The sequence below is a fragment of the Acipenser ruthenus genome, chromosome 9 (assembly GCF_902713425.1).
Source record: "Acipenser ruthenus chromosome 9, fAciRut3.2 maternal haplotype, whole genome shotgun sequence".
NCBI classification, from domain to species: Eukaryota; Metazoa; Chordata; class Actinopteri; order Acipenseriformes; family Acipenseridae; genus Acipenser; species Acipenser ruthenus.
This window is the reverse complement of record NC_081197.1, coordinates 42,512,481-42,584,569: the sequence shown is the minus strand read 5'-3', so window position 1 is coordinate 42,584,569 and position 72,089 is coordinate 42,512,481. Positions and strand designations below refer to the sequence as shown.

Here is a 72,089-nt window from a genome sequence, read left to right as displayed (position 1 = left end):
ATTTCTAAAAAATAGATTGTGTCCAATATTACATAAAAAAAGATTTAAAATGTAAAGATTGAACTGCCATTCTGTTTGACCAAATGTAATTCTTTATTACACTTTCTTCAAGTACGTTTTTGTAAGAAAACCAAAGTGTACAGAGTTTAACATTAAGAACACTAAATAATGCTTTTGGAAAAAGAAAACATCCATTAACAATGTAGGGAAAAGCAGAAGAGTAAAGCTGGCCCACAATCACATGTACTTTTACACTGAAATATTGTGAATTGGTGTCTTTTTACTCCATTCTTCCATGGTTTAGCATTCGGTGCAGTCTACACCACTGGTATCAGTCCCAGTCCTCAAGTGCCGCCAATGGTCCAGGTATTTGTTGTAAACATGTATTATTTCCCAGTGCACAGAAGACAGCACTTACAGACGCTCTCTGACATGTTAAACAACGTGCACCTACAGTGATTACTCAAGAGAGAGACCCATCAGACTGCAATTAAAAAAAAAAAAAAAATGGTTCACACCAAAAAAAAAAAAAACATGGTCTATACCAGTGGTTCTCAAACCCACTGTGTCTGTTGGTTTTCATTCCAACTGTTTAAGATCTGAAAACAATTAAAAATGTCTAATTAAGCAAATTATCTGTTCAATTAAGGGTCTAGTTAAGTAACTGAGAGCTCAGCTGGAATGAGAACAAGCAGACACAGGGGGTCCCCAGGACCAGGGTTGGGAACCGCTGGTCTATACCAACAGGTTGATTTTAAATAGGGGCAAGGCTGTTCCAGCTGTGTAACAGCATTTGCGTTCCACAAAGTCCTCCATGTCAATTTTAAGAAGTGCCCAATCTATCAACGTACTGGCGTAAAGGTGTACTCATCTCACCTGCACCAACCTCCATGAGACTAGCGCATCCTGTTGAATTGAATATGTAAATGAGAAGCGCAGGTGTTCTTACTTGGTAGTATCAATTTTAAGCACAACGTATCCTCCTAACCGTAGACTACTTTCATCTGGTTGCGCTGCGCCAAACTAATAGGTGGTGCAGGGCTAAGCTGCCAACGATTTCCTTTAAGGAAATAACAAGTGTGTAGCTTATGTTCACCTGGTTGAGGATAGGATTTCTTGTCCTTGCAAAATGGCTTTCCAATTGCTTTGGCAGTGTTTATAAAACTGAAGACTACGCAGACCATAGCATTTACACAGCACTTCATTTTTATGCCTGTGGACTGTCACAGACAACAGTGACCATCAAGGTCTTTCACAGTCCTCAATATCGAAATGTATTGCGCAAGTAACTGATACTTTGATTAATTGAATGACACAATACATTGCAGAGAGACGCAGCTTGAGTTTTACAACACGTTTGGATTTTCAAAAGTCATAGGATGTATTGACTGTACTCATGTTCCAATAAAACCACCAAGCATGAAAGAGGCTGCATTTAGAAACTGCAAACAATACCACTCATTAAATTATAATAAATACATTGTCAGTGACTCAGTGTCAGTGAAAATGAGATTCATTACTGTAACAGCTTTGCCAATGCAGAACTTTAACACTGGTTATTCTCTCTTTGTAACAGTAACATCTCAGAGTCACTGAAGGTATATTTATTATTGTAAGGATTTCTCTGCTCGCACACAGATTTATAGTGCAAGTATGATGGAGTAGACTCATTTTCATCATTTCTCTGACTATTTTCCCCCCTCCATGTTAGGTTCACCCTGGGCTTGTTCATCACATGTCAAGACATTTGAATTCCTTGGTAACGTTTCAATCTGTTGCATGCAATGTTCTGCTACATTTATGATCTCAGAAGTTACATCCACAGGTCCATCATGCTCCTGAATTTCATGAATTACGTCTACATCTGCTGGTCAAGATTCACCTCTCAGATCATAAGACGCATCTGAAAAGACAACGTTTATAAATTACAATGCAATGGTCGATGGCTTATTATTGCATATGTATTCACTGCTTCAAGTTAATATAGTCTCAGTAGGATACTTAATTGTATGCTGCAGCACTCCTAAAAGGCAATATGTAGAATTTAACAAACATGCCAGTTAATTGTACATTACTGCATTACATATCAAACATTATTGAAAAGATCAACTCAATATTTCAGATTATATACATATGAGCAACTATTACAAGCAAGTATTACAAACGGGTTGAATGGTTCAATTTGAGGGTCATTGAAATAAATATTAATAAACTACGTTTTGCATCATCAGCCTGAACAGAAAGATAGTCCTTTACACCCACACCATCCAATGCATATTTGTCTATGAGGTGGAGTACTTTTAGCTCGGTCTCTGTTCTTTTTAGAGCTGCACTTTATTTTTTTATTTGCTTTATGCTTCTTTTCACAGATGACACTGTATTGATATTATCTCTTATTTTGTTCCATATTCTGTCTTCTGCTGGTCCTCCCAGCCTCAAGCTTCCTTCTCCAAACAGTTCTTTGTATTGTATGAGTCCATCAATCAAAATGCACATTTGTCAGTTTGTAAATTTTTCAATCCGCGCCCTTTTTATTCTTTTGTTTTATTTTCCACATCTTTTGTTGTTTGTTCATCCATTGCTAAAAACAACAAAAAAAACCACCTACTATGCACCTGAGAGCAAGCCTTATTTAAATAGCTTCATTAATGCATACATATATGGGTTACACCTGGCGCAGGTTACAGCTGTGCTCTCCTGCACTACCAGGACTGGAGGACTGTGATCATTACAAAAAAAAAAAACACCAAACAGGTGCACGCAAGGCAAGCTTAGAGAGGGTGCAGCATTTGAGTGCAAGAAAGACTAGATTGCACCCTATTTAAAATCAACCTGTATGGGTACAATGACTGCTAATTTGACAGATACAAAAATCATGAAACCATGTATGTCATGTCTGGAGCTCTATTTGTGAAAGTGCTTGCAATTTTTAAAAACTATTTATTAATGTTCTAAAATGCAATTTAGATGTTAATGGATTGCAACTGCACTTCTGTCTATCTGAAACCATATGCTTCACAATTACATCACAATCATGTGCCATGGGATTAGCTGACTATCAGTTTCTGAGGTCCTGTCACTTTTCTATTGGACTAGTCTACTATTCAGTGCTATCCCTAGTCTATACTCTATTATACAGATCAGACTAGTTTAGTATGTTTAAATTCCTCAAAGTTTAAACTGTCGTCAAAAAAAATTCTTGTAACATTTTACAAGAACCACATACTGTACGGATCGGATATTCTCAACATGTACAACCTTAAATTCACCAAGCAAATGCATGGGCTTCTGCACATTCATTTATTTGTATTACTTTTTGACATGCATAGTGGTAATTTAAAAATCATATCTATAAATTCAGAGAGCTGGGTTTTTTCTATACAAAACAATTCATATTTAGGCCCTGCCGAATCAAGATTTTGATTCCCATTACTCATGAGTGCTTAAATGTATGCATCTAAAAACCTGCACACAGATACTGACAAACTCATTATATTTCTTCCATTGCTCCTCTCTCTAAGCTGATGAGTTCCAGATGAATGACTCCCATCATGTCATGGCACTGTATGATTTGTTTTCCCTGAAAGCCTGATAACAATTATTGTACAGTAGGAGGTTACTAGTGTGTTGACAATATGTAAAAATACAGCTTCTTGACAGCAGCCTTTCTGGAAATACCATTGGTATACCATTGAATTCACTAGCCTTCCATATTTTAGAATCACAAACACATTCTAAGCCGCCAAATGCCTTTGACTGTGGACACTTAACTGTTGATTGGCAGGAATGCCTGCTGCTTAAGTGCTTAAATATCACACATAAATGATGTTCATATATATATATATATATATATATATATATATATATATATATATATATATATATATATATATATATACTAATATGATTTGGGCTTGTGTTAATTTAATGGTCTTTTCTGCTATTATGCTTGTCTGATAGAACATTGCATAATATTTCTTTACTATACTACTAAAAACAAATGTTTTGCAAAAGATGATCGACATTTTCTTGATTATGTAATAATTGTCTAAGTTTCTTATTAGTAGAGTGCTTCTCTCTCTCTCTCTCTCTCTCTCTCTCTCTCTCTCTCTCTCTCTCTCTCTCTCTCTCTCTCTCTCTCTGTCTCCGATATATAAATAAATAACATCTGCCAGCATTTTCCAGTCTCTAGCAGCTTCCAGTTGTCCTGGACGAGGCTTGGTCTTAGCACCTTTTCTTGGTAGTTGCTCTCCTGGACGGAGAAATATTGTCTTTTGTGTGTAATGCTTTGATGGAATTGGTGGCAACTTATTTGTCATGTTACGCCTGTCTTCCAATGCTAAGGCCAAACATCTCAGCACCTGGTCATGGCGCCAAGTAAACCGTCCTTGTCTAAGACCCACCTTACATCCTGTCAAAATGTGCCTTAATGTTGCAGGTGATGAACACAAAGGACATGAGGGATCCTCACCCACCCAGAGGTTTAGGTTCTGTGGTGATGGGAGAACATCATATGTTGATCTGATGAGGAAACTGATCCTGCTCTGTTCCATTGTCCATAGGTCTTGCCAGCCGATCTTGCGTTGTTCTACACTCTCCCATCTCATCCATTCTCCCTTCTTGGCCTGGGAAACGGCCTTTACACACCTCATCCTCTCCTGCTTTTGCACCTCGTTGACTACCAGCTTCCTCCGTTGAGCTGGGGTACCTTGTGCCATGTAGGAGGAGCTGAACTGAGACCAAGACCCCCTCTTCCATGCTGAACTTGCCCCATAATATCATGATTCGAAGGGCAGCCTTTGCATCTTCCACGTCTTTCTTTGCCGCCCACTTTCTTCCAGTTTTCAACACAGGTGCTACCTCCCTTATGCATTTGTCGCATGAATCTACTTATGTCATTTCCAGTCAGAACCTGGCGCACTTAAAATCCTCCGTTAGTTAGAGCAGAGACTGGTAGCTGCAGTATTCCTTTACCATAAAGTCACACTCTGCTCCCAACCATTTCCTGACGTATGAACTGATTAAAGATTCCAGCTTCTCAACTGTTGTCAAAGAAACCTCGTACACAGTCAGTGGCCACAGCAGCCTTGGCAGTAGACCAAACTGAAAGCACCAGAGTTTTAATTTGCCTGGTTAAGTGCTGCTGTCTATGCTTTTCAACCCTTCCGCTGCTTGCTGTCTAACTTCTCCCACACAAACTTTGTCCTTTAGATCCCCGTTGTACCATCTCCCAAGACTTTTCACTGGCTACTCAGACACTGTTGGTATTGCCTCACCATTAATGTAGAACCTTTTATCTACTACTTTACATTTAATTTTAGAGATGCTCCTTGATTTAGTGGGCTTGAATTGCATTCAATGTTATTGGTTGATTTGCCTGATAACCGATTAGTGCAGGCTACTGTTGTAGTCATGGTTGTCATGTCATCCATGTATGCTCAAATTGGTGGTAGTCGCATTCCAGAAGCCAAGCGCTCTCCTTCCACTACCCATTTTGATGCCATAATAATTACTTCTGTTGCCATGGTAAAAGCCAGTGGAGAAATGGTGCATCCTGCCATTATTCCAACCTCTAGGCATTGCCATGTAGTGCTGAATTATGAAGTTGAAAAACTGAATTGCAAATCACCAAAGTAGGCTTTCACTAAATTTGTTATTGTTATCGGTACACTGAAAAAATCAAATGCTGCCCAAAGAAGTTCATATGGCACTAGAACATATCACGCTGATGTGTTCTAAGCATCCTGGGAAACCTGGAATGCCCGCTTTTTGTACTGAAGTGTCAATGAAGCAGTTCTTTAATAGGTAAGTTGACAATCTGCGCAATAATGCTGAAGAAAATCTTGCCTTCTACGTTTAATAGGGAACTGACTGATGCTTGTAGAATCCTTTTCTTTTAGTATAAAGACTCCACCTGCTCGGCACCATGCTCTTGGTACAACCTGTCTTTCCCATGCCACTTTCATCAATTTCCACAGGATTCGTAGAACTCCTGAAGCACTCTTGTACACTCTGTACGGAACTCCATTAGGCCCTGGAGATGATGACGTTCTTGCTTTTTTCACAGCTTGCTCTAGTTCTTTCCACTTAGGTGCACAGTCCTCCATTTGATAGTCTAGTGGATTGATATGTGGGATGTCTGAAGGAATTAACATAGGCTCCTGCCTTTTTGAATCTGTATGTGTTTCCTCCAAATATCTCTCCAGCTCAAACTTAGATGATTTTAGTGTGCCATTTTTCTCATTGGTGAAAAGTTAGTTCTCGCACGCTCCTTATTATTTTAGTATTTTTTTTTTTTTTTATAAATACCTCAATATATTAATAATTCTGTTTGATTTTGTAGCATGCAGAATGCAGTGTTATCGCAAATAGGATTAGAAAATAGACTATTATTATTTGTTTATTTAGCAGATGCCTTTATCAAAGGCGACTTACAGAGACTAGGGTGTGTTAACTATGCATCAGCTGCAGAGTCACTTACAACTACGTCTCACCCGAAAGACGGAGCACAAGGAGGTTAAGTGACTTGCTCAGGGTTACACAATGAGTCAGGGAAAAGAAACATTTGTAAACTTGCTATTTGTTTTATTATAGTGTTTGGGTCTTTTTATTTTTTGTGTAAATGTAACATGATATCAAAAATAAGATAATCAAAACAAACAAAAAAACACCGGTAAAGGTTATTCACCTGAGTTTTAATGACACAAAGGTTGTTTGTGATGCATGTCGTCACCTCTCTAACCCATCCACAGATAAACTGGTTGTATAATTCCAGTCCTTTGTAGCATCTCAAATCTCGAGGGTGTATGGGCTAGGTGTACAAATCATATAATTTATTATGTCCGGAAAACAAACACTTTGCAGTAATTGCACGTCCTGGCTCCATCTTTGCTCAGAAATAGCACACGGATCTTGGTTACCAAATTATATGTATCTTTTCACTGTATCTTTTTTTAAATGATCAATCTAATTTCCTAAAATAGTGAGAAAATGCTGCAGTTTCCGACATTGTTCAATGATGTGTATTGGTAAAATTCACACGAGTCCACCAACATGGCCGTCGTCTCTGTTAAGAATGGTTGCTAGGTGATTTATGATGTCATTGAAAACAATCTATTAAAACCTGTGCTCAGATCACCCGATCTTCTAGTGCAGGGGTGCACAATTCCGGTCCTGGAGGGCCAGATCCCTCCTGGCTTTTGTTCCAACTGTGTTCTAAATTACTTAATTAGACCAATAATTGGTAATAATTGGTCCAATTAAGTAATTTAGGGCAAGGTTGGAACAAAAGCCAGGAGGGACACCGGCCCTCCAGGACCGGAATTGTGCACCCCTGTTCTAGTGGGAGTGCTGTGTTTCAGACAGACAGTTCGTCATCGGAGGCAAAGCCTCCTCTGGTAAAAAAAAAAAGAAAAAAGAAAAGAAAGAAATATTTTCTTTCTTCACAGCTGAAGAAGGGCTTTTGCCCGAAACGTTCTGAAATAAATGACATTATTTTTATTTTATTTTTTCTTCTGGTTGAAATGATTGTTGCATAATAAAATGGTATTCACTTTTCTGTTGAATTGTTCTGGCTGTGGTTTTGTTGACGAATCAACAGTTTTCTGTGGATTCGTAGCACTAACTGTGGATTAGTTCATCAACAATATATCTGCCCCGCACTCCCCTTCTCTTCAAAGCCACACAGCCACTTTTAGTTAGAAGATTCGTAGAATGAACCCATCAAAAGATCAGTATTCTGATCCATACATTAAATTGGCTGTTTTACTCATATAAATATAGCCTACATTACATACTTCAAGGACTTAAGAGCAGCTGATGATCTCACCTTAACACAGACTTATCAAGAATACCAAGACAATCATGATTTATGGTTGATGCAGTGGTTTATTGTGGTACGGTATAGATTGAGCAAAGTGACCACTTTGGTTCTCATAAGTTTTAACCAAGCAAGTTTTCTAAAAACTTCCAAACATGAGGACTTAAAATGCTGCCACATTTAAGTGGGTCACATTTCACATTAGTCATTTATAAAAATGGCTCATATGTAGCAATACTTTTGACATAGTTAAAGGGTTGTTTTTGACTGATTATGTAACATTTGAAGAAATCTAAGGTGTCAACTGTTATTTGCAATGACGCACCCAAACAACGTTTTAACCTTCGTTTTTATTTCACAGACATGCCACTTATTTTATTCCCTCAAGACTAGCTCTGTTGTAAATAACTGTCAGCAATAATCTCCATGAACTTGAATAGTATAGATATTAAAGAGCTATCCGCAATGGGATGTCAATGAGCATGCCTACAGGTATGGCCAAAAGTTCTGCACCACCTAGAATTTTAGGATTGATTCCTAATTAAAAAAATATATATGAACATAATGTAGATCTTTTATTTAATATCATGTAATAATAAAAAAAAGTTAAGTATATGGAAAACTAGAAAGCGATATATAATTCAATATGTTAACGTAACATTATTCAGCAGGTTTCATTTCACTTTATGAAGCAAAATTAGTTCTCTATAGGGTGATGCAAAACTTTTAGCCACAGCTGTACAGTGCCTCAAAATAGAAATAACATCCATAACTTCAAACTCTGACTCATACATTCAGGGGAAGAGACCACTTTTCTAGTCTTCAGCTAGAAGGAACTACACTCCTCTATTTAGTTTGATTGTTTTTGTATGCTAGAATGGAGACATATGTTTTCTATTTTGATGATTGCTTTCATATTATGAATTAAGATTAGAATAAATAATCACATTTCACTATTTGCACATTACAATGTGAGAGGTACAGAACTGCAATAAACATAGTAATGTGCCCCCACAGACATGCTCAAATAGAAGACGCCAGTGAATTGTGAATTTAAATGATCACAAATCCACTTCTCAGGAGCAGCTAAAGGGATTATAAAAAACTATACAGTGCACACCCCAAGCTTGTTTGCATCCTCAGTGATGCTCGGGCTATCCTGCTTATCTTCAGGCTGATACTGCTCAGGAGGAGGTCAATGTGACCTAACTGTCGATGTGAATGCAGATGTGGTGAGCAGTTCATTGTACTGACTGTGCAACTACAGCACACACATTTCAGACATGACTTAGAGAATTGTGTTAATCATGTCGCTAGGTATACAGTACATGATTCATAGTGTACAGTGCTCAGTTGTTATTTCACTATCTGACTTACAAACCATGAAGTATTGAGGGCAGTGAATTAGTCAAGGGTTTGTGTAATCAAAGTATTGTACAATTTGTGAATAATAGAGTACAATTGTTTTCCTTTTTTTCTCTAGAGAGCAGATTACAGTATCTTCACATTCAGTTTTGTTTATCAGTGAAGAAAAAAGGTGCCTCATCCGCAAAAAGAGATCTTGTTAATCTTAATAAACACAACTAGTTTTTATGATATTTTAGAAAATAAGGGTTTCACGGCATTTGCAAGCTAGTTGAAATGAAATAAAGATAGGGGTCCCCAGTGGCTCTCATAGCATAGTCACAGACATTTGGAGTGCTGGGAGAGCCTTGGAGAGTGGTTTGAATTCCACTCATGCCAAGTTGCACATCTTGGTTGAGGACTCAGAAAGAGCATTGCTTTGGCCTTTGCACTCCTGTGGGGATAGGGAGGAAAGCCAACTGTGGCAAGTTCACCTCATCATGCTTCATTGATTGAGTAAGTCTACTCGGAACCATTACCAGGATGGTGTTGCTTACTTAAGAGGTTTTTTTCTTTTTGGAAAAACAGCACCTGAAAGGACAAAAAAAAAGGAACATGTACAAAATAAATATTATATACATATAATATACATTGACATGGAAATGATAGAAATGAAAGTTTGTGATGCTTTGAGCTTTTCTTGACCATCCGAAATGCAGGGACTAAACAGCCTTCATTCCTTTCTCGTCAGTGAGAATGTGACCGCAGCTCTGCCTGCTGTTCTAAGACAAGCTCAATATATCTCAAAGCCAGCTAAATGAAGATTTAGAGAAAAACCCAGAACCACCTCGATTTATAGCTGTTTGAAAAAGAACAACTATGTTTTCCAGGTTGGCAAGTATGGCAGATTTAAAAGCTAGCTTTTAATAATTCCAGCTGCATTTGAGGTGTATTCTTGCATTGAAACTGAGATTACAAATAATTGTTTTGCTGGCAATGTCCTATATTACTTTGATTCGATTGTACTGAGTGTGCATTGCAAAGCAGAGTTGACACAAAGGGATTGATTATTTTAGTAAACAGATTTCTGGAAAAAGAATAGATAAATATTTTTTCTACTTATGACTGCTGTTATCATTCTATTAACCGGCTGAAGGACTGCTTGAGATTCTGTCCATAGTGCCTGAGTAATATCAGAATATATTGCTCCCTATATTGATACAAAATAAACATACTTTACTGAATATAGTATTGTCTATTTTCATAATACATTTCTTGCCTGTTTAATATCTTATTATGTGTGTTTTCTAGTATTCTCTTTTGTTGTTTCTGCCAAGATCATTATACTGTACTAGTAGTGAACTAACAATGTTGATACTTTTTATTGTATTCAGCTGTTTGAATTCAAATGGAAAGTAATTGTGAAGCGTGCGGTTTCAGATGGATGGAATAAGAAAGTAACATGGAAATTAAATGTTGGAACATTAATAAATAGTCATTTTAACAGTAATAAAAAGATTGCATGCAGTTTTTAAATATAGTGCAGAAACAGCAAGGTGTTATACAACAATATGGTCACAAATAGAATGCACAACATTATAAAATACATGTTTTATCAATATTTTTTAATAGTGGAGACTATTTGACTCATTCTACACCTAGTGTGCAGCTGTAATTTCTGTGATTTTGCATTGTGATTTTTCCATTTACAAACTAAGATGCATTTTTTCCTGTGTTTTTGTTCAATAAACTGTATATACTTTTTTTCTAAGCTTTACAAAGTACATTCCTATAGAACGTAGGGTCCACCTTCACCAGCTGGTCTCGTGGGAGGGAGGTGGGTGTGGCTTTCCTCTGCAGTGTAACAAAGTACATATGTTGGTCATTTACACTTGTTAGTGGCTTAAATTTACAGACAGGCTTTTTCTGAATGGAAAAACTGATGTAGCAACATTTTAAATACTGGTAAATTATTGAATGTGTTATTGATATCTGTTGTTTAACTATTATTTTGTTTTAAAATGAAACTGTGTTTTGTGGATATTTGTATGTTTTGAAGCTGAAGCCACAGCAGGGGTATTTAACTTATGGTTTCCACAGATTGGATATTCAAATCCTACAGGACAGAGCATTGAGTGACAAGGAGTGCCTTTTGGTGTAAGGAATCCTGCTGGACCTCAAAGCACCTATCAATCGGTAAAAATTAAAATGTTGTGACATATAAAGTAGCCAATATATAGCTTTTTAAAGGTATGATGTACCTGCTGAACTTAGAGAGAAGACATCTTTGAGACTCTACAGCAGTGCTTTAAACTTATGACTTTTAAAAAATCAAGAGGAGGTGATGACTCACACAGAAAATGATATACAAAGTGAATCTCAACAAGATTAATATAATAGTTAAGATAACTGTGATGTTTCATACTGTACTGAGTTTGTCTTTAAATTGCTTGCTATGATTCAAATGTTATTTAAATTGTGTACACTCATCAACTACATACTGTATCTACCACATACAATATTTATTTATTTTGTAATAATAGCTTTGATTGTTTTAAATCCTGCCCATGTGGGGAATTCCAAAGGGATTTTCTGTTGTTTTTGCCACATGGCAGATTGACAAGTTTACACTTGCAAGTGCAACTGTGCCTCATTTGCATGGAGTTAATTTATTCATAGTGCCAGTTTCCAATGCGTAAAACTGAAAATGGAAAGATGATTAAAACTCAAAAAGCAGGCATCCAGGGATTTTCTTTTTAGATGCCTGTAATATCGTTCACATCAATGATTTCCAATGGGACACAAGCACTGAGGTTCAAACATCACGCTGTCAGACTAAACCAGTAAGCACGCATCTTTTCATTTCACATATACATAATAAATTGATATATAGATGCTACTGGCAAATCGCTTTTTAAGAGAATGTATTTATTGTTCATGTTTTTGGTGTACCTTTAAATGTAGCTGTTGCTTTGAAACACAGTTTAAATGTGAGGATCTGTTGTTTACTGAAAAACAGCACACTGATGTAACTCAGACGTTACATGAATAATGTGTGGCCATTTTCCAGTTACGCTGTGTAGACGTGATTATGTGTTGTTAAGGTTCAACTATGGGGGGAAGAACTTGTGGAGAAGTTTGTGGTGGTAGAAGTTTTCCCATCCCAATACAGCAACCATCCCTGAGGTATTCCCTCCAAGAAAACTTGCTCTGGGTCTGTCATCTACACTGTTCGTGAAATTAAACAGGCATTTACACCTGGATTTAATCCCATCGATAGCACACCTGAGAAAAGTAGATACACAGAGATTTCAACTTTGCCAAAGACGTATAGATCAAATTACCTACAGGGTCACACCAAGGGATGTTGCTTTGTTGTTGTTTAAAAGTCTTTGAAACAAGCTTTAAAAAGTCCGCTTGAATCTTAACTGTTGTAGTAAATGCTTCAAAGTTGCTGTATATTCAGTAGGATAATGACCTCTATACTGAGAACATAATTGGCTGAGACGATCCATAAGGTTTTTCGTAAGTAATAGCTGGGAGAAGAAGTCACAATGCTGGGTTGTCAAATGGATTCTGGCAGATACCCTTAAGTAAACAGAAGATAACTGGTGACTGACATCCCTGTGGTTTATCTGACAGTTGTCATAGGTCCATATACCTCTTTTGTTAAATCTATGGCTTATATAATATCTGGAATTCGATTTCACTTACTACTGCCAGAGACAAGACTTCTAATCGAAACATTTCTCATTGAATTACATTTTCTTTTAGTATTTTTAAATTCACATCACAAATAAACAGTTGTTGTCTGTGTCTGAGAGGCAAAGGACTGCGAATGGAACGAATGAGGTGCTGAGCTGTGAGAGGATCGCTCTCATGTCACCTGTTTGCACCATTTGTGACTGCAGTCAGTGCCTGTGTCCCTCACCTTTCTTGAATGCTGATTTCCTTAACACCAAAATATAATATAAAAAAACACATTTTAAAAATAAAAGTTCAATTCAATCCTTTCCAGAAGAGTAGGACAAAACAAACAACATAATGATACATGCAATGAAGCACAATAATAATAATAATAATAATAATAATAATAATAATAATAATAATAATAATAATACCATTAAAGACCATTTCGTTTTTTTTTTAGTTATGTTCACTCACTTTAATTTTCTACAATACATCTAGTCCTTTCAAAGCTGACCCAAGAGCTGTATAATCACAACATTGTAATCAAAGTAGCAGGCACTAGACTAGAAAATTTAAACAAATGTGGTTCTTGGTATGGTGGCCCTCTGTCATGTCTTTCAAGGAATAAGAACACATTGCAAGGTTGTAGAGCCTGTAGTGTAGAGCCAGGTTACCATTCTTGTTGTACCCCCTTTTATTTAATGAACAAACAAATATTTCCAAATAATCAATATTATTTATATATATACTGATGCACAAAAGAAACGCAACACTCATCTCTAATGGATTTAATCAAATATTTTAAACATAGATATCAAACAAAATCACAGAAAATGTGAACAAAAATACAAAGAATCATGATACGTTTTCAGTATGAAATGTGACACACTGTCAAAATGAAAACATTATAAAGTTAGTATGGGGTATGACCTCCCTGAGCATTAACACAATTCTGGCAGCGTTGACGCATAGACCTGATCAGCCTCTGGATAGACTGCAGTGGGATGTTCCGCCACTCTTCCTGTGCAGCTGCAGTCAGCTAGCGAATGTTGGCAGGTCGTAGTTGTCTCCTGTGGATGGCACTGGCGATTTGGTCCCACAGATGTTCTATTGGACTCAGGTCAGGAGAAAAAGCTGGCCATCGCAAGACCTCGACACTGTTGTCTTTGAAGTCGTGCAATTGTAATCCTAGCACTGTGTAGTCTTGCATTGTCCTGCTGGAAAATCGACACTTCCCGATTGACTTGCAGGAACGGAAAAACTGTTACCTCAAGGACTTCGTCAATGTATCGCTGAGCTGTAACGTTGCCCTCAATCTGCACCAAACATCACACTTCCACCGCCCCACCGGGTAGCTTGAACAACGAACCGAAATAACCGATGTGCCATCCAGGTAATAAATCATTAACTATATGTTACGAAATTAAGTGGCAATGTCTTGGGTTGGACATGCTGCTTGGTACTTATCAGTATATTTTCATTGCAACATATCTCAAAACAGACAGTTACAGTTCACTCGCACATCCAAGATTATATACCCTTTGCAAAGAGTTTTTCAGTGTAGTGTAAAATGCAGACTACACTGCATTATCGTGTCGTGTGTGATGCAGTTTTTGCGGCGGAACTGTGCTGAGGGAAGCAAGCGTTTCCGCAGAGTGTGGGAGTGAGTGCTGCTGGCTGAGACACCACGGGTTGAAAAGGAGGAGGCACAATCACAAAAGCTACAGAGACATGTCGGTGTTTTCCGTCGTCATTCCAGTGTTGAAGGTCTATTACATCGGCTTAAAGGTGCTTCTGTATCAGCTCTTCAACAAATCATTTCCATTACCAGGTCAGAAACCATGTTTTCATAAATATTCTTGACCTGTCTGTCTTTTTGCGTCGTTGTGTGGATAGCTTGTTTCTGAGCGAATAGGCCATAGAAATCCATAAATAACACCAATAATGGCTGTAAGAGCAATGCATAAATAAATAGTAGAAACATTTTCTTTTCTTTAATTTAAAAAAAAATGTTTTAATATATGTTTTTTTAAATCAAAAATGTACTTTTGAAACGCGCTATAGAAAGACAAATATGACAAGCACGGGGCTGAGGAATACAGTCGGGCGACAGAAACTAGTCTAGTCACTGCAGAAATCAGTAACAGATTGAGTTTATATTCTGTCACAGTGTACACAGAGTTTAGGTGAAAATATCGCAACAGTCTTCAAAGGTCAATGGTGAATTGCTGACGTTTTCTAACAATACATTTTACAAACGTTATTTATTCCGAGAGGAGCCAGTGAACATTTTAACTTTGGCGGGGGTGTTTATAAAACGCATCTTATTCTTATTATTTACTTGTTGACTTATATACACATTATATATATATATATATATATATATATATATATATATATATATATATATATATATATATATATATATATAAACACACATACACACACACACCATTTAGTGGTAATTGTAGTTTTGCTTTTAAATTGTTTTCTTTACAGTAATCCTGCTGACAAGAGACATGACAATACTGTCATCAGCTGATCAGAAGTTAGAAAATTCCGTGTTGCAAAGAACAGTCCCATGATCTGAATCTTAGTCAAAGTTTAGAGTAGGGACAGTCTTTTCACAGAGCTGGGATTATACTTGCTTTAATAACTGTAGTGGTTTAGAACATGGTGTTTTAAACCATTGCAAGTGTCATTCCTTATAATAGAATTGGTACAGCCTTGAAAATTAGATTGTATCTCTGTGGACCTATCCCGGCTATAATGAAGTGAAAAATAGTAGTAAAACTGGGTCATTGGGAATTGGGTTATCTTAAATTCTGAAAACATTAGCCTGTAGGGTCTGTATGCAGGTTAGTGCAGTGAAGACATGCATTTGCAATCTTACAGCCTTCAGCAGCAAAACAGTTTAAATTGGTTGAATAATGAATAATAAATGCATTCAATTAATGTTAAAGTGCCCTCTGAGGTCAATTTGTTGAAGATTTCCTTATATATGCAACCCATTGTAAATGTTATGTGTCCCTTTCAGTCAGCCAGAATTACGTTTCTAAATAATCATTGTGAGCTTCACTGTCTCATTTAGCATGACAAATATGATGGATTTTACCAGAATATAGGATATTTGAAAAGTCCCTCCAATAGTCAGATGATACTGTACATATTTAGTAATGTCTTAATAGCTCAGTCTTTTTCACATTCCCACTGATACTGATACCCTGCCATCAAAGTTTGCAGAAACTTCATTATTCTTCTGATAAGCTTCTGTTATGCGACACACCACACCTTGAAAGAAAGAAAAAAAGTTCACCCAGGGGCTCCAAATGAAGAAATTGATGCGAGAAGAACCAAACCTTTTCCTCAATTGAGTATGAAATGATATCTCCAAGTTCACGAGGCGGCTGCCGGGACTAGTGTAGTACATGGAAGGCAGAAGGGAGGTATTAGTGCGACAGTAGCGGGCGAAGGGACCTGACTTTAATAAAAACCTGTATAAACAACCCGTTCCTTTCTAATACAGCCGTACTGCTGCAGAACACTGGACAAAGCTTCGTGGTAGATATGAATAGAGCGAAGGCCAGGCAATCGCTGACGACGGGGATGTCAATGTCTTGTCGACGGAGCTTTAAAAGTTTTAACAGAGGTTTTTAACTGGGCTGGATACTGGACAGGGCAGGAGAGACTAACGTTGGAGCTCCTGCAGCCAAATAGAGAAAATGAATAAGCATCACCTGAGTAGGTAGGAAAACAGTTGATAATATCTTGGCAGCGCTGTGCAAAGAAGTGACCTGCAGAGAAAGGAGTGAGAGTTTAGATATTAGCGAAAACGTTAAGCTGAAGCATGAATGACGGGGTCCGAGCATTTGCTAAATACAAAAAACACTAGTCAGGGAAGGTGTGTGTAATTAGGGTTTAAATAGGAGATTGGTAATGATAGGCAGCAATTAAGGGTCCCGGCACGCCCCCTCCCGAATCTCGCCGAAAGGCTAACATTTAAGAAAAACAAAAAACAAAACAAACTACCTCGCATAGAAAACGACATCAGGGAGAACTCAACAATTTCAGATTCTCTGAAATAATTATTTGCTTAGCATTTTAGATTTCGGTGAAAAGCACAGTAAGCACATTGAAAGTGTGCATTGCTGCACTGTATAATAGATGTGTCATTCTTCTGAAAAGTTCCATCTTGTGTTTCTGAGACTTCCAATGTGTTAGAAATGGGATTCGACATATTTGCCACATTTTTCTTTTTAATGATCCACTGCATTTATCAGAATCAGATGGGGTAATTACTGTAAACTTATCTGAAGTTGATTCCTTTGTGATTATTAAAACAATTTGTGATTATTAAACACAATATGATGATGTAGAGTTACACCTGAGATACAAGCAGGAATCCCTCCACTTTTTAATATGACAGTTCTAAATTATCTATTAGGGTTTGCTGGTCAGTGACATTAGAATATATACCTTCAAAATACCAGTTAAATATATATATTTTTAAATGATTTGTATTTATATGTAATACATTATCACCACCTATATAACTTTTGCATTTTATTCCTGTATTTCCCATTAATTCGTTAGCCACCTTAGCTTTCAGTTCAGAGATGCAAGCAGTTTTCAGAATCTGGATTTAGTTCAATTTCAACTCGGTGTTATGACCACATTTGGACCACAGAAAAAAAAAAGCTTCTTGATATATAATAGTAATAATAATAATGTTTATCTTGATTTTCTTCACCTTATGACCTTAAAATTGTTCTTGGTTGATTAATAAGGTCATTAAATGTAATTATGAATAATACAATTTAAGTGAGGTTTACAGAGAGAGACAATCAAGACTAAGCACAGAACACCATCGCTAGAGCCATCCCGGTGTTTTTCACAAATAAGAAATAAAACGAAGTGCAACATATAAAACGAAAAATCATTATAAAGCAAACATAGAATGACATTTTTAAATTGGGTGGTTACAATCGGTGAAAGTTTGGCTTAGGTGCCAGAATGCCAGCTTCTCCTATACCGTGATTTGTTGTCTCATGTAGGCCTACCCTGTGGTTTCCGGTGACTGTGAACGTTGTTTTTTTTTTTTTTCACTGATTGTAAGTGACAGACGACAAACCATCAAAAAAGAAAACGTAGAGCTTAATTCTTAATTTGAGTATTTGTGCTAGATTGAAGAGCCTTATGAATAAGTGTGTAAAATATCCACATTTTTATTTCGACTTGAGTTTGAGTTCATGCTGAATTGTACCACATTCTGAAATAAGCAATTTTTTGTGATTTTTATTTTTTTTTATTTAATGCCCTTCATGCTGATTTGATTTCCATTGTGCAATAATAAAAGTGTTTTTATTTTATTTTATTGTATTTTTATAGATGGCATGGGCAGTATTTACTGTAAATAGGCAGTTCATTCAAAATAGCGGGGACTTCACGCACGTTACTGTTACCGTTACTGTTGCTAATGAGAAATGTATGGTAACTAAATCATTTTTCTGTGCTAGGTCTGTTTGTCAAAATAAAAAATTGATAATGTTTAATAAAAAATATGTATAAAGTTAAAACATGATGTATACTTTGTTTTTATTTATATACATCTATTTCAGTTATTTTATTAATGTGTATCTAATAAAATGAAATAAAACAACATTTTTAGTGAATAAAACAAACAAAATTTGTGAAAAATAAAAGGAAAAATTATATATATAAAAAAATAATAATTAAAAAAAATGTCACTGGACTTTAACCATCGCTATAACCATGCCTGTGTTTGAGGTCATTATTCCTTTAGGTATTCTGAAGTGCCTGCATGTGAATGCAAGCAACTGGTCTGGAGCACAAAATTTTTTTGCCGCAGTCATCAATAACAACACATATTATGAAAGGTTAGGGTGAGAGAATACATAATCAGGTTGTTTTTTTTTGCATACATATAATGATGTTCTCTTTAAAATAATTATGGGTCATTCTGCACACTGTAGGGGCACACACAAAGTCTGCCCAAGCTAACATTTTGGTAATACTTTAGGACATATTTAGGACAAGTATTTTTATAATCAGGCTGTACCATCGTATTATTTATTTATTTGGCAGATGCCTTTATCCAAGGTGACATCTTCGCTATATGACTTATTGATGACCTCACCAAATAAGATATTTTTGTGCTGATTGAGCTACTGTAACAGACTCATTTTATATGGTCTATAGCAAATGTTTCAGGGGTTCAAAACTATTTTCTACTATTCAGAATGGAATAGTATACAATTGCATTGTAATTAACAAGCAGAAAGTGATCCTTTTATGCAGCCTATTCTAAAACAGATTTACCCACAAGGCAGTGCGTTGCTTTAAGCAGACCACAGCAGTCAGCTGATAAATATATAACCAGGCACCTACCATAATACACAATTAAAAAATGGATCCTTTAACCTAATTGGTCAATATGAGGTGCCTAATCTCTGGTAACAGACCTTGAATGTTTTTGTTCAAACTATGTTTAATCACTGTTATTTAAAATGTATTTAAAGATTCTTTTCAAATTCCACTTTTTAATGTATAAAATACTTGATGTTCATGAATCTGCTCTATGGTCATACTTAACAGCAGTCTAGAACAGGTTAATGATGAATATCAAACTTGACTATACTTTGGGGGGGGGGGGGGAGCTTTCTAGAGAAGTAGCACACCATTTGGGAAAATGTGTCTTAAATGTAGTGTGTGCTATAAACAATACTTGATCACACAACTTCTGGGTCTGCACCATAGGTCTTTCTCCTTACGAGGCATTGTTCTGAAGTCTTTATCGGCCTTTACCGGATCTTGTCTTTAGACTGCTGGTAGGAGCTTAACCTGCTCTGAAAATATGGGCCTGCTGGTTAGATGAAAACTGACATGGCCCAAGATTTGATAACCTGGTGAAGTGCTGCTTACCAATTACTGTGTGTGTGTGTGAGACAGTGAACACGAAATGCCTGTAAACAGTTTGACCGTGGCACTGGTACAATACGGGTAAATTGCCCCCCACTTTTGAAATGGCAAAAACCTGTTGTTTGCAAACTGCTATACATATACAATTTACCAATACACTTTCAGTCGAATGCCTACAAACCTTATTTGTAAATCTACTTTTCCTCCCCATCAGTCAGTATCTTACAGATTTACAAAATCCCACACACAATATTCTAGCGGAGCATTACAGTATGTTTGCTTATTATTGTAATTAATTTGTAGTATAGTCATGTCATGCATTTCTGCAATATATCAAATTCCCTAAGGGACCAATTTTTTGTTCAAAATCCAGGTTATTATAACCTTTATTTGGCCTTTTAATCTCTCATACCTTTATCTTACTGCCTTTGGCAGGTACTCATTAATGAGTGAAGGTTCATAAGGGGAACCGTGTGGCCTCCGAAGCAATGGAGAATAAAGGCTCAGAAGGTTCTTCGACTGACCTCAAATTGGTTGCTCACCCAAGAGCAAAAAGTAAGGTATGGAGGTACTTTGGGTTTGACACTGACGCTGAAGGGTGTATATTACAGTGGAAGAAAATATACTGCCGGATATGCATGGCCCAAATTGCTTATTCTGGAAACACGTCCAACCTTTCCTACCACCTGGAAAAGAACCACCCAGATGAGTTCTGCGAATTTGTGAAAAGCAACACAGAGCAGATGAGGGAGGCTTTTGCAACAGCTTTTTCTAAACTGAAGCCAGAAGCATCGCAGCATTTTGTACAGGACACATTAAACATGAAGCCAAACTATGCTTATGAGAACAGAAAACACCAGGATCTGACTGCTGCTGTAGTTAGCTTCATCTGCGAAGGGATGTATCCGGCATCGGTTGTAGATGAGCCGACTTTTAGGGCCCTTCTAAAAACTGCTGACCCAAGGTACGAGCTTCCGAGCAGGAATTATTTGTCGACCAAAGCAATTCCTGAAAAATACTATTTAGTTAAAGAAGCTGTATTTAAGGAACTTGCTGACGTGGTATGGTGTGGTATTTCTGCAGACCTGTGGAAAAGTCAGAACCAAAATAGGACTTACCTGTCTCTAGCTGCTCACTTTATAAATAACTGCAGTGTGAATAACGCCACGTTAACCACCAGGTGCTTGAAAACCTTTGAAGTACCAGAAGACAATACTGCAGAAAACATCACACGTGCACTTTACGAGGCCTTTGTTGAGTGGGGCATCAATGACAAAGTCTTTGGTGCCACTACAAATTGCTCTGCAGACATTGTGAAAGCTTGCTCCCTTCTAGACCTTCCTGTTCACATGCCTTGCTTTGGACATACCGTCAATCATGGAATAAATCAAGCATTTCAGCTTCCTAAGCTCAATATCTTTTTAGGCCATTGTAGAAAACTGGTTGAATACTTTCAGCAGTCCACAGTAGCCATGTACATGCTGAGAGAAAAGCAAAAGCAGCAAGGAATACCTCAGTGTATGCTGATAAGTGACAGAGTAACTTGGTGGGTGAGCACCCTTGCTATGCTCCAACGTCTAAAGGAGCAGCAGTTTGTTATTTCATCTGTCCTTGTCGAAGACAGCAACAATCATCACCTGATGCTTGAAGCAATGGAGTGGAACACTGTTGAGGGTCTCGTAGACTTGTTACTGCCCTTCAAACAAGCAGCGGACATGATTACTGCCTGCAAATACCCAGCAATCAGCATGGTAAAACCTCTCCTGCATATGCTTTTAAACACAACACTAAAAGCCAAAGATAGTGATCTCAAAGAAATCAGCACGGCAAAGGAGGCAATAGCCAAAGAGCTATCCTCCACATACCAGCAGTCACCTGAGGTTGACATGTTCCTGAACGTGGCAACTTTTATAGACCCCCGTTACAAAAAACTCCCCTTCCTTTCCCCCTTTGAGCGAGCCCAGGTTGAGACCAGAGTCATTGACGAAGCTAAGGCTATGTTAGAAAAATGGAAAGAGAGTTCAAGGCCAGAGGACCCACCGTTCTCTGATGAACCCCCTTTTAAAAGACAAGCAACTTCCACCCCACCTCCTACAAGCAATGCCAGCAACATACTGTCTGTAATTTTCAGCCAAACAGGTGCAGATGAAAACCAAGAGGAACTGCACGCTCAGGTGATGGAGGAGTTGAGTAACTTTAAATCCCAAAAAGTCCTCGGACTCAATGAGGATCCCCTCAGGTGGTGGTCTGACCGGTTGGCCTTATTCCCAATCCTGCCAAAGTTACTGCAGAAGTACTGGTGTGTTCCAGCAACAAGTGTGTATCCTGAACGGCTGTTTAGTTCTTCAGGGAACGTGCTGAGGGGAAAAAGAAATCGCCTTGCCCCAGCTCATGTGGACCAGCAGGTCTTTCTGTATGAAAACACACGTAATGGCTACGAAGCAGAGCCCATGGATGAGGATGAGGGAGAGTGGGGCATAGAACATGATCAAGCATTAAGTGTAGGTGATACACTTGCCATGCATACTAACGTGATTAACACAAAAGACACTGGCTTCTATTGAACTGTTGACTTTAAATGTTGTTTAGTCATTGGAAAAGTCAGTTGGACCTTTTCAATTCATATATATACATTTTTTTAACCATGGGTCAAACACTGCTTTTGTAGTATATTAAATACTAAAATGTTAATGCTATATCGACGAAAAAAGAAAATATGTCACTGTATCAGATTCTGTAAATAACAATTGGACCTTGCATTGTTTGAGTGGGAATTGAATACAGTAGCTTGCCCTATATGAAAGCATATACTGCACAATAAAGGCATAGCCTTGAATAAGTCAGATATAGCTGTAACAGGACAGGGTTCTGGATGTTCTTCTCCAACTTTATCGGACATCTGTAAGCCCTCGCCTGGACTCTCAACATGCCAGATATGAGTATCAAAAGCATTTTCCCTGACAGTTCCACAGTGGAAATTTGAGAGAGAACTCATTACATTAAATGCAGAAGTACCTACAATTGTGGACATGAAAACACAAGTGGCCGGTGTAAGGAAACTTATATAATGTCTGTGAATTAGTGCGCACAATAACAATTGACGTGTTAGTGAGTTTACTTTATTCCAATAATCAAAAGTCACACTTACAGCATAATCATTGTCATTAGGCACAATAATAAGGCCATTAGTTATTAGCTGAAGTCAGATATTGATCAGTTACCAGTTTCTGGGAGGGCATCAGACAAGACGCAGGTGTGTGTTCAAAGAGGATCTTGAATGCTTCTCAGATCCACTCTTATATATCTTGTCTAATTGTGTGTGTGAAGCTCAACCTTGTTTTTGCTAGCTAGTTTCTTTGTGTCGGCAGTGTTCCAACCAAGAACAGTCAAGTTCCCACACCCCATTCAGTTCCTTCTTCATCTTGCAGCTGTGCTAAGCTAGTATTTGTTCGACCCTTCATTGTCCATACAGCGGGGTCTCCCTTGTTCCTGGGGTGATGTTTTATTTGTTAACCTGCAATAGAAAAGCATTATGGATACATTTTTTTAACCAATGTTTTTATATGGTTGATCCTTCTGTGTTTTGTAGAAATAAAATATGTTTTTAAAATTAAGCCATTCTATTACATCAAACTTAAAGCACTACTATAGCCACATTATTGAAAATAAAGACTACCATTATATGGTACTAAACCTTGCTACATCTACAAAAGTGATGCTTTTCTAGCAAGCTTTATACTCCTGTATACTATTTGCAGTATGTATCAAAAACAAACTTGTATATGGATTGCCCTGAGAAAAGGTAGAGAACAGCTCAAAGCATATGCCATGTTGAATAGCTTCCAGGTGTGTGTAATGGCTAATCCCCCACAGCCCAGTGCAGCACAGCCTAGTACTTAAAAAAAACAAAGAGCCAGATAGATTCTCACAGCATCTTACTCAAAACAGTTTTCTCAAAGGAAAACATTTACCCAGTAAAGGTACCAAATTATGTTATGAAACATTTGTAGGCACTTTTAAGTAGTGTGAAGTTGTCTCCTACTAGATTAAGAATTGTAATTAAATGCTATTAAAAACTTTTAAGCTTTGAGTATCAATCCCATTTAGTTCTCTTTTTTCTAGGAAATAAGTTCAGTGAGTAAGTGTTGCCAGTGGATAACAAATGCTATTGTAAGTCTAAAGCTTTCATTACTTCTGTAAAATATGTTTAATAAAATGTTTGTGTTGGAATACTTTCTATTCATGGTTAAACATTGGATTTAATTTCTGAGAAAAATGTTTCTATAAAAGAAAATAGTCTTATATAATGAGAATATAGACCTTCTAGCATTATATTTACTTTGCTGTATATTGATGTATATTTCAAAAAGTACCTTGGTTTCCAATCTGCAATATGCAGTGTGCTAATGGCTATACACACACTTTTTATCCATTTTTTTTTTTTTTTTTAAGAAGAAAATCACCTGATGGCTTTTAAGTCTGTGGTTGAGAAGTAGAACTGGACTTTCCATTCTTTTTAAGGGAGCATGTGAAAAAGTCACCAGAAAATACCAAGAACAGTAATAAAAACATCTCTTTAAAAATAACTAATTTAAAGTGGTGCAATTTATTTTCAGTTGTTGATAAAGGTTATTTTCTTTTTGTTCATGAGCTGAATGCAATTCATGGGCAAAGTGCTCATAGTGCAGCAGAAGCCTTCCATGAAAAGCATCTGACAGACAAAAGCCGAGTGACACGACAGTGCAAATTACAATGGTTTGAGCCTAGTGCAAGTACAAAGTTGTGTCAGTTTGAGAGAATACTTTGGCAATACAACACACAGTCATCATTTGGCAAGTGAGAGGGAGAGATGTAGATGCAGTACTGAAATAACCTTCTGTTTGCTAGTTGGAGTATGGAAGCATTTGGCAGTAGGGGTTTACAATCTTCTAACTTTAAATCTTGATTAGACAGAGAGGAGATTTCCAAATAAACATTTGTGTTTTGCTTCTTAGAAAAACAGACATTTTGCAATGGCAAATTACTAATAAGACCATGTTTTAACTGCTCCCAATTACAGATGTTACAAAGTCACTTAAATCGTGTTTAAAACTTCAAAATGTGACTTTTTCTCTAGTTTGTAGTTCTGCCACACACTGTTTATTTCTGTCTAATTGTGATTTGTTAGTTTTTTCATAGCCTATACCACTGTTCTCTCTCACAAAAGTGGGGGGCTGAAATGAAAGTAATTTTCCAATGTCTAGTTTAATTAAATGCCCCCAGCATCTCTTTCTGGACAAATTGGTTTCCTGCAGTAAGAGAGGAACAAAAGATATCAGCTGCAGAGATGAGTCATTTACAGTTTGGAATAGCAAGTCTGCACATGTGAGTCAAGTGCATATTTGTTTTGAGTATTTTTTATTGCACTGGAGTAGTACAGTATATCCTCATTTATTGGTGTAATTGTGGCAGGATTTTAATCAATGACTTAAGTGTAATGAAGTAAAAAAAAAAAAAAAGGGTTAATAGTGGGAACTGATGTGAAGGTAAGTGAGCAATGTCCTTGAGTGGATTTTCTTCCTTAGATTATTCAACCAGGATTGATACAGGGGATAAAGGGCTGGCAAGAAGACAACAAAAAGTTAGAGAAAAAAAAAAGAGATAAGAATATTATACAACAGCTGAATTTCAAGTGTTCAAAAGCCTGGAGGAAAAAGCAAAATATATGTCATACACACAGACTATTTTCCGTTCAGCACAATACCTTATGTGAGTACTAAGTATTAATTGACCTTTAAGCTCCAGGCATTTGCAGTAAGTTTATCTTATCTGGGAGGTAATGCCACTGTGTCTGGAGCATATGCCTAAATCCTGAAAAAAAAATGACATGCATTGTATTAGATGCAGCAAGTTTTAGAAGCATTCATCCCATGTTTGATAAAATATAAACCAAATAGAGGGACTTAAACGGAATGAGAATACACTTCTCTGGAGTCAGATGAGTATAGATATTAGTGTCCTTTTCCTACTAAATAAAGCAAGGTAAAATAAGATCTGCAATATATCTGGTGTAAAAGTTTTAGGGTGTAGCTGTATTTAGATGTGCCACAGGTTAGATAATTAAAATAAGGCATGGAAAACAATAAAATACTGACATTTGTTATGTCAAGGTCACAAAAGAATCCTCAGGATTTAAGCAAAACAAATATTATGCTACTATATATTGAATTGTGCAATGCTTATGGGTATGTGTTGTTTATCAGAAGTGTGTACATGTGAAATAGTATAATAGTTTTAAGCAACAGGGGTGTGCAATCTTTGAGCAAAACTTGTTGTCCAAGGGACAAAATGCTACAAAAATCTACATGCCCCCTACCTGTCGCACAAAACACATACAAAAAAGTAGACTTGTAGCATTTTGGTTTTATTTAAAGTGCACACAATGAATCAATTGATAACTAACAAGGGTAGATCTAGCCTTTTGGCTCGACTGTTCCACTAAATTCTTCAAGATACACAAAAGGTTCCCTGTGACCCCACCTCACTTCAACAAATTTATAACATTAAGGAAATGTTCCTTTTAATGCAGTTTGGAACACATTTGCTAGTAAATTTAAGTAACATACTAAGGGTACAACTATAATAAGCAATACTTGGAGTTATTGAAATATAAAAATAGCTTCTGCCTGTTTGTTTCCACTTTCTCTATAAGCTGAATCCAGCTCTTGATGTACATGTGTTTTAGTTTGTTGCATCACAGATACGAAATCATTTCCAACTCTTACTGCTGCTTTGTGGAATTCTGATTGTAACCCAGATATTTAAAAGACTTGTGTATAACCTGTCAAGTTTCTCAGCATTTTTTTACTACCAAAATGCACACAATATTTACAGTAGGCTCCATCAAATTCTGCAAAGACATTTTTTTCTTTTATTTATTTCTATTATATACTTAAAAAAAAAAAAAAAAAAAAAAAAAGTGTACAACATTTTACAGATATGTTTCCTCATCTAACATCTTGTCCCATGGTGACTAACTGGAATATTGCTGCAGCAGGGTGATCCTGGTTTCATACCCTGATTGTTTTTTATTTATTTATTTATTTATTTATTTATTTATTTATTTAGGGGGGGGGGGGGGGGGCGGGACACATTCATTCCCTGCACTACTCTCACTGAAAAATAATTACATAAATGAACTAATATGTTAACACATTGCCATGAGATTTACAGTCTGTATTTAAAAAAAAAAGCACAGATAGTCTCATATAAGCATTTAATTTCTATCACTGTAAACATATTTGTCAGCGACAGTTTTTTTTTTTTTTTTTTTTTGTTTTGTTTTTAGATTATAATATAACTTTACTAGCTAGCTGCATTTAAATGCCAGGTTCATGTATTAAGAAAGCAGTATCACTTATTTGCTAATTTACAAAAAAAACGTAAATAATACCTTAAGTTTAAAATATTAGTCTGTGCGTTGCCAGAGTCTCTCTTGGCAGCCATTTCTAGTTTTCTTTGTAACCAATAGAAGATAAGCTTCTTCCACAGCTAGCCAATCAGAAGATAGGGGTGGGACCTAAACACTTTTTAAAATGTATGTGCTTCTAGATTTATGCAATTCAGTTTTCAGAAACTTGCTTGGCTCTCTATTAATATACCCAGAGTGTATTTCTAGAAAGCAACAGAACGAACATAGGACAAATAAATAAATTAAAACTTCTTGTCCGACAGGCAAAGTATAATGGCAAAACTTGTTGTCCCTCACACAAATCTTGTCGGGTGATACGAATTGCACACCCCTGAGCAGTATTATAAAAATAAAAGTGGTCTTTAGACTACGTTCTGTAGGACTACTTAAAGTTGAATTTTAATTCATGCCCCATTCTTTGAAAATCATCACAATAGAATATTTATAGATATATTAAAAGTTTAATCACTGGTATGTACAACACAGTCCAATAACTACTGCATTATTGCTGCTGTTCATTGATTGTAAGAACACTTAAGCGCTCTCTGAAAAATGCACTTGAAGTTCTTGGCATTCTGTTGTTGTAATGTGATTAACATGTCCTTGCTCTGAGTAGAAACTATACAGTAGGTGTCTGGCAAAGGATTGCCAAGGACAACACAACATTAAATATTGTACCAGTCTTGACTCGCCACTCTGGAAAATAGTGTTTTTGGGTAAAACAAAGAACGAATGCTCCTCCCAGTCATTCAGTATTGGTAGTAAATTAATCATGTTTAGGGTACCACTGAACGTGTGAGATAGGTTACTCATTAAAATCGTTAGCATATTTTAAAGAGGCAATTATGTGTTCAGGGATATGAAGATATTTAGTGAGCAACAAACTCCACAACCCCAGTTCTACTGCTTTCCTAGAAAAAGGAGAACATTTTGAGGTACTATTCTACTGAGATGCCTTGCTCATTCAGATATTTAGAGGATACGATTATCTAGCCAGGGATACCAAAATAATAAGTAAGGGATATGGGTGAGGAAAAATAAGCAATAAAACCCCCACCACCAGTCATTGTCATTTGTTGTTTCAATGATTTGTGCCAGTGCTCTATATAACTGTCGAGTTAAAGTCTTGTCACTATAAAACTTTAGATAACGGGTACTTGCACTAATGGACTGATAGCATGTGCTTTCACTGGTGGCTACAGTTGTGTTGACTGATTTAATTATTTATGTTGGGGTAAGGACACTACAGCTACTAAAGGATATACCAAACCATCTTGCTGATTCACATTTTGTATGCAGTTACTCTCTTGTTTTGCTTAATATTCCACTCTTGGGTCCCCTCTAAAAAAAAAAAAAAAAAAAAAAGTCGAGACTCTCATATCCTGTTGGAGTGATGTCTTTCGTAAGCTTAATCTAAATTCCAGTGTTTTTTTTTTAATCTGCCACTGTTTATATTTACATGATTTAAATTGAAAAGATTACCCCATAATATAATAATATATCATTTTATTTATTGTTGTATACACCTCAGAAATGTCATGCTGCGACAAGAAAAAAAAGTAGAGGCCCAGTGAAGGTGCTTGTCGATCACTGAAGGTCTACAAAGTATTATGGGTGTCTGAATTCATTATAAAACTCTATAATCATGGTATGAATGATATACTATATAACTTATTTCTTTTATTCCCAAAACAAACTCACTTGTGGGCGAGTGTATGCATATGAGATTAGTCTGCTAATATGGACAATCGCCTGTCCTTCCCTGGACTGCCCCCTGTTTTTGTTATTATTTATTGCTCTTTTGAAATGTTTGGTATTTCCAGTAAGAAGTAACATCAATAGTTCTCTTTTTCTTTGTACAGTCTTTCCCAAACAAAATGGAAGAGTTGCCATAGTGACGGGAGGTGCCAAAGGGATTGGTTATGAAACTGCAAGGCATCTGGCAAGGCTTGGAATGCACATTATAATAGGTACAGTAAAAACACATTCTAATAACATGGATTTGTTTTGTTTGGGGAGTAAACATTGAGGAATATATAGAGGATACAACATGAACATTCCTGCAGTAATAATAAACTTTATTTTGTATAGCGCCCTTAAAAGCAATCATCTCAAAGTGCTTCACAATTAATAGTACAGCAATAAATAAACAGATTATACATAAAAAAGCACAAGGAAATGAAACAATCATAAAAATCATAAAAACGCCTTTCTAAAAAAGTCTTTAAATTAGCTTTAAAAACACTCAAAGAAGCTGAGTCCCTGATCTCTAGTGGAATAGAGCTCCATAATTTGGGGGCATAGCAACAGAAGGCCCTGTCGCCCATAGAGCGCAGGCGAGCAGGCGGGACACACAGCAGTCTGAGATCAGCAGAGCGGAGGTTGCGAGTGGGAGTGTAAGAAGATAAAAGATCCGACAGATAAGTCGGAGCTAGCCCATGAAGAGACTTATATGTCAGCATTAAAATTTTGAAATCAGTTACTGTACTGTACTGTAGTTATTCCAATCGGACTGACCGAATAACTCACGGAGCCCCAAAGGGGCTGGGGTTGTCTACCGCCATCTTCATGAGTGCAGTAACCGCAGCACTCCATGTACCTTCCTACAGTGTTCTGTGAATTAATTCTCTTAGATCAGCTCTGAATCTTCTTAGCGGTGTAATTTGGATTATTTATTTAACGATTTGAACATAGCATCCTATTTTTTCTACTGGTTGTCACGTGTTATTCATTCCTTGTAAATGTGTAATAAGTTTGCTTTCCATCTGTCACTGATTTCTAAAAGCTGCTCTATAACTCTGTACCTATTAGACCTCCCTTCAAACAGCCATTTGGATATGACATGTAACACTATCCAGGCTGGCATGTTTTGTCGTTCTCTATTGCACACCTATGAACTGTATTTTAACATGTAACTGAACTTCAGTAAATCAGGTCGTTCCATATGCAATAAATGCAAAATAAAGCATAACCAAAATGACCTCATTTATTTACGCATATATAAACTGTCTGGACACTTTTTTAGGACCTGTATCAAATATCGAGTAAGGCCACAATTTGTCCTGATCACAGCCTTGACACGACATGGCATAGTCTCCACAAGTTTCAGGAAGGTATCTTGAGGGATATTAATCCATTCAGTTATTAATATTTCACTCAGTTGGTACAGAGAGGAAGCCATTTAAGTCCCAAACATGCTGAATTGGATTGACATCTGGGGTATGGTATGGTGGATGGCTGTATTGTCTTAAAAGTAGCCATCTGGGTACAAGTGCAGCAGTGTTGGATCAACTTGATCTGCAGTGATGCCGAAGTAAATTACAGCATTCATTCTAGTGTAATCAAGGGATCCAGTTACACCAGAAAACATGCCTTGCACCAAGGCAATTACAAAGCCAATCGAGTAGGCAAGCCCTGATAAAGTACCCAGGCAGTATATATATATATATATATATATATATATATATATATATATATATATATATATATGCCTTCATGTACATTATTCTTCTACAGAGTAGGGCTGTATTCGATGCATACAGCCATGAGGCCTGCATGATACAGATGGACTCTGCTATGATGAAATGAGTTCCAAATTAAGTGTTTCTGAAATTCTCTAAAATATCTCTTAAATCTTCTTAAGAGAGGGATTCATCTTCCTGTGGCTGTTAAAAGCACTTCCTGTCTATGGCTGCACTGCACAAGTACCACGAATGGCTGGTTGACAACCGCTGAATTGTCACGTCAATCCATTCATGCAATTTTATTAACTTCATCAGAAAACCACTTGCCTCACACTCCTGCTGGAAAATGAGACTGTGTGTTGTGGTATAGTCCGAAGAAATCTGCTTGAGTGATAAACAGTACAATCGATGTGATTGTTACAGCGTGTTTGTCATTTATCAGCTTCAAGCAAGTTACTTTACAGGAGTGAAAAATACAAAACACAAAATAACTAGATTTTGACATTGTTGTAGCTAAGTAATTTGGTGATATGTAGGTCTCACATGCAGTTTTAAAATGTATTTTCATTAAAAAAAAGAAAGAAAAGAAACAACATATCTGATTCCCTAGTAATTTAAAGCTCTGTTTTCATGCCTTACTTTCAGGATGTCTTTCTTGGTCATTAAAGATCACACCATTTCTTTACAGTTAATTTACATTACCAGTGCTGTCCAGTAAAAAAATAACATTTCACTGCCACGTTGTGTCCTCTGGTCATATCAATGATGCTCTCTGCACACTTTAGGCTACTGTCTTTACAATTGGTACACAACTGTTTTATATGATTCTGTCAACTTATCAAGTAAATATTAACCATTTCACTAACCATAGGCCACATCAATTTATCTGCACAGTAGGAGATCTAAATACCAATGTCATTTAAATCATTAAAATATGAACTGTCCTAATCCTCCCCCCCCCCTTTATTTTTGCAGACAGAATTGACCTAATTGTGTTTACAGTTGGTGCACAGCTGTTTTTTAATTATTATTTTTTATTATTTCCATTACTAGTGTTGTCCAATCTGTAAGTTTTAGAAATTTGCAAACAACATATTTTAATATATTTTTAAACTATAGGAAATGATTTGGATGTCAAAGTGCTAAGGAAGTGGTGCTAATTGAAATGTAAATGATCACCTGTCAGCTTCTAGGGAGAGAATCATTACTCAAGGCAGATTGAGTTCCTCTGGCTGTTAACCGGTTTTCTTCCTTTTTAGCTGGAAATTCAGAAAACGAGGGCCAAGAGGCAGTGAAACGGATCAAAGAAGAGAACCTAAATCAAAAAGGTACAGTAATGATTTATTGTGTTTCTGATTTGGAGAATTAATAAAACTGTATTAACATAATTTTATTTAACATTTAATCAACCAAAATTCATATTGCAAAAGTCTACCGGAAGCCATAATAGTAGTACAGTATGTCATGTTAAGTATATGGAAAACTACAAAGCGGTATGTAATTATTTTTATATATATATATATATAATTAATTCTAATTTTATTGGAAAAGCCATATAGCTCGTTTACAAAGGCGTCCAGTACAGCCGCAAATTACAATCACATAAAACATAAAACACATTTAAAACTTTACACAACATCACATACATACACAGGGCTTCTTCAAATAATGATACAACAAATTGTTAAAATGACGATGGAAAGTCTCTGATCTAAGTCCTACTGGCAATGTGTTTCAATCGTCCTACATAATATGTTAACGTAACATTATTCTGCAGGTTTATGAAGCAAAATGAGTTAATTCTATAGGGTGATACAAAAACGTTTGGCCTTAGCTGTACGAAAAGAACACAAAAGCACTTTAATTGGTGTACTAGAGAGGGGCATGTATTTCATTCAACATATTTTCAGATTTTAATACCCATAGCCAAGCATATTGAATACATTGTGCACAAGTATTCCCTGTGATGCTTTTTCCACCTGTTCCATTAAACACCTTCATTCCTTTTGGCTGGATTATTGTAGAAATAACCCAGCATATTCATATGTTGTGCTCCACAGAAGAAAATTCTTGCAAAGTTCTGAAACAAGTATTCATGGGTTATAGATGAATGTTTTGAAGGACTTGTGGTGAAATAATTGACTTGGTAATCAGTCTCCATCTGCTTTTTCCAGTTTTATAGAAAAAGGTATTTCATGTAATCTTCGGATATCTAAATTACAGGTACAACTGCGTGCGACACAATGTTCTTGAAATCCGACTTAATTATATGGGCACAACAGATATCGATTTTTTTGACATGTTTTTGAATGAGTCTTGTGATGGATTGTGACTTGCTGTCAACTGATTAAAGTCTTTATATAGTGGTGGTGCCCCACCTGCACAGAGAATTATTAAACTGTGAAGGAGACTGATTACCAAGTCAATTATTTTACCACAAGTCCTTCAAACGCTCATCTATAACCCAGGAATGCTTGTTTCAGAACTTTGCAAGAATTCATTTTTAAAGATGGAAACTATGAAGAAATAAGAGGTCAACAGTACCTCTTTAGCCCTATAGGAGGCTGTGTGGTCCAGTGGTTAAAGAAACTGGCTTGTAACCAGAAGGTCCCCGGTTCAAATCCCAACTCAACCACTGACTCATTGTGTGACCCTGAGCAAGTCACTTAACCTCCTTGTGCTCCGTCTTTCGGGTGAGACGTAATTGTAAGTGACTCTGCAGCTGATGCATAATTCACACACCCTAGTCTCTGTAAGTCGCCTTGGATAAAGGCGTCTGCTAAATAAACAAATAATTAATTAAAATAATTAATGACAAACCACTTGCATATAAAGATTGTACACATTTTATGGTTTTAGTTTTATGGATTTATTTATTTATACATGTTCTTTACAGTCCAGTACAGCTCAACAGTCCAGAATACAGATAAGCCACATACAAAATGTGGTAACATTTGAAAACATGTTCAGACTTATTTCCAGCTACTGGAGAGAGGGAGAACCACCATGCTAGGAGTCACTTGTATAACATCAGTGGGCAGGACAACCATTTTTTATATGATTGGGCAGTTGAACTTTTAATTTCAAATTAATTAGTTTTTCTTCACTTTGAAAAGTCTCTGGTAGAACAGCACAATAGGTCAGTCCTCTCCTCCATCGTTAGATTCACCAGGCTTTCTTTTCTGCTCAGAGACAAAATCCATTTCAAGTTAGAAATCCAGTTAACACAGATCCTCCTCACAGGAACTAAATGATGCTGTTAAGTTAAATCTGGAGCACTCAAAAATAAGTGGACCTACTTACAAAAAAAAAAAAATGTTTTTGAGTTCTAGAGATTTTAATATAGCTCTCCCTAGTTACAGACAATGTGACCAAAAGCTTCCCTATTTGCCCTGAACCTACCCCAACTTGTCTTTGTGTTCTCTCTCTCACGTCTGAAACTTTGGATCTCATTAACTAGCCTATCCAGTTTGGATGAACCTGTGGATTTGTTATCAGATTTTATAGATGTATGTCAGTGCGACCAACTTTTTCATGCTGTGCTAATTATATTTCATTGTCAGGAGATAGTTTTTTTTTTTTTTTCCATTTAAGATGTGCTGTTGTAGACAATATCCTTAATAGTGTACCCTGTCTTTTAAAAACAAAACAAACAAACAAAAAAAAAAACAGTCTTATAGCGTGTATGGGCCTACGACAGTCTGTTCTTTTCACTCCTGGGGTTTTTATAACTCTTGTAAAGTAAATAGAAGAGGGAGAGGAGGCATTCCAAGAAAAGCTTCAGATCCCAGTGGTTTTCAAAAGTATGTCACCGAGTCACAGAGCCTGTGACACAATAAAGCTACGTTATTGATTGGTCAGATTTTGTGATTAGGAGGCAGTCTAGTGTAAATATTAGGGCAAATGATTTGAGTTATACTGGACCATCATGAGTCTTTGTGAGTGTAAACAACTGGGACATAAGTAAGAGTATTTATATTACGATTTTACTAACTAATGTGGAAAATGTTGCGTAAGCACCAATCAACACTCATAGTGGAAAATTCAATATAACACCAAGGTATCAACCAGGGTGTATGCACTACTATGGGGCCAAAAATGTTCAAATATATTTCCAGAATAGTTCATTTAAACTGCAGAGACTTTTTGCACTGAATGATTTCCATTACACGAGAGTAGATGTTAAAACTTCATGCTGATTTGAACTCGGCTCTCGCCAAGATAAGCACCAACTAAGACGTAGCTTTACAGTAAACTAAGTGATCCATATGTGTCTCCATCCATTTACGTTTCCTTCCATATGATGATGTAGATATCCTTCTGTCTGGTGTTAATGGCTGAAGTGTAATGCTGGCTCCAGGGATCAGCTTATTTTGCCTCCCTGGCGCATCAGCACACACAACGGCTGCGATGCTGGCTCCAGGGATCAACCACAGTGCGGCCTCCCCAGCGCATCAGCATGACAACCGTCTGGATTGAGCTAAGTAGGGTACATCTCTGGGGTTTTCAAGTGGGCACCTTCCATCCTCAGTGTTTCGTCGACTAGCCCACGACACCTCAAGAGGGCTCGACGGTGATTCTGGCGTCCCAGCATCACCCCCCTCCGTCCCCCACTCAACTCAGCCCAGCTTACTTACCTGTACATCAGCGTTTCTTTCTTTCTATTGTTCTTGAGATCCCCAGCCAGAATCTTTCTGTCTCAACCACAGCCAGTTGCTGCTCCTCTCTGCTGCTTCAGATAAGTTCTTCACTGTGCGACGCAACTCTTGGCCACTGAATCCGACGTCTCTGAGAAACCGGGTTGTAGAGTGTGCCACAAATCCTCGACAACCCACTTCCACTGGGTAAACCCGAACTCTCCATCCTCGCTGTTCCGCTTCAGTGGCTAGCTGAGCATACCGCAGTTTCTTCCTCTCATACGCCTCATCTACAGCATCCTCCCATGGCACTGTTAATTCTACCAGGTGAACAAGGCGTGCTGATCCAGACCACAAGACAATATCTGGTCGAAGGTTAGTGGTGGCAATCTCAGGTGGAAAAATAAGCCGTTGACCAACATCTGCCAGCATTTTCCAGTCTCTAGCAGCTTCCAGTTGTCCTGGGCGAGGATTGGTTTTAACACCTTTTCTTGATGGTTGCTCTCCTGGGCGGAGGAATGTTGTCTTTTGTGTGTAATGTTTTGATGGAACAGGTGACAACTTATTGGTCATGTTACGCTTGTCTTCCAATGCTAAGGCCAAACATTGCAGCACCTGGTCATGTCGCCAAGTAATCAGTGGCTTTCTGGCTGCCTGGAGGACCTCATACTCAATATTAAGAGTTCTCATTTTTTTGTTCTGCCGCTGTACAGTATGTGCACAGCCAATACATTTATTTTTGTATACAAAATCACACTACTGTACTACGTGTAAGCGCCACAAAACAAACTAATTCCGTTTATAATAGTTGAGGCAGACTGGAGAATATTGTACGGCCCAGCTTAAAGTTGAATTGTGTTTCAAGCTGTTAGAGCTACATGCAGTGATAAAAGCCTCTTTATAAATAATGATCAGAAAAATCTTGGGGCCAGTTAGACACTTGTAGTGCACAAAATAATCCTCTTCATGCTGAGAGCTCTCTGTAAGTATCAAAAGCACTCAAAGCAGTAGTCATTCTCACCATTCAGAATACAGGGGTTGTTTTTTGCTGGGTTTTCTATGTTGATGGGTTGTTCAAAGCATGTCATTTGCAATGTCATAGGTAGAATTTCAGTTTTTTTTTATGCAAATAAGGATTGGTAGTACTACTGGCCTGCCAGTATAACTGGCTGCATGAATCAACAACATAGAACCAAGACATTGGGTTTAAGTTTGCTTTCAATTATGATTTTTCTAAATGACTTGTTTTATCACACATGAATAAGAACTTCTCTAGATGCATGTAAAATGTTAGTGTTACATATGGACGGACATATTCATAATAACTGGGGCAAAAGAATGTCAAGTTTAATTATAACTGGGATAAGTTGTTCTCTAGATATGCATAAAATGTAAACAAGCAGACAGAAAGTTCAACGGACATTCATACTGCCTCCATACATCCCCAGAAAAGGACAGTAAAACCTTAGTACCATAAAATGTAGGTTTCCAGAAGAACAAAAATACATATATATTATTATAACTTCTAATTGTAAAACAGGATTTTAGTGCCAGCATTATTTTTGTTTATGTTGATGTCCATTCCCTTTCATTGCCTGCAAGATAATGTCTGGTGAGTCACAAAGTCCCCCTGAGTATTTGTGAGTATATCTACAATGTTTTTGAGAATGCTTCACAATCTGTCTTGTCATTTTCTGTCACACTGCACCAAGCTATCAAGATGCTTCTTGGCATGGATGTCTGTTTCATGATGTTCATTGCATCTATTGCTATCTTGTGTGGCCAGTGCACTCTGTTTCAACTACTCCTGAGGCTCTGTTTGGGGAAAGGGCATTTCTGTGTATAGTTTATCATTCAAATCTAACTTTACTATTTTCTCATAGTCTTTTTAAACGCTTCTGTCATATCAATTGGAAATACACCTGGTGATAAATGAAGCACCTCGGTTTGCAATACTGTTAAGACCAGAGGCCTTATGGTTATTGCTAGAAGTCAGAAAAACATATTTTTTTGGCACTTATTTCAGCATCAAAGTGGCCACATACAGTATTGTAATTAAGCTAATTAAGGGTAGTAAAACTAATGTTAGCATTAATGCATTGTGCACAACACTGTACACATTCTATAGTGCAGACAGGTGTTACTATATACAAAGGAAATTATTTTCAACAGATCATGAAATGTATAGTACAGTGTAATGATGAATTTATTTTACATGAATCTGATTACTGACACAAGCCTGGGGAACAGAGGAGCAAGGTTGTCTAAGAATGCTAACACTATTGTATGAAAGAGATGCTGAGTCTGTTCCTATGATGACTAATAATGGAGCCACTTGATGAAGTCAGATTGAAGGCTTTGTTCTGTGATTGTGACTGATTGAATGAGGGCAAGAAGTCCAGAAACAATAATATTGTATTCAAAGGACTTTGTTTTTGTAAAGAATAGAAATGACAAGCTGGTGATACTTGTTTATTTAATAAACAATCTGTCATTATGTGCACTATATTTAAAGCCTGACTGAAATGGTAGAATCAAGGATTTTGTTGCTGGATGGCATATCACTTTAGGTGATATTATAGGATATCACCAGGTTCATAAACATTGTTTTATACAGTTAAACATACATAACAGACCACCACACGTATAGATTGACTACCATATGTTTCTGTTGACCATGTATGATTTGCCTGGTGAATAAAAGTAGGTTTGACAAACTTGAAGCTGCTCATATCCCTGTCTCGCACTCTGAGACACTGGCCCCCAGTTTCAACTTGAGTCGGCTTGAGCTATGCTCTATATCTTTGTACCTGGAATCATTTTCAATTATTGTATTCAATAGTTTCTTGGTAGTTTTATACTGTTAAAATGTGTGTGTGTGTGTGTATGTGTGTGTATATATATATATATATATATATATATATATATATATATATATATATATATATATATATATATATATGACAATGTGTCCTTGCACTAGTTTCAAAATCGAGAAAAAAAAGAAAAATAAGAAATCTAAAATTATAATACATAATAAATAAAACATTGCACCCTGCCTAATTGGCATATTTTGTTCCTTTTTTCTCCCATGAATTAGTATTGATTTTAGGGAAAAAAAAATAATTATATCAACTCTGATTTGACTTAGCTGAGCAGTTTCTTTTCCTCATTTACTTCCTGTGTTACAGGTCATAGGAACCCTATCTGACCCTGTATAGATTATTGATGCAACATGGAGCATTGGGCTCAGGAGGGGCTCTAATAGCTAAGCACATAAAGTGGACAAAGAGAAAAAAAAATCAAAAGGTATTCTTGGGAATGTTGTTAGTATGAATATTAAATGTACGATTAACTTTTTTTTTTTTTTTTAAGCATGGTGCTTTTATATTGCCCTTGTAAATGATTGTGTTACAGCTTCTTGTTTAGCGATCAAAGTCGGTGAATGGAGTGTAAAACCTAATGAATTGGTAAAGGGTTAACCTCCCCACACTCCTGATATAGTGTCGCTTAAAATCTATAGCAAGCATCTAATCTCATTAGTGTCGGAACATTTACAGGGGAATAGATCACAGTGTATATTCCCATTTGTTGGGAATTGATTTTCATTTAAACAAGCTACTCTTTGGATAAAAAACAATGTCACTTCACGTTCTCAAGAGGTCAGAGATAAATCTTACCAGCTTACCATACTGTATGTCTGCCTGTGAATTTACGTTGCTGTATTTATTGAGAGGGTAGCTATTTCAAGCACAGAGAAACTAGTTTATTTTTAAGTTAACTGTAAATCACAGGTGGCTCTTGATAATGTATTGGTAAGTTCCTTAAACGATATACTCACGTGTCAATGTTTTAAATCTGTCCGAGTAGCAGTTCTTTTGTACTTACTCAAAGCAAGAACTCTATTCCAAAAACCTAAAATGCTTATCAAATTATAAATGCTTCAGCTGTATTAAAGCAGACTCTTTTGAGCAAGACTATTAGTAGTTTAAGCTGTGAGGACACAATCTTCTTTCACCCCTATAACTTGACGTTGACTCAGTATGGCATTTTGCTGCAATGGGACGTTATACAATAAATTACATAGTCAAGCTCTGATATAGCTCAAGTAAAATAGAAATGAAAAGTATGATCACTGTAGCGTTTTTGTTTTACTGGTAATATGTTATACTGGCAACACATACTGCTGTAGTTGATAGTAAAACAATAAAAAAATGAATGGCCACTGCTTCTAAATGACTGCACAGTATGCACTGTAAATTATAAAAGCATTTGACAGCCTTGACAGACTACAAAATATGATAAAGGCTTTGTGTATTTGTCATAAGTATAAAAAACTACCTGTAAAAAAAACGAATTGACAATTTTATTTGGAGTTCCTTTACTGTCTTTATTTAAATCATTAAAACAGCAACATCCCAGGTATTTTACATAGTTACAGAGAGAATTAAACAAGAGACACTCACATACATTTTATTTGCATACTGTGTATTAATATCAGTGTTTTAACAGAGATGTTCAGATCTGCTGCTTTTTAGATCATGGGTTTTACTCTAGTTGTATAAGTGCCTTTAAAATATTACTCTTAATAGCTACAAATTGAGCAAAAGACGGAAGATTATGGTACAAGATATGAATCACTTGTATTACAGTCATTTAAGGTACGATGACATTTTGTACTTAAGTGTATTATTCAATATGAAAATTCACATAACATCAGGACTGGAATTTCTTTTTTTTTTTATTAAACCATTAGCCTAAAAGCATTTATTTTTTATTTTTTCTGTTTTTGTTTTTTTTACTTGCAAGCATAATTTGAGCAGAATAATAATCCAAGGTCACCTTTCTAGCCCTGTACATTCATATTGTGGCCTGATTTTCACTTGATGTTTCTGCAGTACTGACCACACCAATGTGTATAAGACCATGAACTTGATTTTGGATTTTCTGCTACAGACCTTTTTACTGTAGCTTTCTGGGCATGTAGTACTGTACGTGCAGCCTGAGAAATACTGAACCATGCATCAATGGTTTCAGAGAGAATATACTGTCTCGGCTGCATGTAGCCAATACAGTATATTTCTCTGTCAAATCAAGAAGTGATGTATTAGACGGATAAATTATACCATCTGCATTTTCTTGTCATTTATTTTCTTACCAGTTTAAAATCATATTACTTGTGTCCTCTATCATTCTCTATTGTTGTTTCTGCTTAGATCATTATTTACCAGTCTTACTAATTATTTATTTCAGCAGAAAAGTCCCCTTTTAACCACTATGTCTGCGGCTGAATTTATGAAGCTTCTGTACTTTCTTTCCCCTCTCTGTAATATTATTGTTTGGAGATCATTGCAGGCATTGTCTTTTGCAGGCGGCCTAGAGACTCGTATACACCAGTATCCTTGCACTACATTTCCATTTTCAAAGTTGCACAAACCTGAAAGGACATTTTAATTACTTTAATGAAATTGTATCTTCGAGGAAATTTGTTTTACTCGTTGGGATCTTTCCCAGGGATGTTCTAAACCTTGTGGTTTTATTTTGTTGTCATCCAAAGAAAGACGAGTTTGGCTTATTTCTCTTTTCAAAGACAGAATTAACAAATCATGGGGTGCTGGTTGAACAGCCAACTTTTATTGGTAAAGACAGCCATACAAACATGAAAGGAAGCCCTGTGGTGTGCTTGCAGAAACCAGAAGAAGACTACTCCCTTACTCTATCGCATTTAGAAAGAATATATTGCAGCAGGCCATGGCAGGAGCCGGTGTTTCCAGTAGACACATGGTGATGCACAGGGGGGGACTGGGATGCAGACTCAGCACCTGATTTTCAGCTAAGTGTCTTATCACCATTCTTGCCAGTATAGTTAGTGATGAGATGATATCTTCTCCTTTATAAGCAGTTGTCAGTCAACATTTAGTACTACTCTTTCTGCAAGGGACTTTAGATGTGATGAAATTATATAAGAAATTAAGTTGTTTGAGTGAGATAAGACCTGCAAATAGAACGTTAGTCAACGATAATTTCATTTTTTTTTTTTTTAAACATACTATTTTTTAATTATTATACAAATGGATAACATTCAATCAATATGTTGTTGTTTCTGGCCCCAAACTTTGATTCTGGTGATGTCTTCCAACACACAATTAATTAACTTCCTGTGCAGCAGTTATTGTGGTAGGACTGTATGGTGTGGTAAATCCTTAGTGTTTTTTATATTCAATATTGTATCCTGCTTACATTCTTTAAAGCACAAAAGCAGAAACGAGTATGAGCTATGTTCTCTCACGTAAGCTGTCCCTCTTTATCGGGCAACGCTGTAGATGGAATACGCTATTAAGTTTAAGGCAGTGGTTTTAAGTAATAATCCCCTTTGTCCTTCAAATGTTGTCTAATAACATTTCCACTTGTGGTGTTATTTGAATCGGTTAGTGTTCAAGTGTTTAATGATTTAGTCATGCTCAAATGAAGGGATGCAGAGCATGCTAGGGCAAACGATGGTTAGCGCACAAAGGTTAATTGGAATTTGCAGTCAAGTAAGTCCCTTTTTTTTTTTTTTAAATAAACATTACATGCAGAGTCAGAACATCTGAATTATGTAGTCATTTTCCAGGAAAAGGTAATCCTTGATAGCAAAGTTCGAATGTTGAATTAAATATGGACAAAATTATTAATATTTTAAAGCTTATCTCAAAATAAAGTATATGGAGCATACTTTATCACAGGACTATTTTTTTTTTAACCAATCAACTTAAAATATAAATAGCATGAACTATATACATGTAAAAATAACTATGTAATGTTAACTGTTAATACAGTTTTTATATACAGTAAAATATACAGTACTGACAAATTATCACAATATACAACAAATGATATACAGAACGACTGGGGGTGGAGATTTTGTGGCCATTTTACCTCACTGAGACCCCTTACTTACTAAATATGTTGCTATCACTAAATAGTTCATCATCCCCAGTCTTACCAGCCTTGGCAGTCACCATTCAAAAAACTTTTCGGGGGTAGAATAGAGAACAGATGTCATTAGGCATTGGTGATAAATGGGTCATATTTAGGGTACAAATGCACAGATTGCTCATTGACATTTCTTATAATTTTTTATATTTTTAATGAGGAGAACATTATCTATCTAGGGTGGTTATCAGGCAACATACTCCCAAAAAGGAGAACAATACTAATCATATAGTTCAAGACAGTTGCTTCAAATGACTTTTGTATTTCTTTATTACATTTCAGTTCTGAGTGGTTCATGGGTCTGTTGCTCCAATATTGACTTACTGTTCTTTTAAATATGTCTTTACCTGGCTTTGAGCTGATTCGAGCTTGTCGATAAAACCCGGCAATGTGACCTTTCAACTCAGCCAGCCCCACCAACTTTAAATTGATGTAGACTGGCAGAGTTTAAAGGTCAAATGATTTAAATGAAATAAGGAACTGTTTCGTCACAGGATTCTCCAAGCAAGCTTAAAGCAACTTCCAATTGATTTTTGATCTGGTATGCGTGTACGACCTCTACCCCCGAAGCCTAGATCTAAATGGCAAACGTTTTCAACACAATTACATAAAGTCGTTAAAGTCTACTGGCTTGTGAACCACCAGCTAACATCTATTACGTTAAATACAGCTGTTTTAGTGATTTATTATCCTCACTATAACTGGTTTAGGGATATGGCAGAGGCACCACTAACTGTATACAGCTTCTGTGTTGCACAACATAAATGTTTAACTGCACCTTGGACCAACAGACATTTCTTAGCAGTTCTAAGAAGTGGTAAAAACAATGTACAATGTTAGGGACGTCCGTTGGACTGTTGTTTCTATGCACAAATAACCAAATGATCAGCATTACAAAAACCACATTGTTTTAATATTTACACGTTGACAAATTGAGGCTTTTTATAATACTGCTTTTAAACTGTTAAGCACCACAGGAGGGGATATAATTCCTCTAATGAAGTGAAGCATGTTTTCTAGACTATAAATAATTCCTTTGATTTAAATGAAAATTATGAAATATTTGCAACACTGATTATGAATTTGTAAAGCAAGATGGGATTCTAATCAGATTGAGCACTGTAATTTAGAGAAGACCAAGGTACTCTGCATTTTACTTTACATTCACTATCTGCAATTAACCAAGATTTGAAATGCAGTGTTGTATGACAGTATTTAAGAGATACGGATACAACAAAAAAGATCATTTTCTTGATGTAAAATTGCACGGCCAAATAGAGATTTTCAATTTAATTATTGAACTGACGAAGCGAAAAACATACAGTGGTTTCAGGTGCAGATATCCATTTGATTAACAAATTGATTTTTGAATATAGGTTCAAAGCAGAAAACACTGAAACTTCTGCTCATTTGTATTCATCAAAAAATCTCTATTTTTTTTAAAACATGGTCGTAAAACAGGGACAAACAAACAACGTGTTTCAACACCTAACGTGTCTTCATCAGGTTCACATTACTGTGTGTGTGTGTGTGTATATATATATATATATATATATATATATATATATATATATATATATATATATATATATATATATATATGTAATGTGTGTGTTTGAAAGGAAGTATAACTGCAGTGTACAAAAAAAATTGGGATGTACACAATTTTTTATATATTTTATTTCAGCCCGGTTCGGACAAAATACCTTTTTCAGCTGTGTGTGTGTGTGTATGTGTGTATGTGTGTATATATATATATATATATATATATATATATATATATATATATATATACACAAAGTTTGAGAAAAAGGAAAACTGCTGTGTACCAAAAAAAAAAAAAGAAAAGGATATTTCAGGTACTAAAAACAGTGCTTTAAGAAGTTGATAAAAAACAAACTCAACTTCTTAAAGCACTGTTTTTTTTATTCAGCCGATGAAGGACTTGTAGTCCGAAACGTCCTGATATTGGTCGCAGAGAAAAGTATTGGCACCCTACACTTATTATACTATAATTTAAGGTAACAGATTTAGGACAAGCAATTAGTAAACTTTAATCAATTTAATTTAATTTTTATTAAAACAAAATACACAATTTCTAGTAATTTAACAAATAATCTTTATCAAAAAGCAAACTTATTTCATTTAAAGTATAAGTTCATGATAAAATAATTGGCACCCCTGCTTTAGTGTTTTGTGTGTCCTCCTTTTGCTTTTATTACAGCTTTCACATGTTTATGATAATTCTTAATCAGTATGTTACATCTTGTTGGTGAATGCTGGACCCATTCTGTCTGCATATTTCCTTCAGTTGTCTTAATATAAATAACTGTACTGTTTTTATTCTGTGTTTTAGCATGCATTAGACTCATATTTCTGCTGTGAGATCAACATATTCCTTTTATCACTGGAGACTACTTCCGGGAGGAAAAAAAAAAAAAAAACTCACAAAAACCATTACTACATAAGTCACTAGAAATGAAAGTAATAGGCACTTGGCAGTTGGGTATCCTCTATAAAACTACATGGTTAGTTTTAGGGTTCAAAAAGCTGTCCCTGTATTTTGGGCAGCAGTTCTAGCTGTTTTGCAGAGCTAAATCTGGCTTGGCTGGGGTTGTAATTGGATTGCAATCAGGAGGGGGCCTTACTAAATTTCTGTCATTTATGTCTTGGCGTTCATTTGGGTGTCCCTCACGACACGGCTGAATCATTGGAGAGGGAGCACGGGGTGCAGGCAAGCAAGCAACATTCCTGATTTCTTGCAACTCTGGAAAACTGGACACATGCAGTATAAACTATTCGAACAACCATTGTTTCGCATTAAGAAGTGAGCCTGAAAAGAACCACTTTCACCCACTTAGACCCCTAGCGCCTATCTGCATTGCCCAGGGTGGCAATCAATACAAGCTGAAAGCTTGACTGAGAATCAGGAAAAAAAAAAGGATTGACTTCTCAGGTGGGATTCATCAAAGCCACCCTCCAGAGAATGCCCAGAAGCCTCTTAGAGTCTTTTCTAAGCTGTGTCTATCACATTAAAGCAACAGGCTGATTCCCTGGTGCATGTAAATGTGGCTCAGCGTCTCCATTCCTCCCATATCTACAAGTGGCATGAGTCTAATAGGCCCCGGGGAGGGGAATACTAGCAGCCAACAGAAAAGGTAACTAAGCTCCGTTCTACTGTAGGAACAACAAAGCTGTTACGCTTGCACTCCAGTTTTCAGCACTGAATAAAACCCTGAATAAAACTAAATAATGCATTCACCTGAACATGGCAGAGGATGCAAGTCAAATGGTCCCCTCTGTTCTGATCTTGCAGATTTCAGTGATACAATATGCCCATTGCATGCATATAGTTTGTTCTGTTTTTATGTGTATGGTACGCTGTTTACCATCATCCTACAATCTGTACCAACCTATACATTCATTTTTCTATAGTATATATTCTATTTAAGATGAGGGCTGAGATCTAGTTATTAAGGAAGCTCAAGCAAGTGTAATGGACAGTGTTGTGTGATGCATTCAGCCCTGTTAATAATTTCTATCTATGAATTACCTTGTGAAATGGGACTTTCCAAACCTTTATAAAAACACTATACACACACTGCCTAGCCACTTTATTAGGACCTATACCGATCAGCTGTTTGGGCCACCGTTACCCTGATTCCAGCCATGAAGCCACAAGGTGCCAGAGGGTGTCTCGGGAGGTGTCACACAATTCTGCACAGTGGATGGATGCATTATTGACTTTAATCAAGGGACCCAGGATATACCTGGAGAACATGCCCCATTCCAGTCGGGTTAACAGGCCGTAAAAAAGTGGGCAGATTATTATTATTATTATTATTATTATTATTATTATTATTATTATTATTATTATTTGTTTATTTAGCAGACGCCTTTATCCAAGGCGACTTACAGAGACTAGGGTGTGTGAACTATGCATCAGCTGCAGAGTCACTTACAATTACGTCTCACCCGAAAGACGGAGCACAAGGAGGTTAAGTGACTTGCTCAGGGTCACACAATGAGTCAGTGGGATTTGAACTGGGGACCTCCTGGTTACAAGCCCATTTCTTTAACCACTGGACCACACAGCCTCCAGATAGTGTAGGTAGTAAGAGTGGTATCTCTTGTTAACACACATGCTTATATTATATATATAATAGAGAGAACCAGTTATGTTGCCATATTAGAAACAACCTGTTTATACAGTCTCTCTGGTTTTTTCTATTTTTTTTTTTTGGTCAATATGAAAAATCCTCACTATATGAACCATGTCAGTGAAATAGTTTGCCAGTTTGTTTGTAAAGGTGTGACAGCCATGCTAATTTGCTTTTGCGTTGAATCTTCTCTGGGCTTAATTACAAAACATGATTTGCTTTGATGTTATTAGGCTGTTATAAATAGCTACTTCATTAATCCTGACTTGTTGATTTTGACACTGACTACATGGGAGCTTGGTGACTCTTACCAGAATACAGGGCTTACAATCTAGCATTATAATGACCTTAAAATGACAGGGCCCATTGATATATGTATGCTGATAGTATAGTATTTTTAAAGTTAAAGGAATATTGCAAATTATCTACATTTCTCTAATAGTGGTATTTAATATTATATTATTATGCATTCGGTATGATTGATTACTGTTGATTCTTCTTAGAACATTATTTACGATGCTTGCTAACTATTTCAGCAAATATTGCTTAGTTCAGCTGTGCACTTAAGCACATTAATGAACTATTCTGCACTGAAGCCTGGGCAACACTGATATGCTTCCCCACCTCACTTTCCCACAAATAAGCCTTGAGTAGTCTTCTCAGAAGCATTTAGTGCTGGGTTAGTTAGTAAGCATGGTAAATATTGAGAAACAACAGAAGAGAATCATACATAATATTAGGAAAATGTAGATTATTTGTTAACAATCTATGTAATGTCACACAGTCCAGTTCAATGTAAACTAAGTGTAATTCATTGATGTCTAATATCTACAGTGTATGCTTGTTTATCCGTCTGTATGCTGTGCTTTATCAGAAAGGACGCCATGTTGACAGTCCACTTTATTTACGTTTTAATAGGCAGTTTTAACTTAGGGGAGACAAGCTTCACCCCCACTGAAAACACTGTAGGGTTTGCCCTGTTCCTGTGCAGCCCAAGGAAGCCTCAATGTGTTACATTTTGTGTGGTTATAAAATATGTGGTTACAAAATATTAAATATAGCCATAGGGCACTGCACCTTCTTAATAGAAAACCATGAGCAAACAAATTGATGATGCACGTCATTGCCAATTTAAAATATTCCATGGCGTATGTCTCCTGGAACAAATCATTGCATGATTTAAATTCATTTGATGAATTGTACATAGTTTGTATATGAACATAAGTTTCTGGTGGATTAAAAAAAATGGGAAGAAAAATGCATACAGTCATTTAGTCAAATATAATTTAGCTGCAAAACATCATTTTTTACATTTTCTTTTATGTATTTGTATTGTTGGTACGAGGTAGAGAAGTCTAATGTTCTTTGCGTTCAGTTTCACTCAGTTGATTTATGTGGTGTTGATTGTGCAGCGTGCTTGAGGGCTACCATTCAAAAGAAAAGTCGATTTTTATTTCTTATTGAAAAAAAATGAAGTGGTTCAGAAATTAAGTAATTTTTTTTTTCTTTTTTTTTTCTTTATACAAAGTACTATTCATATGATGGTGGATTAAAGAAATGTATTATTCGCAAAGTATGCATTGTTGTAAAAATACAGATTTCCTGAGAGATTTATTTTCTAGCTCATTAAATTCAATATATATGAGTCATAAAGATGAATGGTATGAAGTCAATTTTGTGTTGTTTTCATAATAGCACAGTATGTTTTTTTTTTCTTTTTGTTCTATTTTTACCAGGAGAAATGTAAATGCTACTCAGCTTGTAAGAAACAACTTGGATCTTGTTAAAAGCAACTGACTTCCAAATTAAAGAGTAAGTAGCTGGGTTCTGAAAAATATAGCGTTACATGTCCCTACATGTTGCTACAACTGTTTAAATAATGTACCCCTAATTTTTCTTTTCATTGTTAACATCCTGACAACTTTTTACACTTACAACTTCAAAGTCTGTTTTAAAGCTCTTTTCAATATGTCCGCTCTAGTGCACTGATAGTATAAGGATTATTGCCCACATTGTCAAACAGGTAGCACAGCAATAACAATCCAAAAGCCAGAGCATTTGTTATGTTTGTTTTTTTTAATCGGTCTTCCTGTAGTGATTAGAGGACAGATCTCAAACCCCAGTGCGCTAGAGCGGCCATTTTGAAAAGATCTTTGAAACAGACTTTAAAGTTATAAGCATAAAAAGTTACTGGTACGTTAGTTGTAGCAAAACGTGAGGACGTGTAACGCTATATTTTTCGGAACCCGCTGTTTACTCTTTTTAATGTTTTATTTATGGGTTTGGCTTGCATCTTTCATGTTCATACTGTAGTTGATTAAAAGCTGAACTGAAGTATTTCATTGCTTTCTCAGTGGAGTTCATTCATCTTGACCTGACTTCCTTGAAGTCTGTTCATTGGTTTGTCAAGAAGTTCAACGACAGAGGACTTCCACTTCACATTCTAGTCAATAATGGTAAGTACCTCTGCATGATGTGTATTATGTATAGTAGATATAGAATATCTTAGCAGTGTGAATGCAACACCGTTAATTGGGTGTAAGGCCACCATGATTCAGCATGATGAGTCTGCAATGTGTTTAAATAGTTCTGGAGGGAGATGTGACGATTCGAGGATGATATTGCCTCTTCAGGGAAATTGGGGGTGTTCTCCAGAATAACCCATAGAGTGATCATCACTATTGAATCATGGGATAGTGAGCTTAGCACAACGCAAGTAGAGTAAAAAAAGAAAAACCACTCAGAACTGCAAACAAGATGGCATGCCTCCATCCTCACTCTCTCTCTCTCTCTTTACTATATTAATTAATATATTCCTATATTAACTCGAATGAAATCTGCTGAATAATGTTACATTAACATATTGAATTACAAACCACTTGGCAGTTTTCCATATACTTAACGAAAAACTGCCAAAAATTGAAAGACATTTTGAAATCTAACATGAAATACTGTACTACTATTGTGGCTTCTGGTAGACTTTTGCAATATCATTTTGTAGTTTATTTGATTACATGATGTTCATATAGTTTTATTTTTTATCCTAAAATTCTAGGTGATGCAAAACTTTTGGCCATAGCTGAACAGTTCCCATCACCATTCCAGACAGTTCAGGCAAATCACACAGTCTGGAGATTTGCATGTAATCGCTTTGCTCACGCAGTAACAAAAACCTCTCCAGTACATTTCAGTCGATTACATTTCCTCTCTCTCTCTCTCTCTCTCTCTCTCTCTCTCTCTCTCTCTCTCTCTCTCTCTCTCTCTCTCTCTCTCTCATATATATATATATATATATATATATATATATATATATATATATATATATATATATATATATGGGCTGCCATGCATTACAAGAAAATATTACATTGAGGGTTTCTGTGACATCGCTATTTATGAAATTACATAAAATATGATACAAATATTGCATTTTTTATATTACATGGATTTAAAAAATATGATACAAATATGTTTTTGCTCAAGATATCTATCAATGCTACTCAAAATACAAAGTACCAAGGCACGTTGCTCCAGGAAATGTCTGATCTGATCGCAGTCTCTGTAGAAAGGTCCCGCACCTACAGCAATATTGCACAGCAGCAGGCTTTAGGGAGCTCAGCTCAGTCCATACACACAGTACTCACTGTCGTGTTTTTTTGTTACCAAGTCAAATTTGTTTTTCTTGTATGTGCTTACATTTTCTTGTTGACGAATAAAAGTTGTTTGCGCATCGGTGTCGGCTGGTTGCTGAAAAAGGGACAACATGTTGAGTTTTTCCAGTTTTACATTAAAACCCTCACTATTTTTTTCACATATCCATTTTACTTTACTTTATCCATATTTACAAGTCTATCTGAGATTCCCTTCCCTCTACATTATGCCCACAGGGATGTTTTTAAATTAAAATGGCAAATTTACACTTCACAGTAATCTCTTTAGATAATATGTACCGGTAAAATAGCAACAGAGAGGAATGTATTATTAAACAGTCCATTTTCAATACAAAATAAGCAGGTTACATTAGAATTGTAGCATTGCTTTAAAATCATATATATATATATATATATATATATATATATATATATATATATATATATATATATATAGTGTTATTACTCTGGTAAGATGTTTTTCATGAAACTTCCTGAAATCAAATGACACTACTGTAATCATTTGCAGACCATTGTAGGTTAAAATCATCTGTTTGAAGTGTCAAATTTATGCAAAATACAACATCCTTAGGCATTTCTTTGTCTGTAAAGTATTATATGACTTACATATAATTTGCATATAGATTGATACATTTTTATTTCCATTCCATTTTAACTAATATTACACACCACAGTTGGAGGCAGGAAAGGGATGATTATTTATTCAACATCACAAAAAACTAACAAATGTATGTGAGAGGTTAAAAACCTTCCAGATTTTCAAAGCTGTGATTGCATTTTAGTCAAGCTACAGGCATTCTTCTAACAGCTTGCCTGAAGTACAGTAAGTAGAATGTCTTGGACAATCTGGCTTTAGCATACCCTAACTGACTGTCTTGTGTGGTAGCTCCTCACCCAAGGGACAGACATTTTACTGTTGGTTATGTTCTGGCTGTGTTCTTTGTGGTTAGAAAATCAAATTGATTTTAATATCTGACAATTAGAAGCCAGACAACATACAGCTGGCCAAAAGTTTTGTATCGCCCTATAGCATTTTGCTTCATAAAGTCAAATGAAACCTGCTGAATAATGTTAACTTATTAACATATTGAATTACAAACCACTTGGTAGTTTTCCCATATACTTAATGAAAAACTGACAAATTGAAAGATGTGACATTTTGAAATGCTGTACTACTATTTTGCAATATCATTTTGTAGTTTATTTAATGTTCATATAGTTTTATTATTTTTTATGTCTCCATTCTAAAATTCTAGGTTATGCAAAACTTTTGGCCATAGCTGAACAGTTACCATCACCATTCCAGACAGTTTAGGCAAATCACAGTCTGGAGATTTTGCATTTAATCACTTTTCTCACACAGTAACCAAAACTTCTCCAGTACATTTCAGTCGATGACATTTCCACACTTCACTGCTCATTTCCTTAGAAATAGTCATCTCTGCAGTGACTTGTGGGATTGTAGTCCTGAACCAGATTGAATCCTTGATTAAACTCATATCCCAGTATGCACAGCAGTAGCTCTTAAGGCAGGGCTGAGGAGAAGTCACGAGTATGTGATGAATCGGTTGAATTTGCAAGTTTTGTGATATATTTTCGTTGTCAGTTTATGGCCCCGGTATGGCAGTCCAGCAGTAAACATGTCAGCACTTTCAAGCGGTTTTTAAATCATTCCTCAGAAGATAATTACTCAATTGTAAAGGTGAGGGAAAGGCAGCTTTTCTTGTTGTGAAATGAACACACTATTTAATGGGCTTGTTAGGTCCATTAATGACCTAATGCCTACCAACGAAAAAAAACATCATAAAGGATATCACTGAAAATTTGAGTAGCTGCATAGCCCTATTAAGCAGGTAAAAAAAAAAGCATTTAGATACATTTAGGTAGTTTGAAAAGCATCCCTGTTGTTTTTTGTTTACTCTTTTATGCATTAAAATTGACGTGCTGCTATATTTGTGTGTTCCTTTATAAATGTTGATGCTTTGTCTCTATTAGCTTCAGTGTTTATTTGTGGAAAAAGTTTTATGTATTATTATTTTTTTTTCTTTAGGATGTTCATTGAGTTTCAATCAAAAAATAACAGGGAGCCAGATTTAAGTAGAGGAAATCACACTCAAGGTGTTAGAATTCACTTTATGAAAAACCCTTTGATGTATTCAGTACTGTTTGGCCATGGCTGAATTTTAGAAGAAAAAACAAATAAAGAAAAAATCACATAAAGAGTCCATTCATTTTCAGATAAAATAGAATGCATATATAGAAATGTACAACATGTGTTAAATTAAGTTTGTGTGACAAGGTGGCAGCCAGTGGTCCACCAGGGATTAAGCCACCCCTTTTAGAATATCTCTAGCCAATAAGATTGCTCCCTCAAACCACACAGTTGCATAATGAGCATTTATGCTACCACAACTCATTAATCAACCTTCAAGTGTTCATTAATTTATGTTTGAGAACAAAGGGTTTTGTTTCAAAACCAAGAATGAGACAAGCACAGTGAGACGCACAGCATTTAAATATTGAATTCATTTTTTAGGCCATGCCCCTACCTTTTAGTACCCTTGGCTACTTTGTGTATGTTTAGTACTGTACTGTGTGTGTGTGTGTGTGTGTGTGTTTTGAGACAGAAATGTAATCTTCTGATTTGAGGTCATATCTCCCCCTAGGTATTCAGCAAGTTCAGGGTGTGTGTTACATGTAATAACAGTACATTCAGACAGCTAAATGATTGATTGAGTAATTTAAACCAACGTGTTTTGTTTTACATAGACAGTCTACTTAGCTGATATATCCGATAAAATACATGTTTGAACTCCTTTTTTTTCTTTCCCAGCTGGGGTCATGTTGGTTCCAGAGAGAACAACGCAGGATGGCTTTGAAGAGCACATCGGTTTGAACTACCTGGGGCACTTCCTTCTCACGAAGCTGCTCCTGGACAAGCTAAAGCAGTCTGGGTGCCAGGAGTCCAGCGCCCGCATTGTCACAGTATCCTCAGCCACTCATTACTGTGGAGAACTGGACCTGGAGGACCTGCAGAGCTGGTATGGAAATCCTGAACTGTTCCAATAATGTCTGTCCCTTATGGAAATAAAATATATTTAGAAATATATTAGAAAGCAATGTGTTATATAAAGAACAATGCATGGGGTAGTGTGTTCTATGAGAATGTAATGCACACCCGAGGGGGTGGGATGCTACATAAACCCACAGGGTGGGCATTAAATAGGCTAAAAAAAAAGGTTAGGGAGCGTGCTAAAATGATGCATTTAAACCTTTTCTATATACAATTATTTTTCCATTTTTATGTTCACTAGTTTGTTCCGAGGATGTTTGTGTTTGCTAGCATGTCTGTGTAGCTTTTTGTGAGAAGTGGCTTATCTTCAGTCAGACTCAGAGTGCAAAGCATCTTTGTATGTGGATGGAAGATTTTTCGGGTGGCCGATTTATAGATGTTTACAGTGACTCCCTCGTGGAAAATGCAGTTTGGTCCAAAGATTGAATGCAGAGAGCCTGTTGCCGAGGTAGTTTTGATGTTGGAAACGCGGGTTTCTCTTTGATTTAACTGATTGACACAGGACGTGGAGGGTTCTGGAGGGTTTTCTTTATCAAATACACACTAGAGAATTGTAGAGATCTATTGCTGTTTGACAGCTCGCACTGGGGTAGCGCTCTGTTGCTGGTATTACTGAGCGTGTGTTTCCCGTATCACAGGGCTGCGTAATAATACGGGAAATATCAACTAGATGAGCCCATTGAAATAAATCCTCACCAGTTATTATATAATAATATGTAATACTTTGGGGTATTATTATTATTATTATTTTTTATTTCCCCCAGTTCTGTTTGTTTTGGCTCTAATTCTATTTAGCTATATCTATCCAAGAGCTGCTTGGTACCACCCTGCCCTGCTGCTTTAATGCCATCTGTCATATGCAGACTCAGTAAAGAGATGTTTAAGCCATGCTTCTTGCTGCAAGTTTCTGCAGCTCAGAGCAGCTTAAGTGGCTCTGCTCTATAATACCAAAAATAGGAGAATTGAGATATATTCCAGTGTGCAGTGCTGGGGACGTGCCTTTGCTCGTGCAGATGTAATTTACTATCCACATGAGGACCAGCCAGCTTTCCGGTCAAACTGATTAGATTGACTTGAACATTATTTTGGGTTATGCTCATAAGTACCATATATTGTGCTGTATACAAAAAATAGACATCACAGCATTCTGAATTTAAATGTTTCTAAATGATGAGGAAACATCATTTGGTACAACGTTTGTATCTTGTCCTTTTCTTGAACGTCATTTATATGGCTGATGAAATGTAATAGATACTAACTTTAGGATTCAATTAAATGATTGTGCTGCCTGCTATCCTTATTGAGCCCAATTACCATAAACTATAGTAACTGTGTGCACCTGTGTTCTAGACAAAAATCATCATCACAATCATCATTATGATAGTTGTTGTTGTGGTAGGTGTTGCCCCGGTAACACAAAAAATTAAAAAAGACAAATAAGTCCAACTGGCTGTGAGTTGGATTCATCCTCAAACCAGACCAGAAACTAGTTCTGGAAACAGGGCGTCTTGTATGACTAATAACCCTTTAATTTAGTCACAGTCCCCCAGGACCACTACACTATATTTCATGATAATATGTCTTTCAAAACTGTAATGAAGTCTTGTTATTTATTCAAAACTGTTCACAGTATCTCCCCCAACACCTTGCTTGTAATGTAATTACTTGAGCTTTTTTGCTAATACCAGTATCCTTTTATTAAGAGTTGTGCTTCAAATTAACTACTGAAATGAGTGACAGGATTCCCCTACTTGTCTATTTCTTAAATACATCAAAAGCAAAGCATCTGTAATCTACTGCAGTGTCGTGTGATCTAATGATCACTGTTGCATTCATTGAAATATGCTCCTGCAAGATTATTTGGTTTAAGTCGATGAATGTAATCTTAACTGTTTAATTTAAGGTAACAGCAGAAATTAAATGAATACTTTATAACCAGTGAATTTGCATAATGTTAACATTTTTATACTGTATGTTTATGTGGTAGGGTAGTGTTTCAGTCCAGCAGCAGGAATAGCAGAGGCGGAAGACTGCAGTTCAACGCTTCTCGCACACTATATGAAAAAAAAGATTAACAGTTAAACACAATAAAGATGCACACAAGCTAAGGCTATCTCGGTGCAGGACAGAGCGCACAGCCTGCAGCTCTCGGTCCTCTCTCTAAACTAAATGAGCCCCAAACAAATTTAGGAATGGCCATATTCCACACTTATTTTTGCAAGGATGGGATTTCAATCCAAATTTAAATTAAAAATAAGCCAAACTTAATTTACATAAATTACACACACAATAGGCTGTGTGGTCCAGTGGTTAAAGAAAAGGGCTTGTAACCAGGAGGGCCCTGGTTCAAATCCTGGCTTAGCCACTGACTCACTGTGTGACCTTGAGCAAGTTACTTAACCTCCTTGTGCTCCGTCTTTCAGGTGAGACGTTATTGTAAGTGACTCTGCAGCTAATGCATAGTTCACACACCCTAGTCTTTGTAAGTCGCCTTGGATAAAGGTGTCTGCTAAATAAACAAATAATAAACAATATGTACAAGTGCTGGCTCTCAGCCATTATATGTGTTTTAATCATTTTTGCACTCATGGATAGTTGGCATGATTTAATAAAGTCATCAGCATATTTTACCTTATGAGGCAAGGTGTAATGAGGCCAGTGTAAAATGCCCACTAGTAAGTGTTTACCAGTAATTTCATCCCACCTTGTCAGTCTTAGGGGTGAAGACATTTCTGGGCACCCCTCTTTTAACAAATTCCACCTTGGTCAGGCTTGCCCAAAGAGACTTCCCTAAAGGTAAGACATGCTGATGATTTTATTAAACATGGATGTGTGAAGAAACAATAATGACACACTTAATAAATATTAGAAAACGATTGAGTGCGAACAGCCAATCTGCTTCCAGTTCTACCGTGCTTCTATTTTGCATAGATGCCTGCTGGAACGTTGAAGTGCTTAACTGTGAATTTAAATTTTAAATAAACGACTTTTTCCCTTAACATTCTAATCTACAACTAATCTGATAACATAAAAAGCTACTTAAACAAAATCATGTCTGTGACAGGACACTGTAATGAAGGTTCAATTCGCAGCTACTGGACAGCAAATCAACAGGAAAGACACGATTGGTCCACAATTCTGTTATCAGCTGGATCCAAACAACACCCTCCCTCAAAACCAGCCAGTCAAACTGCCAACCCTGTTTCAGTTGTTTCTGCACCAGCCAATCCACTCCCTGCCAGCTTGAATGCCGCCCCGCCTCCAACATTTCGAGTCCGACTCTATCCTACACGTTGCTGACTATTCAACAATTGTACAGTTAATTTATCTGGCAATGATAAATTACAATAAGAAAGAGTAAGACCCCAATAAATAAATGTTAGCCAAATAATAATAATAGTAACCGTTTTCTCTACATGTATGTTGTTTTTCTATTCTAATTATGTTAGGGACTATTTTCTTCAGTGGAAGGTTACCCGACGAAATATCAGAAGTTCAAAGTAAATCTAGTTTTTAAAGGTTTTTTTTTGTTGTTTTTTAAAGAGAATATAAAGAAATAAATCATTTTCTAATAGCGACAGAGCCCTCTCGATACGTGCTCTACCGTGTGGGAGATGACATTGACTTTCGTTGGCGTCCTCGTCTACGGCTCGGGACGCATAACTCCAGTCACGGTCATCTATCACACCTCGCTTAAGTAGATAATAAGCAGATAAAATAGCATTAAATCAAAAGAGTATATTCCTTTAAGACAGTGAGCTGGCCAGTTTCAGATGAAAACAGTTCACAGAACAATGACAGATGGCTTATGGGTTTAAACCAAACAGTAAAGTTGAATTGCTGTCAAGTTTATTGATGTTGGCAGTTTTAACTCAACTTCTTTCGACATTATCATTATATTGTATTATCATACATCTTGGGGATATATTATTTGTATGTGTGTATTTTCTTGTATTACAGTTAGCTGTGACAGCACTGCACTTTTAATTTGATTTATTCACAATAAGATTTCCATTTTTATATTTGACTATTTTGCACTAGTTGGAAGATGGTATTTACATGAACAAAAAGACAGCTTCCTCTTCTCTACCCTGGGGCTGGTTTTTCAAAACTTTTATCTGGATCAAAGTGATCTGTTTTTTCAGAAAATGTCACTGCTTGATTACATTTATCCAGATACAAATAATCATGATTACGAATTCTAGTTTTTGAATAGGCTAGTTGTTAATCCTTTTTATTTAAGGGGGCCTTATTTATGATATAACCTAATTTAACAAAATAAATAAGATTGTGGTAATGATTAATACACAACTTGTAATCTTAGCGCACCTATAACACACGCACTTTTTTATTTGTGCCTACTTTGCAGAAATTAAATATCTAAATCTAAATTGAATAAAAATAAAACTTGAAAAAAGGATATGTGTTTTTAGACATCTTCGTCAGTCGGGAGTCCTGCATCTCTCAGGCGAGCTTTATTTTTTTATTAAAGCTATAACACTAAATACATGTATTCTGTTTTGCTTGCATGGATACAAAACTTAAATAAATATGCAAATATTATATTCTAACACCCTATGTGGACATATAGCGTGTGTTTGCTATGACAATTCTAAACAAACTATCGATGTTCTATGATCATTTAAAAGTCGGATCGCAATAATCCTGGTATTTTGGATCAAAGTAATCCTGATCTCCACTTTAAATTCTGAAAAACCAAATTGCAACTTTTAATCGTGATTAAAAGTGCAATCGGATTACCAAAACGAAATCCGGATCACAGTAGTCCCGATCGCATTTCGATGTTTTGAAAAACCCAATTGCACAATATAATCCAAATCAAACACGGGAATCCGATTTACCAAAATTTTGAAAGAAAACCCCACTGGAGATTAGAGCAATTCATCCTCAGCATTCTGTTTAAACTTATGTGTCTTCAAGTTTATTTAAGCTAAGTGTTAAAAATGGGTCTCTTTTCAATGATTCCATAGATTGATGTACTTTTAATGTAATTATTTAATGAATTATTTAATGTACGTAATATATATTTTTATGCTACTGAGTTTTTCATGTAAGTCATTATTCTTATCCACTGATTTTTTTTTGTTCACATTTGAATACTGGATAATTAACTAATTTGTATTCAGCATGGTAAATCTTATTGAATTACAGAGCTTAATGGATATTAATAAGAGTCTATAAAAAGAGAGTGCAAGTGCTTTATTTTTTACTTTGAGCTTTAATGGGTCCTCTTGGGCAAGTATGTGCTGAATACACGTATTTGGTTTATTGAGTGTTTGGGCTCATTGCTATCAGTGTGGACACATGCCTGTTCAGATGCAGGTGTTTAAGAATCCAGTGGTAACATTTTGAAGAATTTACCACTCAAGTTATACAGGACACTGAGTCTATTCAGCTGATCCAAGAGATCTCAATATGGCCATTGTTAAAATCATTTAAAAAAAATAAGGTTGAAAACCAGCATCTCTCTTTAGTGAATTTTTGTCACTGTAAGTAAAATCCCTGTTCTGGTCCTGTTTTAAAGTGGCAGTGTTTAGATCCACCTTGATAAATACAAATGACTGACTCAGCTACTGTTTGATGAGACTGGAATGTTCAATGCAACATGGGGTTAATAAGCCCGTTGCCAGAGCCCTGGTCAGTCTGGTGCTTTACACATACAGTTCAGATATACATACTGTATGGAGTTTTAACATTTTTATTATTTGAAGCCAAACTAATTACTGAAGTGGGTGTAAGAAATAGTATGAATACAATTGCTAAATTTTCTAGAATAGATATTGAGGTCCCTCAGTGCCGGGTACCAAAGGTGTATCAGGCATATTATTAACTCCAATCAATTTAAGCATTTAATTCATTTGGCAAGCATGTGGATCAGCTGTTTTTTAAAAATAATTTAGAAATAAAATAAATAAATGTGGTGAATCAAGGTTCAGTCCATCAGACAACTTTTTATCAGAAAAATGGAAGTCAAAGGTCACAGCACCAGAAACTGGATGGTTCACGGTTGACGAGATTAGTATTGTCAGTTTTGTCAAACAGCTGTCGTTTTCAGTTACAGCAGCATGAGGCAACACCAGAAGGATTTTTCGTCAAATTTCAAATGTTGACATTCTAATTAGAACTACCAAATTAATATTTGCTTTCGCAATTATTGTGATGCAGATTTAATGGGGGTTTATTAGCATAGTAAAGCCTCTACCGAGAAGATTTAGGAGTACTGAGCCAATTTCTATATCGACTATGCTGTTGTGAAGGGCAAGGCAGAGATTGAAGTTAGCTAGGGTGATGGCACTGTGATTTCAAGGCCAGAGAGCCTGGGACTCCACAGACTGTTGTTTCACAATGCTTGTAGACAATTACTTGGATGTAAACAGCTCCCAGAACTGGGTAACGCTATTCACACAGCATTCTGGATGCTGAATTCTAATTCATATACTTATTACACAGACTTAAGTTGCAATTCATTTATGAAAAATGGTTGCAATTATTCATGTTGTCTGCACACTGAACTAAACCAATCTCTACCATAGTTCCATTTTCATCCAGTGGCCAACACCAATAATTCTTAAAATGGATTTTGCATTCTATTTTGTGTTGCACTGTCATTTTCAATTCTGTCGCCTGTTGGAGAGATTCATTTAAAAGTTGTATACCCATTAATGCTGCTGAGCCTGGTGCTTGCTTGCAGTGTGCAGGGTTGCTGGATTGTGCTTAGCCTTCTTTGTTACATTGGTGCTGTGACCCGGCTCTCATTGGCTGCAGCTGGCTAAGGTGGAAGAGTGTTGTGTGGTGCCCTGCCTTTACTGTTGTATATAGATGGAAATAAAGTGGATTATCACACACACACACATCTATTTTCCTTGCCTCTGACATTGTTTCTTTAAGATTATTATGTGAAATGCAACTTGAGCACCACTCTGTATGTTGCTGCCTGTGCTCAGAATGGCACAGATCGAGATAGAAGATTTGAAACCAGATTATAAAGATTTCTTCCTCGTCTTCTTTTTATCAGTTCTTTTAATTTACAACGTCAATTGTCTTGGAAGTCAGCCTGACAAAAATGTAATTCTTGTTATAGTTATCTCTCAGTCTATGGTATAAAAGGAAATTAGACTACTGCAGTGGCATGTTTCTTTTGTGCGAGGGGCTGTTGATGCTGAGAAGGGAAACACAATTTCACAAAGTAACATGCTTTCAAATTTCAAATTCTGTATTTTGATTTAGTAATGTGTACTGCCTGTGTTCAATAGATTATAGTAGATTATAGTTTATATAAGCGTCAGTCTTTTGAATTGTTTAACATGGTGATTTATCTAGATACACTAAGTTAAATTAGGCCTCTCTGCTCTCTCAGATTCATCTTTGTGGTAATTAGCCGCATTAATTACATTAATGACCTTTGTTATTTGATGGTAAATTGCACCTGTTACAGCATCTGAAGCAGAGGAAATTCTCTGAGTTTTCAAAGCTCCTTGGTGTGCTCAACCATGAAGAAAATTCAAATTGTGTTACCCTATAATAAGACAATGATTAGAACAAATAGCATTTACCAGCACTGGCTATGCGGTGAGCAGTAACCTTATTTCAGCAATTAGATAGTGAGTTCTGTTTTTACCTCCTCCCAAATGAGGTTCTGTTTGTAGTAGTATTTAACGCTGTATTGGACCATAATGAATTAGGTAAGAATATACACAAGCATGTACTCTACAGTCATACTGAGCTTGTGACATCGTCATTTTAACTGTTTGAAGCATAACAAAAGATTAAAAAAGAAATCCAATTACCAAATTAACAATCAAGTGAATCTCATTATCGAACAGTGTCTAACAGCACTCAAACAGGGAGTTATTTTTACTGATTCAACCGTATTCCTTACATAATAATGGTGCCAGGTTCGTTTGTAACATCGGGTTTTTAACTTGAATTACCTTTATGGAAATTAAAAACAAAGTTACCGGCATCCCCAAGTGGCTCACCTGGTAAAAGCACGGCTGTGTGGTGCTCAGGGTGAGTCATACAGTTAGGGGAGTGCAGGGGAGCGACTTGGCTGTGCGAAGTCGCCGGTCTTCACTGGGGATTCCGGAAGGAGTGTCGCATTGGCTCTGGCGCTCCTGCGGGTTAGGGAAGCAAAACCGTCGCAGACTGTTTCTCCTCATCGCGCATCAGTGGACCCTGTTGGCCAGGCACCTTGTGAGCTCTGGTGAACACCTGCAGGGTGTCCTCCAGAGGTCGGTAGCTCGCTGACATTCTTCAGTTCGCCTGAGCCGTGTGGAGAATTGCTGTGGTAAGGGAACATAATTGGCCATTCTAATTAGGGAGAAAATCGTTACCATTGTTTTTTTATATTCAAATATATATGTTTAATTAGTAAGTCGCCCTGGATAAGGGCATCTACTAAGAAATAAATAATAATAATAATAATAATAATAATAATAATAATAATAATAATAATATGTTTAAACATGTCCAATGTCCTCAAAAGGTAGGTTTTGTCAGGTTTTTATACTTTGACCCAGTAAGCAATATAAAGTAGCCCCTCACACACACACACACACATACACACATATAAATGTGGCTTAAATGCTGTATTACTGACCTTGCCTTATTATCTATTTTTCTTCTCACTTACAGTAGCTGTTACTCATCACACCGTGCATATGCCCAAAGCAAGCTTGCCCTTGTGCTGTTTACCTACTACCTGCAGCAGCGCCTGACAGCAGAGGGGAGCCATGTAACAACCAATGCAGTGGACCCAGGAGTGGTGAACACAGACCTCTACCAGAATATCTGCTGGCCGGCTCAACTCCTCAAGGGGCTGGTGGCTGGGCTGCTCTTCAGGGTATTGTTGGATTCATTACTTGACATGCGGAAGCCTTATTTAAAATTTTAAGAAACACTTTTGGAATTAGCTTGCTCTGCAATGAGAAGGAAAAACATGAATCAATTCAGGTATTTAATTTTTGGCTTATGGATGTACATATACATGTCAAGAATAACTTGGTTTTTTAAGCGCCAGCAGATTCTCCTGTTCCCAATTGGCACATTCACATCAGTCCTATCAATCCTAGCTTATACTTTCTCCAGTGTTGGCTGCTTTCCCTAATTTAAGGCACAGAATTAAGCCTCTTTCAGTATGCAAGCAAAAGAACACCCATGCATACATGCTGTCATGGCCAGCATCTGTAGTGTATTATTTTCAAATGTTATAATGTAACAGGTAAATGTAATGCTGTAGAAAAACAATAGTTTATTTCCAAAGTAACTATTAAGCCTGACTTTTAGGTGTGTAATACTAAGTTTCGATACACTAAACATAATAAATAGTAAAACTACTTTGGGAAAATGAAGTGACCTCTTTGAATGACATCACACCATTTTAGTTGGCTAAAAGATCAAAGAAACAAGCACTAGCAAAGGCAAGAATTGCAACTGCTCTACTAGCATATAAAATAAATTACTTTCCACACTTAAAAAATATATCAGCTTTCAAAAGCGGTGTTTGAGTACTTTTGCGTTTTAGTTTCTTGGGAAGCAACTTCAAACAACAAACACTTCAAACAGTGAGCCAGCTTTGATCACATTCATGAAGAGTAAAGTTATGTCCCACTGCATGTTAGAACTAGACTTTGTATTCTTGAAAGCTATTGAAATCTGTATATACTGGGAAGCACTGATCTGGTTTTGATGACACTATTCCTGAGCATTTCTTATGCAAGGCTACAGATGATGTGAATGTGGCTGCAAGGTGACCTCTTTTTGTTTTGGTATTGACATCTGTAATGAGTCATTAATCTCTTTTTTTTTTTTTTTGCATGTTGAATGAATATGTATTTATCTAGCATTCATTCAAACCCAGCAAAATAATTACTGGGCACATTTGCCGCGTTGCATCTGTTTGATTTGGGTTTAATCTATCTTGCATTCATTCAAATGGAAGAATGACCTGGCGAATCACATTTAATATATCATTTGATTAGTCGTGTTCCCTTCTGTTAACACCAATTACCTTTTGAAATGATAGTTCTGGGGATATCATTCTTTTTGGTGCCTGCCCATACATGCAACTGCAAATACACACTTGTACAGATGCAAGTCGTGGTGATCTTCTTTATCATAATACTAATGGCTTTAATTCTGTGTTTACATCAGTAGTGGCAGATATACATTACTTCATTGTTTTATACTATTTATTACTTTGCCTTTTTTAATAGCGGTTGATGATAGTAGAATACATCCCAATTCGTTGTTTTGGATGGATCGTTCCGTCTGATAGCATCACTCAGACAGCAGCTGCTAGGAAAGGGAGATTCCTTCTTGAATTGCAGCCTCCTGATATTGTGCTGTCTTCAGGGATCCACTGCTGTGGTTATATTTAAGAGGATGGTTTACAAGGGGCAGCTTGGTGAACATCTAAGGTGCCTATTTTTCCTGTGCATGTTCTAGCCCCAGAGCACCCACTGACTCCGCCTCTATGGTTTATTTAGATAATATCACCATAAATATTTTTTATTTTGGCCGTAGTATGCTGCATTTATCCATCTCTTCAGCAAAATAAATGCTTAACACCTTGATATACTGTAGGCTTCAGCATATTCGAGCTGGTACTGCAGTCTTACAGTACAGTATAAAAATGAATTTAACTCAATGTAAGCTTTGTCCTTCTATTATTCACGAGTTTCATCGCATGACACCCGCTGGTGAAACACTATTTCAGTAGTAATCTGTGACAAACCAGTTTCTAGTCAGATAACACCCCCTAGTGTGCAGAATATGCAGGGCAGGTTAACTAAACTGCATATCGCATTGACTTCAGTTTTATGGCAGAGTACCGTGCCATATTTCACCATTTTTGTAGCTGTTTCGGCTACCACTGTATACAGTATACTGTAGTGGTCATTCTCTGCAGTATAGGTACAAAATAATCTGTCCAAAGTATAGTAAGATACACACATGGTCTAAAAATCTTCTCTGGCAAATGCACTTATCTTCTAATCAAGTTAAGAGAAGTAATATAAATTATACCAAACCGCACTAGAAAATGTGTTTTGCAGTTTTAAATTGTGAAAAAGGCTGTTTATCAAAATGATCTGTTTTATGGTGTGACGCATCCATAACTAGAAGCAATATTAAGTCAAATAATTCTGAATGTTAATATAAAAGATTAAAAGTAAAATTTAAAATTCTTAAATTTTATTCTTAACATTTAATCAGTCGTCAATATATGTGTTTGTCTTTGTACGATTCATGGTATATTTTAAGTGCGTGTTACTTTAGAGACACATACAATTTAGTTATTAGTGTTGAGAAATAAATCCATTTCTACATTCAGTTCTGACATCTGTCTGTAATTCGTCATTGTCAAGACGAATTACAAACGTGAACCTCTGCAATTATCTTTCCGTTAATACACTTGTGAATCAGTAAGAACAGCTCTGATAGTGCAGTGACTGACAGGTAATCCGCTCACACTCTCCAGTCCAAGTGAGAAATGTCCTTGAGGGAATCTCTGTGTAATAACATCTCAGCGATGGCACCGTCTGCAGTACTTCTAATGACACCCTTTCCATGTACACCTGTAACCCTCTTTTTATATTAAAGCAGCAATGACATGTCTATTAACTAAATAAGAAGAATAACCTTTCTTTTCTAGTTTAAATAATCACTGAGGATTAGTGCAATTAATATCTGCTGTGTTATCTAAAATCATTCCATTATATTTAACTGTTAACCTACTTGGTAATATATCAGTGCCTATAGCTGTATAAACACCTTTTCCCACCACAAATGAAGCCTTAAATCAGCTCTTTCTTCAAATCATGTTTTTGGACCATCTGCTACCTTTTTGATATCCATAAAGTTAACAGCACTACTTTTTCAGTTTTTTGGTTTTGTTTTCCCAAGTTCTGCTTATGTCCACAGACTTCAAAGCTTGTCTGTCATTTTTCAGTCAAGTCTTATTTTATCATTCTGGCAACAGAGTAATCTGGCAGCAAACTGGGGATGAAAACCTTAGGCCTGGTATTGAGCTCACATTTAGGACATGAAGCCATCATTCAGCTTGTATGACATCAAGCTAAACTCTCTGCTCAAAAAAACTTTATATTCTGGATTTGGGGGGGGGGTATAGAAATTAGTGATGCACCAATTTAAGAAGTAAATCAGAATTGCCTTTGAGGACAGGCACAGGAAATTGAATTAATCAGTATTGATTTTTTTATGATTTGTAACCCTCAGGTCATTAAACTCCAGTGTGCAATTGTGGCAGTACTAATATTAACCTGAGGTTATGGTTAATGATTTCTCTTTGTAAGCAGTCTGAATCTGACAGTGTGAGCTCAATCTATAATTATAAAAGTAGCAGTCTCTTAGATTTTCTGCCTTAAAAAAATAAATAAATAAATAAATAAAATTCTTGTATAGCTATTTTATTTCTGAGTAATATGCTTTTGACTTTCAATCAACCAATTTATTTGACCAGTTCAGATGTCATTTTAATACTTCAGAACAGATGGAACCAGTGAAACTTAAAGGTTTCCAGTTAACATTATCATTGAATTAGCTGAAAGCTGTTTAGAAACAGTTATAATAAAATATTAGAGGAACAGCATTCTGAGAAACTCATAACTAGAAGAATTTTTAGCTATTTACTCTTTATGTTCATCCATGTTGCAGAACCTACGTTTGTTTTCAGTCCCCAGCTGATTATACTGTTTGCGTCATATAAACTGCTTTGGGCTTTGGGTAACAGCGTCAGCATCTATATTCATCATTACATGTCAAATAATTATTTAGCAGTTTTAGTGAGAGGCAGATGATGATGCTTTGATCTTTATTTCATCCTTTAAATTCAGAAAGTGAAGCTGTGTTTTTTCACCAGAAACTACAATTGCTAAAATCAAGGAATGCATCAACTGATTTAAGCTAAGAATGTTCATTGTAGTCCTGGATGTCCAATTATGTAGACGGTTTCTTTTCAGATTCCTAATGATCAGGTTCAACCTCATGGCTGTCATCTCAAACCTCACATTGCCCTAAACAAAACACAGAAAGCAAGTAAAGTTTTCAGCAAACAGCCTATAGCTATTAATGTTCTGTTTCTTTTCTTGTTGTGTTTGTTTCCTTGGTCTCCTTTTCTTGACAGACCCCAGAGGAGGGAGCCTCAACTTCAATATATGCAGCAGCTGCACCAGAGCTGGAGGGAGTCGGAGGCTGTTATCTCTACAATGGTCAAAGGACAAAGTCTGCAGATGCCTCGTACGATGAGGAACTTCAAAGCCGACTCTGGACTCTGAGCTGCAGCCTTGTTGGGATTCAGGAGCAGCACCGCAAGGCTTACTGAGTAGTCCAGTTCATTCATTCCAAATGGAAGTTGACATTAAAAGTGCTTTTACTTGGTGTTCCTCCTGCTGTTGATTGTCCATGAGGGGCTGCCCTTTCTGCTTTTGTGCATAGACAAGACAATCTTATATTACTGTTGTCAGAGCCAATAAACAAAAAAACAAACATATCAGAACATACTGGCTGGTGTTGGGGAAAACAAAAAATACATGTTAATCCATCCAAAGCCACTGCTAGGATAAACACTGATCGAACCTTGCCATCATGTGCAATATTATAATATGAATTCTGCCTACAACCTGCCTCTATTGTAGCGCAGATTTACATGGAATAAATTACCAAGTGATAGCAAGGTCCTCAGAAACAACTAGGAGCTCCTGGATCTATATATAGCTGCATCTGTCATGGTTGCATCTTACAAAATATTTTCATATGAAGTAAATCTCTCTATAGGTACAGCGTTATTGTTCCTCTTTGACTTCTGAGTTTCAAACAACATCAATACAATGTATAATCCTCCATCTTCTACAGTTTTGTATAGATTAGTTATCGGTTGCTGGGGGAACCGCATGAAACGTACAGGATAGAGGAGGTTGCAGAGGCAATCAGTGTTGTTTTTGGAAGTAAATTAATTGAAAGTTGCCATAGACCTGCTACCAGCTGGTGTTCTTTCTCTCTGCTGCACTGTGAACAGACATAGCTACAAGCTTCCCCACAGCAAGTGCCTGTCAGTTCTGTGGCCTGGGAAGGGTTAGCAGGGCACTTAACTGTGCAGACAATAGACTCACTTCTTAATATCCTGCCATATTAGAAATGATTCACTCAGCGAGATGCTGTTTCTATAGAGGTGATATTGTGATTTCAAGCCATTTCTTTAGCATGCTCATAGACTTCTAGCATCTGTTTTTCATTCATTGTTTTTAAATGAAATGAAGGGATCCGGGTCACACGCTGTTGTTACCTATGCATTGTATACTGCAGTTTCATGAATACACTACAGTATATGATTTTGATATTCATGCATATCATTTTCTAGATAACCTCAAATTGTAAAGAAATCGAGCATTACAGCAAATCCAGGGCTTGATAAGGATGACATTATTTTGTAGAAGGGTTGTAATAGGAGTATACTTTTCTAATCAAGGACACTTTTAAATATGCTCTAGAACTGCATCATTGTTCTACATTTCATTTTAGCACCCGCTTCATGTATTAATACCTTTAAACAGGTACGTTCATTTATATTGAGAATGGTAGTAGCTGTATCAAGATGCCACTCTGTTTTCTAATGTACTGCACTGTAATGATATTTGCTTTGCAAATCTAGCTGATAAAATAAGAAAGGGAATAGCTATGGGAGCTATAGCCAGGAGCCACTAACGTGGTAAAAAGTAAAATGTCAGACAACATGTTTTAAATATTTTGACAAGCACTGTGATATTCTCATACGTACTGCTGTAAGTCTTCATTAATAATGCATGCAGATCTGGGGCATGGCTTTCATAACATTAGCTCAAAGCCCTGGCCAAACCAGACAGCTTTCATCAAATTAAAAAAAAACAATGATGCACCATTCAACTTTAAATTGGTGCAGAAGTTACCTTGGCTAACTTGTGACTTTATTTAATCTTTTGATTATTTTTTTTCCAGAATAATAATTTGTTTCTCTGAAACTGTTTTTTTTTTTCTGTAAAAGGTAAAGTTAGAACATTACAACTTATGATTCAACAGTGTAAAACATACTGCTTCGTAGACAGACCTGGACAGAATCTCTTTGTCCGTTTTCATTATAATACCAATGTGAAACATGTCACCTATGTGAAAAGCAATATATAGGCTTGGTAGTTGTTTTTTTTTTTTCTTATAAACCCTGTTTGTCCATCATGAAAGCCTTATGTTGATGTAGCACATGGGAACTGCTGTCGAAATGTGTGCTGCAGCCACGTACAGTTTGAGTGTATGAACAATAACAGATTGTGAACATGCACATGAGTGTTAAAAGTCATAACCTGAGAGACAATACTGAGGGGCTTGTTTTAAAATATGTCTCCCCATCTGCTGGTAAATGCCTGTAAAAACATTTATAGCCAGTTGCTCTACACAGCTCTGACCCACAGAAATCTATACAACACTCCGTTTTATTTCCTTTTAAACCAAACAATATACATATTTATTCTGATATATTCATATTTAAACTCTTTGCAAAATGTACTAAATGTTCTGTCTTCTCCAAAATACCATGCCTTTGGATTGGATACATTCATTGTTAGCAAAATTACACTTTTGTAGTCCCTGCTTCTGTCACATTTCCAGATATTCAAGTGATGAAACTAGTTAAGGACATCCTTCAGCACAAGTTATTGAGCTTGTCAGCATCTCAAATACATACTGTATGTAGGCCCCATGTCCGTCAGTCTGTATGTATGTACATACATTCATCCTTAAAGAACACGTTTATTAATGCAGGTTTCCTTGCACAGCGCGTTCCATTTAAACACTGCTCCTGCAAACGCTACAGGTGTTGCCTCTTAATTGTGCAAATTGTTTTCCCTGTTGATCACAATTCTGATTTCCACATTAATTTATAAAGTGATATTTACAGTGTGTTTACCTGAATTAAACATTCATTTAAAATATAACTTATTAATGAGTCGGAGTGTCTTGGAGAAATTGTTTGAAGTTTATTTTTTACCTTTATCAAATATTGTTTTTTAATCAATATTCTCAGTTGTATCTGTATGTTTTTATATAGAAAGCAAGTTATTCTTGCACTTTAATCAACTATTAGATTATATCAAATGATTTCAAGTGAGGACCAAAGTGAGGTACTGTGTGTATTAACCTTTTCAGATGAGTATGTAATAAGCATACTCAAAGTGGTGTGTAGTATTATTGTGATGAGAAAAATGATCATGAAAAGTCAGCGTTGGTTCATTGCTGTTCTGTTGCCACTTAAACGTTCTTCTCAAGAGGTAGAATTGTGTTTCACTTCTAGCATCCTTTCACTTATTGTGATTGTCAGTATTTTATTTTTAATGAAAAATCAAAGACATAGTTCAGATAAATTCTGACCCATATTATTTTCTGAGTGTATTCATCTTTTACTTCCAGACATTACTTAAATAAAAGTTCATATCAACCACTTTTATCAATACTTTGACATTTATGGGAACCTGAAGTTGTCAAAGAATATTCTCTCACCTTTTATATGGTCTGTATACTGCAGTTGTTTTAATTCACAATGCGAAGCCTGGCAGAACGTTGGTAACTGAAATAAGTAGATGCATTAGTTACTGCACACAGGTATGTACAGATTGCACTGTATAAGATATTGCTTCTGCAGATTCCCTTTAGGACAAAAAAGGCTTAACCTAAAAGCAGTGTGTGCAACACCTGTGCAACATTTGGTTTTTCACAATTCATATTTATTCAAAAATAATGGTAAATTGAAGTTAAATGTAGACCTGTAAGGGGATGGGAAATCAAGTCAGAAGGAAAATAACACTTTTAAAAGTACCAGGAAGTAAAAGGTTAAAGTCCTGGGAATTATAGGGTCATCGTCAACCCCAGAAGAGCCTGCAACAATGTGTGCCATGTGTGCTATTTCAATGTCTGTATATCTATGTATTTATATATTATGTATGTACTATAGATACACTGCCTGGCTACTTTATTAGAACCTATATACCCGATTTGGATTTGGATTTGGCTTAAGTTTACTTAGGCATCTATGAGGATCAAGTCCACCCAAAAATGTTGCAGCTGTACTAATGGCGATGGCTTCAAGATGGTAATGCACCCATCGAATTGTCCCAGTATTGTGCACTAATGGTTTAGGGTATTATAGAGACTTCAGGCATCTTCCATGGCTACCGCAATCCCTGGATCTCAATCCATTTGAGCATGTTTTGGGTGGCCTTGAATGACACATTCATTATCAAGATCATCTGCCTATCTCTCTGCACCTATTGCGTGAAACATAACTGAATGGATTAGAGACACCTTCCAGCACTGTGATCAGTACATACAGTGGCCCAGCACTATATTAGGTAAAGATCCTAATAATGTGGACAGTCGGTGTAAATATACAGTATATATGTATATATTTGTATATCACAAATTTTGACAGCAAATCGCAACACTGATCCAGGTATTTACTGTATCTTCTTGTGTGGATGTCTACGTGTGTAACAATAACTGTCGTCCATAGTGAATTTGTATATAAAAATCAGTCACATCTTTAACGAAGAAGTCATGCAAGGTTCCATTTCCAAGATGCTGGCAGACTGCTTTCTAATACGTTGTACCTACAAGCTTTTGTCAACATAGTGGAGTTGTCACAGTGATTCTATCTTTGTTACCCATGATTTTTAAAATGTTTGTCACAAAATGTTGTAACTTATCAACTTATGATTGTTGTATTTGTGTAAGATTTTGAGGCGTAATATATACAGTATGTGCAGTCAGACACTCGAAAAATTAAGTATTAATAAACCTCTTTTTTTTTTGTAAAACAGGTGTGTGTGGGTTTTTTTTTCGTTTTTTATTATACCATGGTTATTTGTTTCCTTTGAAAAACTTTTGTGTCTTTTTCACCCCTTTCCCAATGAGTTGTGTACGTTTAACGATTCTCCATGCAGCAGGATTCATTACACTGGAGTAGAGTCCTGCAGCATTATTTCAGTATCTTTACATTCTACAGCTTGTCTCATGTGTTTGTACCCTTAAGGATAGTAGCTCTTGTCTTGGATTTACATTCAGTTCCTCAGCACTCTTAAAGGAGCTTTAACCAAAGATTTTAAATGCATTTTCTTACCTCTTATTCGCATGAGCAATCACTGCCCTCCCCCACCCCCATTTGTTAAACCTGGAATATGCATATATTTCAAAGACAATGCTATTGATAAGTTGCTGCAGCTTTCAATACCTAATCACTTAATGTGTTGAAGTTGAAAATTACGCCAATAGTCTAGCAGCAATTAATACATGCAGTTCTTAACTTCAAGTAAAAAGCATCAAATTACATTGATTATTTTTTAATTTATTTTTACTGTTCCTTTATCTTTCTATGATGTTTGCAACCATGCTGAATGGTTCTTATAAAAATGAGTAAAATATTGTGTTTTTTATATATAAGTCTGTGTTAAAGTGCTTTCAGTTGAGTGCAGGAGCTGGTAGTCAGTTCTAGTTGTCTGTCATAGATATATGTAACCAGATGAGCAAAAGCATCTTCATAAAAATAAGAGCCAACCCCACCAAGTGAACTGCGTCCTTATGTTGTTCTGATGGTGCTGGTGCTTGCTAATATAAAGACACTTCAGTGGGTCTAGCTTACATTACAGCTGTCTATAGCAGGCAATTAGAAGTGAAGAGCAGCTCCTGAACTCAGTCAAAGCAAATTTCAAAAATAACCATTACGAATGATTGCACACATCATAACAAGTCAAGTAAGATTAAGGAAAGAAAAGGTTGTTCAAGCTACTTACTCCTAATCTAAAACAGCAA

General features: G+C 36.4%; 2 protein-coding genes across 6 annotated transcripts; both read left to right on the top strand.

The window, feature by feature from the left end:
- Window positions 1–14,106: 14,106 nt before the first annotated feature.
- On the top strand, window positions 14,107–71,098 carry LOC131696472 (dehydrogenase/reductase SDR family member on chromosome X-like). Of its 5 annotated transcripts, none has more exons than XM_034009010.3 (7): window positions 14,107–14,246; window positions 29,105–29,212; window positions 31,966–32,034; window positions 48,833–48,934; window positions 52,983–53,190; window positions 61,878–62,085; window positions 66,388–71,098. In XM_034009010.3, exons 1-7 carry the CDS (start codon window positions 14,234–14,236, stop codon window positions 66,583–66,585), a joined length of 906 nt encoding a protein of 301 aa, XP_033864901.2. In that variant the 5' UTR covers window positions 14,107–14,233; the 3' UTR covers window positions 66,586–71,098. The 5 variants fall into 5 exon arrangements, with proteins under 5 accessions (XP_033864901.2, XP_033864899.2, XP_058886006.1 ...); XM_034009008.3 differs by lacking the exon at window positions 14,107–14,246 and adding an exon at window positions 14,556–14,684; XM_034009013.3 differs by lacking the exon at window positions 14,107–14,246 and adding an exon at window positions 20,242–20,352.
- LOC117405709 (E3 SUMO-protein ligase ZBED1-like) lies at window positions 20,281–24,328 on the top strand. Its single transcript, XM_059030022.1, has one exon. The coding sequence runs from the start codon at window positions 20,281–20,283 to the stop codon at window positions 22,354–22,356; it is 2,076 nt and encodes a 691-aa protein (XP_058886005.1). The 3' UTR covers window positions 22,357–24,328.
- Window positions 71,099–72,089: the final 991 nt, after the last annotated feature.

Bases quoted from the DNA above. Each gene is read 5' to 3' on its own strand.
- LOC131696472 (XM_034009008.3), top strand. From the start codon at position 14,585: ATGTCGGTGTTTTCCGTCGTCATTCCAGTGTTGAAGGTCTATTACATC. The intron at 29,213-31,965 runs GTACAGTAAAAA...CTTCCTTTTTAG, and splicing joins TGGAATGCACATTATAATAG to CTGGAAATTCAGAAAACGAG. The intron at 48,935-52,982 runs GTAAGTACCTCT...TTTCTTTCCCAG, and splicing joins TCACATTCTAGTCAATAATG to CTGGGGTCATGTTGGTTCCA.
- LOC117405709 (XM_059030022.1), top strand. From the start codon at position 20,281: ATGGAGAATAAAGGCTCAGAAGGTTCTTCGACTGACCTCAAATTGGTT.